This window comes from Physcomitrium patens, chromosome 24 (assembly GCF_059467195.1).
Source record: "Physcomitrium patens ecotype Gransden chromosome 24, ASM5946719v1, whole genome shotgun sequence".
Classification (NCBI taxonomy): domain Eukaryota; kingdom Viridiplantae; phylum Streptophyta; class Bryopsida; order Funariales; family Funariaceae; genus Physcomitrium; species Physcomitrium patens.
Genome location: NC_143433.1, coordinates 1,797,816 through 1,869,904, shown reverse-complemented (window position 1 = coordinate 1,869,904; position 72,089 = coordinate 1,797,816). Strand labels below are relative to the sequence as shown.

At 34.4% G+C, this 72,089-nt stretch overlaps 4 protein-coding genes and 1 long non-coding RNA gene across 6 annotated transcripts; 3 read left to right on the top strand and 2 right to left on the bottom strand.

Moving 5' to 3' along the window:
• The first annotated feature begins 35,001 nt into the window (after positions 1-35,001).
• On the top strand, positions 35,002-41,655 carry LOC112276822 (oxysterol-binding protein-related protein 1A). Its single transcript, XM_024508550.3, has 10 exons — positions 35,002-36,481; positions 37,434-37,793; positions 38,110-38,197; positions 38,722-39,125; positions 39,277-39,432; positions 39,630-39,797; positions 40,095-40,235; positions 40,408-40,638; positions 40,824-40,937; positions 41,127-41,655. The coding sequence occupies exons 1-10, from the start codon at positions 35,720-35,722 to the stop codon at positions 41,298-41,300; spliced, it is 2,598 nt and encodes an 865-aa protein (XP_024364318.1). The 5' UTR covers positions 35,002-35,719; the 3' UTR covers positions 41,301-41,655.
• LOC112276823 (uncharacterized) lies at positions 41,492-43,326 on the bottom strand. The gene is made up of 3 exons (XM_024508552.3): positions 43,191-43,326; positions 42,593-42,870; positions 41,492-42,490 (listed from the first exon to the last, which is right to left on the bottom strand). The coding sequence occupies exons 1-3, from the start codon at positions 43,290-43,292 to the stop codon at positions 42,022-42,024; spliced, it is 849 nt and encodes a 282-aa protein (XP_024364320.1). The 5' UTR covers positions 43,293-43,326; the 3' UTR covers positions 41,492-42,021.
• LOC141044904 (uncharacterized) lies at positions 42,753-44,503 on the top strand. The gene is made up of 3 exons (XR_012216700.2): positions 42,753-42,892; positions 43,118-44,065; positions 44,489-44,503. It is a non-coding gene; the product is annotated as an uncharacterized LOC141044904 (long non-coding RNA).
• Positions 44,504-46,265: 1,762 nt separating this feature from the next.
• Positions 46,266-54,544, top strand: LOC112276684 (double-strand break repair protein MRE11). 2 transcript variants are annotated; one of them, XM_024508229.3, is made up of 22 exons: positions 46,266-46,369; positions 47,258-47,393; positions 47,708-47,865; positions 48,310-48,400; positions 48,643-48,762; positions 48,891-48,959; positions 49,386-49,477; positions 49,575-49,677; positions 49,870-49,977; positions 50,190-50,252; positions 50,662-50,733; positions 50,891-50,962; positions 51,120-51,182; positions 51,317-51,380; positions 51,597-51,679; positions 51,856-51,969; positions 52,294-52,371; positions 52,619-52,714; positions 52,956-53,188; positions 53,453-53,534; positions 53,645-53,827; positions 54,084-54,544. In XM_024508229.3, the coding sequence occupies exons 1-22, from the start codon at positions 46,362-46,364 to the stop codon at positions 54,114-54,116; spliced, it is 2,121 nt and encodes a 706-aa protein (XP_024363997.1). In that variant the 5' UTR covers positions 46,266-46,361; the 3' UTR covers positions 54,117-54,544. The 2 variants fall into 2 exon arrangements, with proteins under 2 accessions (XP_024363997.1, XP_024363999.1); XM_024508231.3 differs by lacking the exon at positions 46,266-46,369 and adding an exon at positions 46,403-46,527.
• A 363-nt stretch (positions 54,545-54,907) lies between these two features.
• Positions 54,908-56,482, bottom strand: LOC112276686 (small ribosomal subunit protein eS10z). Its single transcript, XM_024508232.3, has 2 exons — positions 56,216-56,482; positions 54,908-55,519 (listed from the first exon to the last, which is right to left on the bottom strand). Exons 1-2 carry the CDS (start codon positions 56,410-56,412, stop codon positions 55,168-55,170), a joined length of 549 nt encoding a protein of 182 aa, XP_024364000.1. The 5' UTR covers positions 56,413-56,482; the 3' UTR covers positions 54,908-55,167.
• Between the last annotated feature and the right edge of the window lie 15,607 nt (positions 56,483-72,089).

The following is a 72,089-nucleotide window of genomic DNA, read 5'->3' as shown; positions in this document are numbered from 1 at the left end:
CTTAGTGACCGTATACACAGATCACAAGAATTTGGAGTATTTCATGTCGGCTCGAGTTTTAAATCGACGTCAAGCTCGGTGGAATATGTCGCTATCTAGGTTCAATTTTGTTATCACTTATCGACTTGGAAAGCAGCAAGGAATATTTGATGCCTTCTCGAGGAGATCGTATCTTGTACTAAAGGCTGGAGAAGCAACGTTTGATCAACAATGTATGACGTTGTTGAAGCTAGAGCAATTTCGACTTTGCGCTACTATTGTGCCAATTGATGTTGACTTCCTGAACTAGATATGTGATGTGACCATTGAAGATTTAATAGCCATTGATATCAAGTAGCGTGCCAATGACGACAAGTTTAAGGTGGAGGGAGATCTTTTATACTTTGACGAGCGGTTGTATATTCCAAAAAGACTAGCATGACTCTGAGTTCTTCAATCTCGCCACGATTTTCTAGCTGCGAGATATTTTGGATTCAACAAGACCTTGCAGCTTATTTCTCGAGCTTTTAGGTGCCCCCAAATGTGGAAAGATGTGAAAGATTTTATCATCTCTTGTGACATCTGTTCAAGATCCAAGAATCCTCGGCATTGTTCTTATGGACTTCTATAGCCATTGCCGATTGCATGTCAACCATGGTCTTCAATTTCCATGGACTTCATCACAGACCTGCCATCATCGAATTCATTTGATAGTATCTTTATCTTTATAGATTGGCTTACAAAGATGGCACACTTTGTCTCTTGCAAGAAGACATAGTCTAGTGAAGTCACAGCAAGATTCTTTCTCGATAATGTATATCGATATCATGGACTACCAGATGATATCATATCAGATCAATGAACCCAATTTGTGTCAAATTTTTGGAGATCTCTCTTTGAGATACTGAAGGTGGATATCAAGCTTTCTTTGACTTTTCATCCTCAAACTAATGGCCAAACGGAACGGTTGAACCAAGTCTTGGAACAATACTTACGATGCAGCATCAACTATTAGCAAGACGATTGGACTGCATATCTGTCGCTAGCTGAGTTTGCATATAACAACACCCTCCATACGTCGACTCAATACACACCATTCTTTTTCAACTATGGGTATCATCCAAAGCTTGATTTATTGAGTCCGTCAACAAGTAACAATCTAACAGTTGAAGGATTTGCGAAGCAACTATCAGAGCTTCAAACCACATTGAAGCTTCAATTACAATCCGCTGAAGAATCCTACAAGGCGTTTGCACATAGATTTTGGAATCAACCACCTACTTTCAAAATTGGACATAAAGCATGACTTTTTTGACGAAATATCAAGACCAAGCGACCATGTGATAAGTTGGACTATCGAAGATTGGGACCATTTAACATTCAGAAGCAAATCAACCCAGTGGCATACCGTCTGAAATTATCGGCTTCTATGAAGGTACATCCAGTCTTTCATGTTTCTCTGTTGGAGCCTTATCGAGAGTCGTCTTTTCCTGGAAGAGTGGAATGTCCACCACCTAGTATTGAGATCGAGAACCACAAGGAATACGAGGTTGAAAAGGTACTAGATTCACGGCAAAGGTGGGGTAAGTTGGAGTATCTTGTTCATTGGTGCGGCTACGACATTAATGAGCAAACGTGGAAGCCAGTTAAAAATCTCGCCAATGCGTCACAAATGGTATATGAGTTTCATCAACAACATCCTCATAAACTTAAGTCGGTTTGACGATAGCTTCCTTCTGAAGCTTGCTCACCCAAGAATATAAGAAATGGGGAGAGCACCACTAAAATTCGTAGTTGATGTAGTTATTTTCTCTAAGATAAAGTAGAATTTTTTGAGCAGCCATAGTTTGGTCTTCTAATTTGGATAGTCAAGAGATAGTTACTATGCCAATCAGATTATCTCAACCGACTAGCTCATGAAGGCGATCCCGAGATGAAAAATCACCTACATCATGACGACGACGGAGGATACCAAATAATCGATCACTGGTGATTGTACTTGAATTCAAGCTTGCTTATGATGGTTAGCTAGAAGGCATGTTTGCAGGACAATTTCACAATGAGGACACGGAAGTTCATGCTTGGTCAGAAGTCAAAGGCGTGGGCCTCTATTGTTGGCTTCAAGGACTGATGAACCACTTACCTCGTGAACAACAGTTGGAGTTCATAATAGACGTTATTCGACAGATCTTCATTTTCTTGCATTGGTACTGATTAACAACAACATTACTTTTCAGAGACCTCGAAGCTAAAAGAGGGGGTGATGTTAGGGACATAATCTTTAGAACCTTCTAGAGACAAGTTTCTAGAACCTTCTAGAAGCAAGTCTTTGGAACCTTCTAGAAGCTTCCTAGTTGATGGAAGTTCGTTAAGAAGCTTTCTAGTTAGTAAGAGATGTTAGGGACTAGTCCTTAGAACCTTCTAGAAACAAGTTTCTAGAAGCTTCCTAGTTGATGGAAATTGCTTAAGAAGCTTCTTAGTTAGTAGAAGATGTTAAGGATATAGTCCTTAGAACCTTCTAGAGACAAGTTTCTAGAACCTTCTAGAAACAAATCTCTGGAACCTTCTAGAAGCTTCCTAGTTGGTAGAAGTTGCTTGAGAAGCTTCTTAAATAGGAGTATATATTGGAATCGAGGCTAAAGAGTTCTTCAGTCTCGACAACACATCTCTTGGAGCTCTAGCTCACCTCTCTGGTATTGTTCTTGTATTCATGTGATTAAATTAATATGATATGTTTTAAATCCTTCACTAAGCAAGAAATGACTTGATATAGTTCAAAATATTTATCCTTATATTATGGAAAAGATAAGCACATTTTTCAATATTATCTAAAGAAACAATGGAATCACAAAATGATTAGCATGATTACTAAAGAAGACAATATGTTGAAAAAAAAAAAAAATTCTAACTACAAAAGGAACTATGTGGCTAGAATCATGTGCAAAATCTAGTAAAGGTCATATTCTTTCTTTAGATTTGTCACCTTATTTTACAATAGATGTATGTTTAGGATCTAAAAATCACAAATTTTTTGTATTATTAGATTCAAGAGCCTCGGCTTATTTTATAGACAAAGTTTTAGTCAAAAAATAAAAAATATCTTTAATCAAAAAAATTAAATCTATACATGTAGAGATTATAGATGGTTGTTCATTGTCTTCTAAAGTTATTACTCATGAAATTGTTTCTGTAGATGTAGCAATTAAAGATCATAATAGTATAGTAATATTTAATATGATAAGATCTCCCTTTAATCTAAATAATTTAAGATTATCATAGTTAAAAAAATATAATCTTCAGATAGATTAGATTTTTTATAACCTTAATTTTTTTTGTAATTTAATCCAAAATTTTGATAGTGAAGTAAAAATAAATAAGCTTAATACATCCAAATCTTTACTAGTGAGTGCAAGAATTTTTTGCATGCACTAAAAGAAGTAAAATAAGATTATCATTAAAAATATGTATTTCCTACCTTTGATTTTAAGACTTCTAGACCAACTCAATCAAATAAAGATCTATACAAAAATAGATCTACAAAGAACATACAACTTCATCCCCATCAAAGAAGGAGATGAATAGAAGATTGTTTTTTGAACTAAATATGGATATTTTGAATATAATATCATACCTTTTGAACTCACGAATATACCAACTACTTTTCAACATCTCATGAATGATGTCTTTTGTGAGTTTTTTAATGATTTTATTATCTATTATTTAGATGATATTTTAATTTACTTTTAAAATATTAAAAAATATGAACTTTGTATTCGTCATATGTTACAAAAACTTAGAGATATAAGATTGTATATAAAGATAAAAAAGTGTATATTCCACACTACTTAGATTGATTTTTTATGATACATCATTTCCATCAATGGATTAATGATAGATCTTAAGAAAGTCTAGACTATCATGGATTGGAAGGTTCCAAAAACAATTAGAGATGTGCAATATTTTTTAGGATTTGTCAATTATTATTGAATATTCATTAAAAACTTTTTTCAAGTTGCAATTCTTTTTATACGTCTTACATGTAAAAATAAACTTAAGTGGAGCAAAGAAGTAAAAATAACTTTTGAAGCCTTAAAGACATCATTTTATGCTTGCATTAATTTTATATTATGTTGATTTTTGTAAGGTATTCTTCATAGAAACAAACGCATCAAATTTTTCTATGGGTGTTGTTTTATCACAAATGGAAGAAAATTATTAATTTTATCCAATAGCTTTTCATTCTAAGAAATTTTTAGCAGCAAAGATTAATTATATGATCCACAACAAAGAGCTTCTTGTAATTGTGGATTCATTTTAAGAATAGTATTATCATCTAGAAGGTGCTTCTACTCTAATTATTGTGTATACAGATCATATGAACCTCAAGTCGTTCATGTTGATACGTATTTTGATTTATTGCCAAGTCCATTGAAATATGTTTTTATCAAGATTTGATTTCAAAATCACGTATAGACCTCAAAAACAACAATTTTATTAAATACTCTTTTTGAAAATTCTTATTTTACACAAAAAGAAGAAGATGCAACTCTTGATTAATAAAAAAAATCTTCTAGAAGCTAGAACATTTTTATCTTTGAGCAATAAAATCAACATTGAATTGATTCAACTTTTATCAAGTAAATTCAATCAAGTATATCTTTTGATCTTTTTGTTCATGATATCAAGAATAATTCTTCTAAATTTCATGATACTTCCAAGTTTTAGTTTAAAAATAATCTACTCTACTTTAAAGGAAAATTATACATTCTAAAAGGTAAAGCATGATTACATGTTCTTTAAGCTCATGATGACTCTCCACCAGCCAGACATTTTGAATACAACAAGTTCTTAGAACTAATATCAAAAGATTTTTAATAGCTTCAAATGTAGAAGGTAGTCAAAGACTTTGTATAATCTTAAAAAAATATGTTAAAGATCTAAAATGCTTCATCATCCATCTTATGGATTTTTTTAGCTATTACCTATTCTAAAACAATCATAGTCTTTTGTTTCTATGGATTCTATTATAGATCTTTCAATCTCAAATTTTTATATTTCTATATTCATGATAGTAGATCAATTTACTAAAATAGTACATTATGTACAACGTATAAAATCTTTTATTGGTGAAGAAATGACTAAGTTTTTTTTTTAACAACATCTATTGTATCTTGGATTACCCAAGGATATTATATCAAATAGGGAGATTCAATTTATATCAAGATTTTGGAGAGACATTTTCAAGATCTTAAAGATGGATATAAAGCTCACTTTGGCTTTTTATCCTCAAGGTGATGAGCAAATATAACGGATGAATCAAGTTCTAAAGCAGTATTTGAGATATACCATCAATTATTATCAAGATAATTAGATAATTTTTTTTCCATTAGGAGAATTTGTATACAATAATTTGATACATTGTTTGATTCAATAAAAATCTTTTTTTTTCCAATTATGATTATCATCTATGATTTAATAAATTTTATTTTTTAAAAGTTGATAATCTTATGGCAAAAAAGTTAGCAAATTATTTGTCAGAACTATATTCAATAATAAAGGCACAGCTAAAGAAAGCTGAAGAATAACAAAAAATCAATGCCAATGCCTATTTTAAAGAATAATTATAATTCAAGAAAAATTATAAGATGTGATTACCAAGTTGCAATATCAAAACTACTTATCTTTATGAAAAGTTGGACTATTGTAGGCTTCAATCTTTTTCTATTAGTAAACAAGTCAATCCTATTATTTATTTATTAAATCTATCTATATCGTATTGTAGTTTGGCTATTATATAAAAATATTATGTTTATATATTTAATATATAATTTACTAAGTAATATAGTAAAAGTCATGTTAGTGGATTTTAATTGATTGTAGAATGTACTTTAATTACTTCTTTATAAGGATGTTGTTTAAAAGAACTATTATTAAAATTTATATAACTTTATTTTTTTTTAATAGTAGCTTTCAAGATTAATTTTGGTTGATAGTAAATTTTGCATATTCAAAGTTACCTTTGTTAGATATATTAGTGACTCTTGAAGTCTTATTTTGTTTCTTTTATTTGATGTTTAGGACATATATTATGTAAATCTTATTAGAAAAAGATTAGAGAGTGATCTTGGTAGCAAAAAGAGAAGTTAGGGCATCCATATGAATGAATGGAGATGAATGATGAAAATTCCCATTCCTATTGGCCAAAAATCATACTCAATTGGCTTCAACGAGGCTCCGTGAGGCCTTATTAGGAATTAAGATTATTCTTTCAAAGGCATTTGAATTTTGGAGGCTAAGATCAACAAGTTTAGATTTTTGGCCATGGTTTAGGTGAATATTTTGTATCATTTGGCATTTATATGAGAGTTATATAGATGCTCAAAGTTAAGGTATTGATTTTGTACCTATTATCATTCTTTTGGATGTAACGCACATACAGAAAGCAATAAAAAATTGGCGACAAAAATTGAAGAGAGTAATTTTTTGGCTATACTTTTAGCATATTTTTGATGGATTGTAAGTTGGAATAAAGGAGATATTAGAGGTTGAAGTGAGTGCTTAGAATCTAAGGACAATAAAATACTTAGTTTACTAGTGATTGTATTTTGAGCTATATCTTCAATAATTTGATGAAATTTTGACTCAAAATTTCCAAAAATATATGTGCTTATGTTAATAAAATTTTTACATAAATTTTGTGGTATTTGAATTTTTGATTTTTGATATATGAAAAAAATAGTACTCAGATGCTTGTAAGTTAGGATTTAAAATACGTGCTATGGTTTCTAAGATACTAAAAGATTGGTAGTAAATTTATGGTTTATTTTTTTTAAAATAAAGCTTAAGGATAATAGCTATATTATATAAAAATTTGAGTAAAATTAAACAATTGGATTAAGAGATGTGAATTTTTGTAGTGAAGAAAGAAAAAATTCTTTGTGGAAAAAATATGTTTTAAAGGATTTTGCTACAACTTGGACATTTTATATAAAGTAAAGAAGTTTTTAAAGCCATGACTTTTCATATTAGTTAAAAATAGAATACAATACTTATTAAAGATTAGCCAATAAGTTAAAACTAAACTCTCTACAAGTAGATATTACATCTATTTTTAGTTTGAAAATCATGCCATACAACATCGAAGTCTATAAAGATCCATTCCATATTCATGTATCTCTTCTTGAGCCATATAAGACAATGAATATCTTGAAAAGAAGACAAATACCACCTCTTCTTATAGAAGTGGATAATAATGAAGAATTTGAAGTAAAAGAAGTCTTAGATACAAGGTGGCACTAAAATAGATTAGAATATCTTGTTCATTGGCATGGATATGATATTAGTGAATAGACATGGCAATTAACAATGAATCTTGAAAATTTAACAAAAGAAGTTGAGATTTTTCATCATCAACATCTATCAAATCAAGTTGAAGAATAACAAATTTTTGCTAAAAAAAATAAGATTTAAAAAGATAGTATTTTACTTTTTATTCTTATTTGGTAATTTTGTAAATTTGTGACACTAAGGAAATGGAGAACCAACAACCAAAAAATTCAACTCAAAGACTATCACTTGTTGACTTATTAGATAAAATATTACAATTATTATAATGCTTAAGATAATTTAAACAAGTTAAAGATCTTCAAAAATAACATGTCTTTCTTCAAATAAATAGCAAGATATAAGTTGCACAACTTTGGAAGACACTCCCAATGTTTGGTGATTTTATTAGAGATTGAAATAACTCCTGACAATGTTTTAAATGTTTTATTTGAAGGAAGTTACGATGGCCTCAACAATGATCAAATAACAAGGTATTATTTTTTTCCTAGTATGAATTACTATTGATTGCTGAAAGGACCTATCAACCTTCTTTGAATAGAATAAAGATCAAAATATGTGGCAAATACAATTTACTGCATCTTGAATTTTTTTAACATATGATGATTGCTCTTCATGGAACTTGTCTCTAATAGGGAGAATAATATTGTAGACATATATATTTATTCTAATATTTATCTATATGATTAAATAAAAGTAGATAAAAGTAGATTTATTTTATAATATTTTTTAGAGAAGCTTCCTAGAAGCTTTATAGACATTATTTTGACTTTACATATGTTTGTAATTGATTGGTAGGTTAGAAACTTGGTCAAAAAATTAACCACATATTAGTAGCTTGCAAAATAAGCAAACTATATCGTGCACATATGGGAAACTTGCTTTACAAATTAAGATATGTGTCTTGCAAAGTCAACACATTTTGAAGGTCCTATAGATTAGCACCACATAGCTCTTTGTTAAGAGTATATATAAAAGCAAAAGTAAAGCCTTCTTTACTCTTGTTAATAGCTTTCTAATCTTTGATCTTTCAAAACTTTTTAGTCTTCTTGTCTTTTGTAATAGCCATTCTAGTTTAATAATATACCATCTTTGAATAATTTTTTAATCTTTTTAAGTAGTACAAGACTATATTGATATTTTAATTTATGAGGTTTATGTCTCTAAGACAAGCATACAATCTAATTCGCATCAAAGAAGAAGATGATTGGAAGACTAATTTTTAAACTAGGTATGGATATTTCAAAAATAATGTCATATCTTTTGGATTCACAAATTCACTAGCTCTTTTTCAACATCTTATAAATAATGTATTTTTATAAGTTTTTTGATAATTTTATTATTTTTTATTTAAACAAAATTCTAATTTTTTCTAAGAATAAAAAAAAAATATGAACTTAATATTTTTTTGTACTACAAAAACTTAGAGATACAAGATTATATGCCAAGATAGAAAAGTGTATATTCTACACTATTCAAGTTGACTTCTTAAGATACATCATTTTCAACAAAGATTTAATGATGGATTCAAAAAGGTCCTAACTATCATAGATTAGAAGATTCTAACAATAATAAGAAATATACAATATTTTTTGGGATTTGTCAATTACTACAAGTTCTTTATTAAGAACTTTTTTCAAATTGTGGCTCTTGTTACGTATTTAACATATAAAGACAAACTTGAGTGGAATAAACACAGTGAAGCATCTTTTGAAGTCTTGAATATATCATTTATTTTTATATCAATCTTCTGTTGCATTAACTTTTCCAAAGCATTCTTCATGAAAACATACGCATTGAATTTTTATTATGAATATTATTTTGTCATGAATGAAAGTAGATGAAAAGCTCCATCTAATAGTTTTTTATTCTAAGAAATTTTCAGTAGCCAAGATTAAGTATGAAAACTATAACAAAGAACTTCTTGCAATTGTAGATTCATTTCAAGAATGAAGTCATTATTTAGAAGGCGCCTTAACTCTAATCATCTTATATATAAATGACAAGAATATCAAGTATTTCATATCAGCAAATATTTTGAATCATTGCCAAGTTTGTTAGAGCATTTTTTTTATCAAGATTTGATCTTAAGATCACATATTGATGCAAAAAATAAAAATATTTGTTAAACATCTTTTTTAGAATTTTTTATCTTGCATCAAAAGAAAAGAAAAGAGAGAGAAAAAAAAAAAACATAGCTTTTGATATCAAATATATATATATATATATATATATATATATCTTTTAAAGCTTGAATATTTTCATCTTTGAATAATAAAATCAGTATTAATATTGATTTAATCTTTTTTAATCAAATTCAATCAAATATGTCATTTGATCCTTTGTTGATGATATAAAAAATAATTCTTTTAAGTCTCATGATACTTCCAAGTTTGAATTCAAAAATAATCTACTCTATTTTGAGAGACAATTATATATTAAAAAAGTCAAATTACAATTACATGTTCTTGAAGTTTGTCATGACTTTCTAACAACTGAATATTTTGAATACAATAAGACTTTGGAGTTAATACTAAAAGATTTTTGGTGGCCTCAAATATAAAAGGTAATTAAAAACTTTATACAATCATATGATATTTTTTCAAGATCCGAAATGCTTCATCATGGACTCTATAGACTGCTTCAGTCATTACCTATTTTAAAACAATCATAATCTTCTATTTCTATGGATTTTATCATACATCTTCTGATTTCAGATTTGTATGATTCTATATTTGTGATAGTAGATTAATTTATCAAGATGGCTTATTTTGTACTTAATACAAAATCCATCACAAGTAAAGAAATGGCTAAGTTTTTTTTTTAATAACATCTATTGATATCATGGATTATCTAAAGATATTATATTGGATAAGAAGACTCAATTTGTATCAAGATTTTACAAAACTCTTTTCAAGATTCTTAAGGTGGATATAAAGATCTTTTTGGCTTTTCATTCTTAAACTAATAAATAAATAGAATGAATGAATCAAGTTCTAGAGTAGTATTTGAGGTGTACGATCAACTATCATTAAAATAATTAGACAACTTTTTTACTATTGGTACAATTTACGTATAATAATTTGGTACATTTTTCTACTCAATAAACATTTTTTTATATCAATTATGGTTATCATCTACAACTTGATACTTTTGACTTTTCAAAAGTTGATAAATTTACAACATAAGATTTGACAAATTATTTGTCAGAGCTACATGAAACAATAAGGTGCAATTAAAGGAAGTTTAAAAATGTCAAAAGATTAATGCGGATGCCTTTTGTAAAGAACAACTACAATTCAATATGGGTGACAAAGTATAATTATTTTATCACAATATTAAGACTACTTGTCTTAGTGACAAGTTGGACTATCATTGACTTCAATCTTTTCTTATTTGTGATCATGTCAATTCTGTTGCTTATCAATTATATCTACAAAGTCTATAAAGATCCATTTCATACTTCACATGTCTTTTTTTGAGTCATATAAGATAGTGAATATTTCAAAATAAAATAAAATAAAATAAAATAAAAATACGACTTCTTCTTATAGAAGTAGATAATAATGAAGAATTTGAGTTGGAAGAAGACTTAGTTTTTAGGTGGTACTAAAATAGATTAGAATATCTTATTTATTAATAAAGATATGATGTTTATAAATATACATGGAAGCCAGTAAAGAATCTTACAAATTCATCAAAGAAGGTTGAAAATATTCATTAGCAACATCTATTAAAATCAAGATGAAGAATGAAAAATCTTTATTATAAAAGAAACAAGATCTAAAAAAGATAACATTCTACATTCTATTCTTGTTTGTAGCTTTTGTAGCACTATAGAGACAAAAAATCAACAACGAACATATTCAACTCAAGAGCTATTGTTTGTTGAGTTATTCAGTAAGTGTCAAGGATATAAATCTCAATGAAAAAGAATCCTCAATACACTTTTCTATCATTGAAGAGAACTAGAAAGTCACTCAAAAGGTGATATAATATTAACTAAAATGGCTATTACCAAAAACAAAAATACTAGAAAGTCTTGAAACAAGACTAAGACTAGAAAGGCATTGACAAGAGTGAAGAAGACTTCACTTTTGCCTCCATATATACAATTTAACTAAGAGCTACATGGCGATGTCCTATAGAACCTCCAACATGTGTTGACTTTGCTAGCCACATGTCTCATCTTACAAGATAAGTTATCTATGTATGCGCCACGTAGTTGGCTTGTTCCACAAGCTATTACATGGAGATAATTTGTTCTACAAGCTACCAATACATGGTTAGCTTTTTGGCCAAGTTTCTAACCTATAAACACATCTAAAGTCAAAACCACGTCTATGAAGCTTCTAGAAAGCTTTTCTAGAAGACTTTATGAAATTATTTTATATTTACCTACTTCTACTTAATCATATAAGTAACTATTGAGGTAAATGTATATGTCCATGACATTATCCTCTCTTCTAGGAACAAGTTCCACAAGGAGCGATCTTCATATGTTGAAGAAGTCCAAGATGCGGTGAATTGTATTTGCTACATACTTCGATCTTTCCTATCTTCGAAGATGGTTGATAGGTCCTCTCAACCATCTATAGTGTCCCATACCAGGGCGAAAAGACCACTCTGATATTTGGTCATTGTTGAGGCCTTCATAACTGCCTTCAAATAAAATATTTGGAACATCATCAAGAATTGTTCCTACCTCTAATAAAATCACTAAACATCAGTAATCTCTTCTAAGGTCGTGATACCAAACACGTTGTATCTCTCCATCTATTCAAGAAAGGACATGTCGTTCTAAGGGGTCTTCATCTTGATTTTGTCGTCTTGAAGGTTGTTACAATCACAATGTCTCATCTAATAAGTCTGCAAATGAAAGCTCTTGAGTTGAATCTGCTAGTTATTGGTGCTCTATCTCATCACAAATATACAAAAGCTATAATAAAAGATAGAAGGTGGAATGTTATTTTCTTTTGATCTTGTTTCTTTTATAGCAAAGGTTTGTTATTCTTCATCTTAGTTTTGATGGATGTTGTCGATGAAAGACTTCAACTTTCTTTACTGCATTTGTAAAATTCTTTGACGTTGTCGAATTACGTGCTATCTTACTTGAGAACGTGCCAGGCATCTGGCTGTAGGAGGTAGTATGGTGTTTCGCTAGTACTCAAGCAGTCTATCGTGTTTTGGACTACCCAAATACAATCTATATCGGATTGCAATGTCAAAGCTTAGTTCCAATATAAAATGTCTAAAGACCCTATATAACTTCAATCTCTTTTGTTATTTTTATTTTATTTTATTTATTTTATATTTTTTATTTTATCTTTATCGTTAATTACCTTAATCCTAGACCATGAACTTCAGCAAGCTGTGATCCTCAATCTGTCCTTCCGACTTGTTGTGAAATATCTATCGCTAGTGTCTCTGAAAGCCCTTTCGAATGCTCAAGAAGTTCCAGTTCAACCTCGCTTACAGATTGTGAGGCTATATTGCAATCTGCACCGATGTCCTTTGGCCGCTTGCCGATATTCCTCTTATCCCTATCGATAGATCTCCAGTTATCATAGAAACTCTAAACAAACTCCAACTTGCCAACTCCCAATATCTCTTAAAACTGTTGGCAGATATCTTCTATCCATACAATCAAATTAACACAACCACGCATGCATTCAGCATACTCAACCTTCTAGACAACTCTAAATTTCAACCACAGAAGTATCTCCTATTTCATCAACAATCAAGAGTACTAGCCTTTCCTCTCTTATGGAAAAATCCAGTTCACCAATACAACACTGACTTTCAACAACGATTGCCTCCCTCTTCCCAAAACCCTATGAAGAAAAAAAAAAATCCCCCAATTCTCTGTCTTTTCCCCGAAAGCATGAAGCTAGTTCTCCAACCCCTTAAAATCCTAATTCTCTCCCCTTTCATTTCTTAACCTATCCTCCCCTTTTATCTTGAGAAGATCCTATTCTTTCGCCTTGGACTCCCCGAATTGGAATAGCCGACCTCTCCTTTAACCCTGAGAAGATCCTATTCTTCCACCTTGGACTTTCCGAATTGGAATAGCCAGCCGAGCTTTCTCTCCCATTATTGCCTTTAAGAGATCTTTTTACCAAAAGGACGTTCATGGAATGGTACAAAGAACGAAACAACCTGAAACAAAATCGAAGCCCGTAATCAGACCATATTGAGTTGCTCGACCAAGTCAGGTCTCATATTGGGTAAGAGGCCCATAATAGGACCTGGATTAGAGGTCTTCTGAAACTGGATCTAATTGGCTCTTCGAACCAGGCTCACCCGACGTTGAATTGGTCCTTTCCCTTCCTACTGACTCCCATTACTAAAATCGAATGGAGCATTTCGTTATTGATGAGTATGCCCCGGCTGACTGTAACGGGATGACTAAACCTGACCTCTCAGTATTTGCACTGGAATTGGACCCCGCTTCTAACACCAAAGGTGACTAAATATTGATAAATCTTTTTCATTTATATTTTCATCATATAGACGTGTTACAACATGACATCAACCCCCTCTGAACCTATGCATCCTCCGGTATGCACCAATTTACTCAATTGTTGTTTGATTTATAATATATTCTCTATATCTTTGTTCAATTTGTCTTCATCACCTTCATTATCCAAATCACTTTCATCTTCTTGCTTCGGAATCTATATACTTTCATTAAGGTCTTCTACATTCATCTCCGCATGTCTTCATTTAAATATTTTTACTCGCTTCCCTGCAATTGGTATTTTCAATTTTGTACCATCTAACTCTAGTAATGAGTAAGTTGCATTATCATGAACAGTTGTTACTACATATGATCCAAACCAACATTTTGAAAATTTCCGCAAAGTACTATGTTGATTATCCAGACTATTGTCATAAATAAGTACCCAGTCACCTTCCTCGATTGCTTTAGATCTCAATCGATGTTGCTTATCAAATCGCGCCTTGTTTTGTAACCTTGTTCTTTTTAACCTTTCCAATGCTATTTGTACATCTTCCGATCTTTGCTCCAATTGTCGAATCCTAATAGCCAAAAGTTCTTCTCTTGTCAATCCATCTTCCCATGGTAGCATACTCCAAGTAAGTACCTTTTCTTCAATCGGCATAATTGGTTTTTGACCTGTCATAAGTTCTACTGGCATATATCCAGTCACCGAACTATGTGTTGTTCGATCAGCCCATAATGCAAATGACAAAAGCCGTGGCCACTCTTTAACTTTCCCATTACAAGCTTTAACCAATGCTTTCACAATCGGCGGGTGACCACGTTCGCTTTTTGCATTTCCTTTCGGATTATAAGCAGTAGTCAGTGATAGTTTAACTCCACATTTTTCAAAGAACTTACGAGCTTCTTGTGCATTTAATTCTCCACGATCTGCAGTGATTTTTCCTACGCACCCGTAACGGCAAATGACATCTTCAAGCAAAAACCTACAAATCTCCTCTATAGATTTTGTCCTCAATGCTCTTCCTTCTACTTGATTTTATAAATCTTCACGAGCTAAAACCAAATATCTCATCTGCCATAACCCAACCGGCATAATAACCAAATCAACAACCCATTTAAAATGAATAGCCAGAGGATACGTAGGATGAAGACCATCTCGATGTCGGATATTAGAATACGATTGACAGATTTCACATGACTCTACAAATGAGAGCACATCTCGATACATATTTTTCCACCAATATCGTTCCTTGAGTTTAGCAAAAGTAGCCCAGATTCCTCTATGCCCTGCCCATAAACTATCATGAAACTCCTTTAATAATTTTAGTTTTTCTTTCCTTTTGCCTATCACTCGTTGTGGCATCCCAATTCCTTTCTTCGGTCTCTTCCATAAGAATCCATCTCGAAGTAAAAATCCATATGCTTTTTTTCTTATTTGTTTGAATTTTTCTGTAGACCAATTCTCCTGCTTAGACAAGGTATTCAAGTAATGACCAATATCCAATAATTCTCCTTCATAAGATTCTTCAAGAAATAGCTTGTCTTCTCTGTTGAGATTTGATATTGAATAGAATTTCAATCCGACATCAGTAATGTCTTCAACCATTTTGTCTTTCCTCTCGTATCTTGCTTGAGATAGCATGTCTACTACTAAATTGTCCTTTCCAGTGATATGCTTAAATTCTGAATTTAGTGACTTAATATAAGCAATCCATCTCAACATTGCAATATCTGGCGTTGAACAGTTAATAATCATTCCAAGCAATCGCAAGCAATCTGTTTCAATTACTACTATTGCCCCAATCAAATAGTCCTTTTCAGCTTTCATAGCCGAAACGACTCCCCAAAGTTCTCTTTTGACTTGCGAATATGCACGCTGACGAATACTTAAAACTTTAGCCCCAAATCGAACTGCAAATCTACTCCCATTCGAATCATCTTGACCCACAGCCCATCCAATGGCAATTGGACTAGCGTCTACAGTAAGAATCACTCGTCTATTGCACTTATAATCAACCTTCCTCAATATTGGAGGTGACATCAATAATTTCTTCAATCTTTGTATTGCCTGAATATGCCTTTCTTTCCATTCAAATCGGTAACCCTTGCGTAACAGTTCATATAATGGATCCGCTATGTGAGCAAAATGAGCGATCCAGATTCGATAAAATACACATGCACCTAAAAACCTGCGAACCTCTGTTAAAGAATCACAATCCTCTTTCATCCTTCCAATTGCATCAATTTAATTCGGATTTGGTTTTCTTCCGTTATCGTATTACATGCTTTCCTGCTCGAGAACGCGCCGGGCGTCTGGCTGTAGAAGGTAGTATGGAGATTCGTCGATAGTCAAGCAGTCTGTCAGTTTTTACTGCTGGAATATAAACGACTGCAACAATGTACCGTAAATCTATACGGATGCTCTTCGACTGCTTGTCGAAGTCCTTTTTGTCCCAGCCGGTAGGTCTCTAGACGTTACAGAGAACCTCGAACAACCCAAACTGTTAATCTTCAATACTGCTTTGTACTTACGATCTTGTATCCACTGACTGTCTTGTTAGATTAACCCAATAAATTTCATTCACTCCGCATACTCAATCCTATAGACGCCCTTTTAATCCTTCAATCACAGACGTAACTCGATTTCACAAAACAGTCAAGAGTATTCAAACCCACTTCATTAAAAATCCCGATTCACCATTACAATACTGACTTCACTAGCGATTGCCTCAGCCTTCCCAAAACTCTACAAAGAAGAAAAATCCAAATTCTCTGTCTTTCCTTCCCCGACCCGAAGCATGAAGCTCCTCTCTCTCTAATCCCTCCTTTGATCTTCAGAAACCTCTAATGAAAACCGAACTAGTAACCTTGCAAAAGCTTGAAAACTAGCTCCCCCCCGATTCCCAGAAAAAAAACCCCCCCCCCCCTCAAAACTATATCCCCCTAACCTTATCCTCTGAATTTCTTCAATCTTCCGTCTTAGATCTAGAATTGGCTCCCACCGTCAAGCTTGGATTCAAAATTGGCTCTCGCCGTCAGAGCTTTCTCCTCCATTTTTATCTTTAAGAAATCCATTTACCGAAAACAACGTTCCCTGAAACGGCACAGAGAACAGGACAGCCTGAAACAGAATCGAACCCCGTAATCGGGACCACATTGAGTCGCCTGACCAATTCAGGTCTCATATTGGATAAGAGTCCAGTAGTAACCTGGATGTTCCCGTAATTGGGTCAAATTGGTCCTCGCGTCAGATTGGCTAAGACCCGTAGTAAGACTTGGATTTCCCGTAATTAGACTGCATTGGGTTGACCGGCCAATTCAGGTCTCATATTGGATAAGAGGATCCGGATTGGATTCTCAAAATTGGATCCAATTGGCTCTTCAAACCCGTCGTGTCAATTGGTCCTTCTCTTCCTGCTGACTCCTGTTATTGGAATCGAACGGAGCATTTCAGTATGCCCCGGCTGACTGTAACGGAGTGACTGAACCTGACCACTCAGTATTTGTACTGGAGTTGGTCGATGCTCCCAATATTCGAGGTAACTGAATATTAATAAAATTCCCCTTTCTTTTTATTATCACTGTATACACGTATTACAACACGACACTATAAGATCCACATAAATGTCCAACAATCACAACTTCTTGTACTCCAAATATCGACTTCATATCCAATAATGTAAGATGAACTTCTCCAAGCCGAATTAAAATCTTTTCACAATCTTGTATATGATCAACAACATATTTGCGACACCCCCTCTTATCTAAAGTTTCATCTTTGTCTCCTTCTGTGCACCCTTTTATAGGAACATCATCCAGAAAAGGCATAGTCTTCTCCAGAATAAAATCTCTCAATACCTTATTCATCCCATTCATCATACACGCAACTAAGTTGGTCACGCCTTGAGAAAGACTGCACATTCTAACCAATCCAAGTGGTGTCTTCATCATTGTCATATCTCTACTTCCTTCGACAAGTTGAAATTGATCATAACTTGAATACAAGTCACCCATTAAATAGATCGCCCTTCCAGCAAACGCCTCAGCAAATTCATCTACAATAGGTCCAATTCCTGCATTCTTGACAGTTACTGCATTCACCGGTTGCATATCTTGAATAAACCATAGTGTCCCATTCTTCTTAGGTACCGTAAACCATCGACTAGAATACGGCGCAAATGAGGGTTCCAATATTTTCATCTTTATCTTTTCTTATAATAGTTCCACTAATTTAGATAAATGTGCCCTCAATACTGGAATCGGTCTTAGATTTCAAGGTACATGCGGTACAGTGAAGATAACCATAGGTGTTATAATATTCGGATCCATACACCCAATTTCATAAGATTCGAAGGCAAATGATCTACCTTGTTTAGCCAACATCTTTTTGAAGCAAGTAATTTCCTCCAGCAATAAAGAACCATCAGAACCAATCTTCAATTCATCAAAAGTCTCTTTAGTAAACTAATGTCCAATACTCATTGGATCTCTTAAACTTGCTTCTTTTGATGCTTCTCCCATTTGTTCCTTAAAATCTTCTGGTAATGATCCGGCAACAGGCTTTACCTTCTTATCTGCCGTTTTATATCTCGTCTCTACAGTGACTTCTAGTGCTTGAAAAGATTCAAGTATGGTATAAACCTCTCTTGAATGAATCTCAACAATCTTATCATTATCTCCTATTCCAATAGATATAATCAATTCCAATGATCTTCTAGTCCATTTTCTTCATAAATACCTAAAATCCTCTCATCATCTTGTAATGTACATAACTTGCGTAATTCTCCTTCAATATTATATAATCTTTTTCTTTCTTTTCTTTTAAAATCATCAACTTTCTTATACATAATATTTCTATTTTCCAAAATATCAATAAAACTCGCATCAAAGGTACCTTCATCTGGCGAGAGTACTTCCTCTTTTGTACCTCCATAATCTCGCTTTATAGTGGTACCTCCCCAAAATCCTTCAATCCTTCAACAATCTTTGACAATGGTTTCTCCCTCAACCTATCTCGATTCCGTTCATGATTAAGAGGTACTATTAGAAATTGTACAACTTTCCTCCCATCTTCGCTACGTACCCTTAGATACGCTCAGCCATCATCAAGTATTTTTGTTTCCATCCGTGTTGCCGTAATATAAGGTTGTCCTAAAATCAATGGATAAGACGTTGTATCTTGAACAAAAAAATGTTGCTCTGTCGCAACATCCTCAATCCGAATTTTGACATCTGGACAAGCTCCATATAATTTGCTCCGTGTGTTATTAGCTGCTCGTATTGCCCATCTATGTTCCATATCAATTGGCCATTTTTGCTTCTTATAAAGATCTTTAGACATAAGATTTATTTCAGAATCATAGTCGACTAAAGCAACAATTGGTTCTTCTATATCTCCTACTTTCACCAATACCTCATTAGTTACCCTTGTCTAATGCTTTCGAGTATAATGGCTCAAAGTTTCTATTTCCTTATCACTATAATCTTCAAAACGTACTCGTTGATTATACCCATTCTTTTTATTTGTTGGTTGCTTGTAACCAATATCAACCTCTTCTTCAGCTTTATATATTCTTGCATCAATAGCATGTCTCATTCCAGTTTCACCCATTAATTGCCTCTTTCGCTTAATGCTGTCAATGATAACATCATGAAACTCCTTCTTTGTAATTCCCAAAACTTCTTTCAATGTGAATTCCACTTTAGCGTTTAATATACGTTCTTCCAACACCCCTTTCAAATTTGTTGCCACTTCAATGTCAGAAAGTAGCTTATAAGCAATTGATTTGCCCTTATCTTTTGTCTCCATTGTTTTTTCTCCCAATGATGCTGAGGTATCTTTTATAGGTAATTCTTGTGAAGCTGCCTCCCGAGCCTTGTTTCCTTGAGTTTGCCTCTTATAAGAATTACCTTCTCTCGTATCATCAAAATTCCCTCGTCTCTTTTCTTCCATCAAAGCTTCACGTTGGCTCTTAGCAATATATGCATGAACTGAAAGAGACTCAATAGGATCCTCCCAACCTATTGCACCTCATATTGTAGCTGGAATCCTCAATAATGCTTCTCGAGGTAATTTCCCTTCTTGCATTGTAGAAATGGCACAAGCCCAAAATTCACTAGTTTTCGTACTTCCACCAAGGTCATCATCTACTTTAGCACCATAACTTACACTTTCTCATGCTGTTGTTTTATGCTCTTTTAAGTAATCTTGAACCAATGCTCTCATTCCTCTCTTGCCAAAATTGGTTTGAAGAAGATCCTCCCTATCTTTTATTGCTATCTTCTCATCTTTCCAGCAAATAATTCCTTGCCATATCATATTATTAAATTCTTTGCAAACTTTCCTAGCGTGTGAAGCGTCATCACACCAAATGCATCTTTGTACATATCCTTGTTTTGAAACATTCTTCAAATTATTTGTAGAAGTATTCTCTTCAAGTCTTGCCAATTTGATTTGAAGATCTCGCATTCCTTGAATAATTTCCTCCATCTCCATATCTGCTTTCTTTGATAAGGATGTCGAAGGTGGAACTGTAGGCATTGTTGGTGGTGTTGTATGTACTGGAGCTTTGGGTGCTTATATTGTTTTCGAAATATTACTCCTATCCTTCATCCTTTCTCTTTTTGCAAGCAACCCCACCGCATCTTCAACGTTCTTCCACTTTGTTGTCAATCCTTCATCTTCTTTTTTCTCTTCAAGAAGGAGTTCCAATTTCCGCTGCAATTCTCCATCAGCAGCTTAAAAAAATAGATCAACTTTGTTCGGCTCCAATGTCAATTTTTCTACCTTCGATAATTGAGAGTACTACCTCTCAAATTCCCTTAGTAGCTCTATTGCTTGCAAATTCTTATTAGGCCATTCAATCCATTCCAAAAACAGCTTCTTAGTAACGCGATCAACATCTTCCAAGAAATATTCATCTTTCAATGCATGTGAAAAAACCTCCCATGAATTCCCATAACGATCTGTAATCGATGTAATATGGTCTCTTATCTCCGGTATTGTGGCAAGTCCAAATAATTCAACCATTTTCTTCTTAGAAACCCGATTTAATTCCATTTCACGAACATAATATCTTAAATACCTTGAAATATTCCTTCCATCAAATTGATCAATTTTATTGACTACTACTTGCAATGCTTTGGTTGCCAAAGCTTCTTTTCGATCATTGCTTTGCTATTGCTACATTGATAATGAGAAGGCTTGAAACATACTAGCAATAGACAGATCCATGTGCATACCTTGTCCTTTAGAAGAACCCCCAGTAGAAAACTCCTCCCAAAGATCCTTCAAAATTTTTATTTTCGTTCTCCATAAAAATAAAAATAAAATCAAACGAAATCCAATACCTTCTACCTCAAGTTTTCACGTCGAGTTCACCACTTATGTCAAATTACATGCTATCTTGCTTGAGAACGTGCCGGGCGTCTGGCTGTAGGAGGTAGTATGGTGTTTTGCTAGTACTCAAGCAGTCTATCGTGTTTTGGACTACCCAAATATAATCTATATCGGATTGTAATGTCAAAGCTTAATTCCAACATAAAATGTCTAAAGACCCTATATAACTTCAATCTCTTTTGTTATTTTTATTTTATTTTATTTATTTTATATTTTTTATTTTATCTTTATCGTTAATTACCTTAATCCTAGACCATGAACTTCAGCAAGCTGTGATCCTCAATCTGTCCTTCCGACTTGTTGTGAAATATCTATCGCTAGTGTCTCTAAAAGCCCTTTCGAATGCTCAAGAAGTTCCAGTTCAACCTCGCTTACAGATTGTGAGGCTATATTGCAATCTGCACCGATGTCCTTTGGCCGCTTGCCGATATTCCTCTTATCCCTATCGATAGATCTCCAGTTATCATAGAAACCCTAAATAAACCCCAACTTGCCAACTCCCAATACCTCTTAAAACTGTTGGCAAATATCTTCTATCCATACAATCAAATTAACACAACCACGCATGCATTCAGCATACTCAACCTTCTAGACAATTCTGAATTTCAACCACAGAAGTATCTCCTATTTCATCAACAATCAAGAGTACTAGCCTTTCCTCTCTTATGGAAAAATCCAGTTCACCAATACAACACTGACTTTCAACAACGATTGCCTCCGTCTTCCCAAAATCCTATGAAGAAAAAAAAAAAAAAAAAAAAAAAAAAAAAAAAAAAAAAAAACCTCCCAATTCTCTGTCTTTTCCCCGAAAGCATGAAGCTAGCTCTCCAATCCCTTAAAACCCTAATTCTCTCCCCTTTCATTTCTTAACCTATCCTCCCCTTTTATCCTGAGAAGATCCTATTCTTCCGCCTTGGACTCCCTGAATTGGAACAGCCAACCTCTCCTTTAACCCTGAGAAGATCCTATTCTTCCGCCTTGGACTCCCCGAAGTAGAACAGCCGACTGAGCTTTCTCCCCCATTTTTGCCTTTAAGAGATCTTTTTACCGAAAGGACGTTCCTAGAACAGTACAAAGAACGGAACAACCTGAAATAAAATCGAAGCCCGTAATCGGACCATATTGGGTTGCCCGACCAAGTCAGGTCTCATATTGGGTAAGAGGCCCATAATAGGACCTGGATTAGAGGTCTTCTGAAATTGGATCTAATTGGCTCTTCGAACCAGGCTCATCCGATGTTGAATTGGTGCTTTCCCTTCCTGCTAACTCCCGTTACTAGAATCGAACGGAGCATTTCGTTACTATTGAGTATGCCCCGGCTGACTCTAACGGGGTGACTGAACCTGGCCTCTCAGTATTTGCACTAGAATTGGCCACCGCTTCTAACACCCAAGGTGACTAAATATTAATAAATCTTCTTCATATATATTTTTATCATATAGACATGTTACAACATCACAACGGCTCCCATGAGCATTCACTAATATCATATCTGTACCAATGAACAAGATATTCCAACCTATTTTGGCACCACCTTGAGCCTAAAACTTCTTCCACTTCAAATTCTTGGTTATTATCTACTTCTATAGGAGGAGGTGGTATTTATCTTCTTTCCAAGATATTCACTGTCTTAAATGGCTCCAGAAGAGACACTTGAAATATAAGGTAGATCTTCATATACTCCAATATATAATTGATAAGCAACAAGATTGATTTGATTAAAAATAAAAAAATGTCCCAAACTATGATAGTATCAAAGATATAAATTAAAAGATGATGCATAAACTAATAAAATTTGTGTCAAAGAAAAAATAACAAAATAAAAATAAAGAAGTATATATATTAAAAAGAAACTAAAATGGCTTATCGCCAAAAGATAAGAAAACTTGAGACTCTTGAAACTAGACTAGAAGTAAGAAAGGAGTTGACAAGAGTGAAGAAGGCTTCACTCTTATCTCTATATATACTATCTTACTAGAAGCTACATAACAATGTTCTATAAGACCTTTAATATGTGTTGACTTTGTAAGACACATGCCTTGACTTACAAGGCAAGTTTTTCTACATGTGGGCTACATTGTTAGCTTGGTCTTCAAGCTAACAAACATGTGTGGCACATGGCCAACTTATTGACCACTTTTTTAATCCAAAAAATTAATTATAAACACCTATGAAGTCAAAATAGTGTCTATGAAGCTTCTAAAATTTTTTTATAGAAGATATTATAGAATTAATTTACTTTTATCTACTTCAACTTACTTCTATCTATTTATGCAAGTAATTATTGTCTTACATGTGTATATTCATGACATTATCCCCCCCTTCTAGGAACAAGTTTCATGAGAGGCGGTCATCATATGTTGAAGAAATCTATGATGTGATGAATTGTATTCACCTCATACTCAGATCTTTATTCTCTTCTAAGATGGATGATAGGACCTCTCAACCATCGATAGTGTCTTATACTAGGGAGGAGAAACTACCATGTTATTTGATTGTTATTGAGGCCTTCAGAACTTCCTTCAAATAAAATATTTGGAACACTGTCCAGAGTTGTTCCTACCTCTAATAAAATTATCAAACATCGGGAGTCTCTTCTAAGGTCATGATATCAAACGTCTTGAATCTCGCCATTTATTCAAGGAAAAACATATTGTTCTTGAAGAACTTCATCTCGATTGTATCATCTTGAAGTTTGTGACAATCACAATGTCTCATTTGACAGGTCAACAAATAAAGGCTCTTCACTTGATTCCATTGGTTGTTGATTCTCCATCTCTTTAGTATCATAATTACAAAGAAGTTAAAAACAAAGATTAAAAATAGAATGTTATCTTGCCTAGATCTTGTTTCTTTTATAAGAAAGGTTTTATCTTAATTTTAATAGATGTCGTCAATAAAAAGCCTCCACTGCCTTTGTTGCATTTGCAAGATTCTTAATGGCTCCCATGTACATTCACTAATATCATATCCATGCCAATGGACAAGATATTCCAATTTATTTTGACATCACCTTGAATCTAGGACTTCTTTCACTTCAAACTCTTCATTATTATCCACTTCTATAAAAAGACATGGAGCTTGTCTTCTTTTTGGTATGTCCATTGTCTTTTATGGTTCAAGAAGACACACATGGAATATTGGATGGATTTTCATTGACTCTGGTAGGTGTAAATGATATGCAACTAGATTGGTTTGTGCAAAAATAAGAAATGGTCAAAGCCTACAATAGTCCAACTTGTCACAAAGACGAGTGATCTTGATATTGTAACGAAGTAACCATATCTTATCACCCATGTGGAATGGTGATTATTCCTTTTGATAGACATCTGCATTGATCTTTTGTTGTTCTTGAGTTTCTTTTAACTTTGCTTTTATTGTTGCATATAGCTCTAACAAATGATTTGCCAAATATTTTGCCTCAAGATTATCAACTTTTGAAAAGTCAAAAGTATCAAATCATACATGATAACCATAATTGGCAAAAAAAGGTGTTTGTTTTGTAGAAGAATATACTATGTTATTATAAACAAACTTTGCCAATAGCAAAAGAATTGTATAATCATCTTGTTGGTACTTGATGATATATCTTAAATACTATTTCAAAACTTGATTAATACACTTAGTTTGTCTATTAATTTGAGGATGGAATGCCAAAAATAGTTTTATATCTACTTTTAGAATCTTAAAAAGAGTCTGCCAAAATCTTCATACAAACTAAGTTCCCTTATCGGATATAATATCCTTAGATAATCTAGGATAACGATAGATATTGTCAAGAAAGAGTTTAGTTGTTTCTTCACATGTGATAAATTTTGTATATGGTACAAAATATCTTAATAAAATAATCTACTATCATGAATATAGAGTCATAAGAACCTGAGATTGAAAGATCCGTGATAAAATCTATAAAAACAAAAAATCATAATTATTTTGGAATAGATAATGGTTGAAGAAGTTCGTAAGTTGATAATGAGGAGTTTTTGATCTTAAACAAATGTCACATGATTGAAGAAAGTCTTTCATACTCTTCCACATTTGTAGCCACTAAAAATCTCTAGATATAAGCTCCAAAGTCTTGTTGTATCCAAAATGTCCTACTACTAGAAAGTCATAATGTACTTGAAGAACAAGTAATCGTGCTTCTCTTTTTGGAACACATAATTAACCTTCAAAATAAAATAGATTATATTTGAACTCAAATTTAGAAGTATCTTGGAATTTAGAAGAAGGATTCTTGATACTATAAAGAAAAGGATCAAAAGACATACTTGATTGAATTTGTGTCACAAGGGTTGAATCAACAGTCAATGTTGATTTCATTACTCGAAGATGAAAATGCTCTAGCTTCAAGAAAATTAATCTTTGCTAATCAAAAGATACATCTCTTTTTTTTAGTGCAAGATAAGAACATCTCGAAAGAACATCCGATAGACCTTGTTGTTTTTCGAATCAATAAATGATCTTAAAATTGAATCTAGATAAAGACATACTCCAACAGGCTTGATAAAAATTCAAGACACATGCTGACATGAAGTACTCGAGGTTCAAATGGTCTATATACACAGTAACTCGACTTGAAGTGCCTTCTAGATAATGACGCCATACTTTAAATGAATCCACGATTACAAGGAGTTCTTTGTCATGGATCTCATAATTAATCTCGATTGCTGAAAATTTCCTCAAATGAAAAGCTATTATGTGAAGTTTGTCATCTATTCCAATTTGTGACAAAACGACACCTATAGCAAAATTTGATGCATCTATTTCGATTAAAAATACCTTGGAGAAGTCAATGCAATATAAGATTAGTACAAAAATAAATTCCTTCTTTAAAGTATCAAATGATGCTTTTGCTTCTTTATTCTACTCAAATATGTCTTTTAAGTTAAACCTGTAAGTGGAACTGCAACTTGAAAAAAATTCTTAATGAAGATTCGATAGTAATTAGTAAAGCTTAAAAAGCATTGCACATCTCGTACTATTCTTGGAATCTTCCAATCTACGATAGATTGAATCTTCTTGGGATCCATCAGAAGGCCTTTGTTGGAAATGATGTATCCTAAAAAGTCAACTTGAGTAGTGTGGAATATATACTTTTCCAACTTGGCATATAATCTTGCATCTCTAAGTTTTTGTAACACGTGACAAACATGAAGCTCATGTTCTTCTGTGTTCTTAGAGTAGATTAGAATGTCGTCAAACAACAAAATCATCTAGAAACTTACAAAAAATATCATTCATAAGATGTTGAAAAGTGGCCAGTGCATTTGTGAGTCCAAAAGGCATGACATTATATTCAAAATGTCCATACCTAGTTTGAAAAGTAATCTTCTATTCATCTCCTTTTTTGATACAAACTAAGTTGTATGCTCCTTGTAGATTTATTTTGGTATAGATCTTTGCTTGATTGAGTTGGTGAAGAATTCCTGAAATTAAAGGCAAAGGATACCTATTTTTGATGGTGATCTTGTTGAGTCCTTGATAATTCACTTACATTCGCAGAGATCCATCTTTCTTCTTCACAAATAAGATAGGAGCCTTGACTAGAGATTTAGAATGGTGTATAAAGTTCTTTACTAAATTCTCATCAATGTACTTCTTTAATGCAACCAACTCATTTTGCGATAAGCTATGGATTGATCCGAATGGTGGTTGAGCTCTTTCTTGCAGATCAATTCAACAATCATAAGGTCGATACTTGAAGAGAATATCTACATTTTTTTTTCACAAAACGTCTTGGAATTCTTAATATTGCTTAGGAATACCACTTGATATTGTTTCACCATTAGAAATAGGTGTAGTATATATAGCAAAAGATCCTTCTTTTGCAGCATGCATGAAAGCTTTTGCACCTACTAGTAAAGATTTGGATGTACTAAATTTACGTATTTCTACTTTGCTAACTTAATCTTCGATTATACTATCATGAAAGTTAAGGTTACGAGAAATCTAATCTATTTGAGGGTTATATTTTTCTAGCCATGATAATCCTAAAATAACTGGATTAGAGGGAGATTTTATTACATTAAATATTATTACGTTGTTATGATCTTTAATTGCTGCATCTAAAGGAATAGTTTCATAGGTAACATTTCTAGAATACAACGAATGACCATCTATGACTTCTACATGTACAGACTTAACTTTCTTTACTAAAAGTATTTTTTTATTTTTGGCAAAATCTTTCTCTATAAAACATGTTGAGGCTCCTGAATCTAACAAAGCAAAGACTTTGTAATTATTACGTCCTAAATATAATTTTATTATAAAATAAGGTGATGGATCTAAGAAGAGGATAGGACCTTTATTAGGTCTTGCACATGATTCGAATCGCATCGTCCCTATTGTAGGTGGAGAAAGTTGTTTTTCAACACATTATCTTCTTTGGAAATTATGCTCCTCATTTTGTATTTGTATTGCTTCTTTCGGCAATATTGAGCAATGTGCTTAGCTTCTCCATAATATAAACACAACTCCTCTTAGCAATGTCGAGACTTTTCCTGCTTCATGAGAGGTTTAAAACGTATCATATCAATTTGCGTTGGTTCTGGCTTTGGCGAATATGTTTCAGAAAACTTGGGAGCTGCCACTATTACTTGACTTGTTCTTCTTCAACCAAATCTTTGTTCTTGATGCTTTTTAGATAAATGATTGTTGCATGCAATGGCTTAAATAATAAATTATTCCAAAGATTCTACTTTTGGCATTGTTAATAACAAATCTTTGATGCTATCCTTCAACCCATATCAAAATTGGTTGATAAGTGCTTTGTCGTTCTAGTCTACATCGTAAGCAAGGTTTTGGAATTCAACAGCATATATAGTAGCTCATCGTGATCCTTGTTGTAAGGATAAAAGCTTGGTCTCTCCTACTTATTCTCAATTATTTTCTCTAAATGTCATAGTAAACACTTCTAAGAATGAATTCAAATCATAAAGGAATTGTGAATCTTTTTCCATTAAAGGTACAAACCAAGAGAGAGCACTTCCTGATAGTAGTGCACCTATGAATCCAACTTGGATAAATCCATCAAGATATTGGAAAGGGTGTAATCTTACATAGAGCTTGACTTGTTGCAAAAATCTTCAAAATTTTGATCTTATTCCATCAAAATTCTCAAGCATACTAATCCTTTTCCTTGTCATACTTGTTAAAGCAAAACTCCTTGGATTTGGTTGTGATGTTGATCTACTTGCTTCTTTCAACTGTACAACTTCTTGCCGCAAACTTTAAACTTCTTCCATAGGCATAGGCATAGTACTTCTATGATTTACATTGGAAATACGTGACATTTCCACTCTATGAGTTTTGACAAGCTCATGAAGATTTGTCATAGTTGCAAATCTATTTTCACTTCCGTTGAGAGTAGCATCCATAATCTTTCCTTCCATAGACAACTCAAACAAATTCAAAAGTTAAATTAGAGGAGGATAATCCACAACCTCTAAAAATAAATCCTACAAAGAAGAGTAATACATTCTCTTTAAGAAAAAAATCAGTGTTAGAAAACAAGATTTTTTGTTTAAAGGTGGGTAGTCCACAATCTTTAAAATACAATAATAGAAGTGGGATAATCCACTCACTTCTAAAAAAAGATAGAAATAATATGTTAACACTCTTGTCAAACTGTCAGGGATATGAATCTCGAAGAAAGAGAATCCTCAATACACTTTTCTATCATTGAAGAGAACTAGAAAGTCACTCAAAAGGTGATATAATATTAACTAAAATGGCTATTGCCAAAAACAAAAAAACTAGAAAGACTTGAAACAAGACTAAGACTAGAAAGGCATTGACAAGAGTGAAGAAGGCTTCACTCTTGCCTCCATATATACTATTTAACTAAGAGCTACGTAGCAATGTCCTATAGGACCTCCAACATGTGTTGACTTTGCTAGCCACATGTCTCATCTTGCAAGGTAAGTGATCTATGTATGCACCACGTAGTTGGCTTGTTCCATAAGTTACTACATGGAAATAACCTATTCTACAAGCTACCAATACATGGTTAGCTTTTTGGCCAAGTTTCTAACCTATAAACACATCTAAAGTCAAAACCGCATCTATAAAGCTTCTAGGAAGCTTTCTTATAAGACTTTATGAAATTATTCTATATTTACCTACTTCTACTTAATCATATAAGTAACTATTGAGGTAAATATATATGTCCATGACAGTAAGATATTACAATTGTGACAACCTTTAAAACAATATAATTAAGATAAAAACCCTCAAAAATAACATATCTTTTTTCAAATTGATAGATAGATATAACTTCTTTAGTATCACAACCTTGGAAAAAATTCCAAATGTTTGATGATTTTACTAGAAGTAGAAATAAATCCTTACAATATTCCAAATGTTTCATTTGAAGGGAGTTATAAAAGTCTCAACAATAATCAAATAATAGGATGGTCTTTTTACCTTAATATAAGACTCTATTGATGGTTGAGAGAACCTATCAACTATCTTCAAAGAAAACAAAGTTTAGGATATGTGGCAAACACAATTCACCACAACTTAGATTTTTTTAATATATGATGACTGCTTCTCATAGAATTCATTCCTAAAAAATAGAATAATATCATGAATATGCATATTTATTCCAATAATAATCTATATAATTAAGTAGAAGTAAATAAAAATGGATTAAATTCATTATATCTTCTAGAGAAGTTTTATAAAAGCTTCATAGATTCTACTTTGATTTTACATGTGTTTGTAGTTAATTGATAGATTAAAAACTTAGTCAATAAGATAGCCATGTAATACACATATTAGTAGCTTGTAGAATAAGGTAACTATATGGTGTACATATAAATAACTTGCCTTGCAAGTTAGGTCATGTGTCTAAAAAAATCAACATGTATTAAAGAACTTATAGAATATTGCCACATAACTATTAGTTAGAGAGTATATATGGAGGCAAAAGTGAAGCCTTTTTCATTCTTATCAATGTCGTTTTAGTTCTTAGTCATGTTTCAAGACTTTCTAATCTTTTTGTCTTTAGCAATAGCCATTCTAGTTCAATATTTTATTATATTTGAGTGATTTCTTAGTATTTTTAAGTAGTACAAGAATGTATTGAGATTTTTTTTCTTTAAAATTCATGTCTTTGAAAAATTGCTACAATCATCAAATGGAATATATAATTTGTTATCAATTTTGTTTTTAGATGCCTCATAAATTCTTAGTTAGAACACTTTATAGTAATCAAATTTATTCTTAAATATCTAAAAGATACTTTTTATCACAATATATCTATCCAATATACAATCTTTATCAAGTCAATTTTTTATATCAATACTAACTAAATAAAAGACTCTGATTTTTAATATTCAACTTTATATATTTTATACAAACTAAAAAATGTTATAATAGCTTGGTTTAGCAAATTACAACATATTCAAGCTCTTTTATCAACCAAATTTGAATGCATAGTATTGTTAGAAACAACATATAATATCACTTATCTTTATTACATCTTCAAAGAACTCTAAATCAAATTTTAAGGATCAAGAATCAATATTTGTTACAATATTAATAGCATTTGTCTCATCCAAAATTTAATCATGCATATACAAATTAAATATTTTGAAATCTAATATTATTAAATTTTAAAAAATCTAAAGATATAATAATTCAAGTAAATTTTATTTTATCAAAAAATCAACAAATGCACTTATTTACAAAGTCCTTAGGTTATTAAAAAAATCCTATGTGATAGAATTCTAATTGGCCCTATTGTAATATCTAATATATTTTAATTATCTCTTAGCCATCTATTTGTTTTTTTTTACTTGTCTAAAACTTCTATATTTTGCCCCTTTAGAGCTATTGACTTATTTTTCACAATCTACCTATGTCCAATAAAGCCTTGGTTTATACTCTTGTTAAATAGCTTATACCTACTTTGCCTTATGTAATGTCAATCTATAAATATGTTGAATTTGTCTTACTACTAATTATTCTCTCATTCAACACATATCCTAAAAAAACTTTGTACTAAATTTTTGCCATCATCTATGACAAAAGAATAACAATTGCACAATGTTACAAAAGCTTTAATATCAAAAAGAAGATAAATATCAATTGGAGCAAGAGCTTTATATTGTTTATAATAAAATGCTTCTTGTATGTTTGTTTGTTTGTTTTTGTTTTGTTTGGTTTTTTTTTTTTTTTTCTTAAAAATAAAATTTAACAACCATATATATATATATATATATACAAAAGCTAACCACAACATTTATCAAAGAAAGAAGCTGCATATTGAAAACCTATAAATTTAGTATCAAAACTTATATTACAATGAATTCTCTCATTAAAGTTGTAACAACAAGACTCTTATGTGCATTCTTACCATTTTATCTTTCAACTTCTAATTCTTTCAAATTTACTTGCAAAGTTTGAGAGGAATTATTGTAATTTATAGATTGTGCAAACTATACTTAAATCATTAGCTTGATATATTTTAGGTTTATTATTTAGTGTTACTATATATTGAATCTCCTTTGGAATTGACTTTTGCATTGCATAAGGAATACTCTTAATTCAAAAAAGTCAATTATTTGAGAGAATTTTGTTTGAAAGACACAACAATATTTAGGATATTATAGTTAAAAGTATAACTTAACAAAGTTGGATAACAATTTTTATTAAGTTCAAACTATATGCCATTGAAAATTTGTACATAAAAGGATCCAATTTTGTAAATTTAATATTGGTACAATATATATATGGTAAAATTTATCATATAGTTGATAAATCTTCTTGTATGTATATATATATATATATATATATATATATATATATACAATAATTTTTTTCTTTTATTTTATACAAATAATTAATAATATTTTTTTAGTAATTTTTACCATCTTTAAGCAAAAAAATATATCCATAAGTAAACTATCAACTTGTGCTGATAAGCACTATAAACAACATACAAAAAATCATGATGAATAATTTATGATGCATTTTTTACTTAAAAAATACTATATAGTCTTGAGGTATATACATAAAATCAGTGCCATTAATTTGATTTTAAACTTAGAAATGCAATGAAACGAACTTAAAGAAAACATCATATTCAAAAAGACAATCGCAACAAAGAAAACTTGTAAATTTCATCTCCAATTACCAAAGTGATTTCCACCACTTCATCCATATATCCATTAATTCATTCATCTACTGAATCCGTTTCATTCATCCACCCATCCATTCGCTCAGCACATCCTTGACATCCTGCTGAGATGCATTTTGAGCATTTTCGGAGAGCAAGAGTCTCTGAAACGGAGATCAGAGATATCATCTTCTGTGCCATTTGGTCCCATCACACCATGCTGCGCAATCTTTGTGGATTGCTATCGAAGCTGCAGGCCACTTTGTCTCCGCGCACGCTCAAAGTAATCTCGGGGCGCTTCTGAAAGCTTATCGCGGAATTCAGCACATCTCACGACATGAAGACAGAGTTGGCGGCTATCGGACTGATGCGTGGATTGCACGCATTGAATCTGCAACTTGTGACGAGTTCAACGGAGCCTGTGGACTAAGTCATAAAGAAAGCAACCGCTCCAAATTTCGCCTCCACTGAAAGCAATGCCCCGCGTGCAGGACACTCACGATATGTAGAGAAACAATAGCATGTGAATTCGCCGCCACTGAGGGCTGTGCTCTCCTTGCAGGACACTCACGCTACGTAGAGAAACAAAAAAGCACTTGAAACGCGGTGCAAAGGACTCACTGCACCCACGAACGCAATCTTCACAGGATAGGGGTACTTGAAATTGTGCAAGGATGAAACAAGAGGCTCGCGAGTGCTTGAGAACACCAAGCGTCTTTAGGCATCATTGCACGAGACTCTGAAAACGTGATAATCTCCATGAAATGACCACGTACCGGAATGCTGATAACTAACCCTCTGAAACCCACACAAGACTAGGACGCAACAAGTACAAACAGAGCAGAGTACACCCTACAATCTAGTAGGGCACGAGGGTCAATAAATTAGGGCACTTATTGAAACCAGCCGATCATATTTCAAAAGCGAAGTTGCGTTGGCGATGGCTTGCGATTTCAAAACTCCAACCACATTTTCATTGCGCTTGTTGAAACCACGTCAGACTCGTGGTCGACACTGATGGTGCGGTTCGCGGAGGATCTCATCGCAGGAAACAACGAATTCCTCGCTGCAATCCTTCCAGTACGATTCAGCGTTGTCAGAATAAAATCTTTTCTATTTTTTAAATTTATACATAGATACATGGAATGTTAAATAGACCCAGGATTTCACTACATATACACATCAAGGGTCTGCTTAACATTCCCCTTTAGTTATACCTACTCAACAGAGTAATGAAAGTGGACGAATGAGGACTATGCATCATATTTTGGGAGCGGGGCTCTTGTTGGAAGACTAGGCCCGGAGTATGCCGGAAGTATACCTGAAGTATGCCCCTCCGTAGATGCCCGAAGGCTTGGAAAAAGCACCTCCTCTTTTCCTGACACGCCGGGATGTGGGAACTGTCCCCTTCTGCCCCCTCGTCTTCCCACTCACTTGAGGTGACGTTCCGCGTGCAAATCGTTCTTCTGCCCACGTCAGCCAGGTCCGATTTCCGTGGAATGTGCGTAGCTAGTCCGCGAAGTCTCCTAGGAGTGGTTGATCTCCCCCCAGAATAGAACGTGCGACGAGAGAGTTTGGGAACGTTAGAACCATCTGGTGGCATACTGCGCCTTGACTCCCCCAAACATGCTGTTCTCTGTCTGCTTCTATTCATGAGCGATTCAGTACAAGCCAAATTATATTGTGGGTTTCGATTGATTATAAAATTCGCTCTGAAAATTCCCTGGGTCTACTTTTGATTCCGTTTTCTGCTCTTGTTCACTGTAGAGTAGTGTTAGTGTCCTGATTTTCTTTAAAGTTGTTGTGTTTCTGGTGGTGTCGATTGAAAACAGTGCATTTTAATTAAGTATTCTGAGACAAACGTGATTACTTTTACAAAGTTCCGTGTTGAATATGTGAACACGCTGTTTGGTATATAATCATATACATGTTATATATATATATATATATATATATATATATAGTTACGTGCTAAGAGTGTTTATGTATTTATGTATATGTACATATACCAAATAGAGTCTACAAGCATATACCAAAACTTGCTCAAAACCAAAATGATGTAGATGCAATGTTATGACTTCCCCACTTTTAGTGAATTGGGGAAACGAGATTCATATGTTTACTTTTGCAATTAATGAATTGAAAAAATATCGAAATTAAAATTGTGTATAATTCTTGCATACATACATACATAACTATTTCAGTTTCCACTGGTGGGTTCTGTGTTTTTTTTATGTAGTCATTTAAACTCAAAATTTCAATTGAAACGGAAAAGCTTTGACACACCTTGAACTAACGAACCAAACACTTTTCCGCATCTCACTCTTATTTTTACGAAACAGGAAAAAGGGGAGGAACCTAGAAGTCAATCTTGGTGAAGCTTCCGATGAGCCAATCATGCAAAGGAGTAGGCAGAAGGGAACAAATTAAGGTGCCTTTACTCTCCCCTAAAGCATATCCCAAAATCATCCATCCATCATACATGTAAGTCGTTGGCTTCAATTTCCCTCCTCTCTCTAACTTGTGGAGTCCCCCACCATACGCAGTGAGACAGATGACAACGTGGATATCCAATGAATCATGGTAGTTGAGATACGTTTATGGAGACTGGGAGTGCAAGTCAAGGGAAAGGGAATATAAGAACGAATATTCAAAATCTGTATCGTAGGGCGGGGTTAGAACAGAACCTAACCCCGGTGTGAGAGAGTAACCGCTCCGGGGCGGGGTAAAGCCGGGACGAAGGAAGGAAAGAAGGAAGGAAAAGGCTTTACGAGGGAGTGAGTGAGTGAGTGAAGGAAGGTGCAGTGCAACGCGGAGGAGGAAGAGGAGGCACAGCGAGAGAGAGAGCGAGTGAGAGATGCGGGGCGGGGCGGCAGCTACCCCGCCATCTTCCTTCCCATGTCGTGGTAGTGAGTTTTCCTGGCGGGACAGCTCTGCTCTGCGCCGTGTGGTCCACAGCTCCGCATCGAGCCATCTCGCTCACCAAATCGACTCTACACCGAGGTGGATTTTTAGCGTCTGTTAGGAAATACGAGGTGAGCGCGGGTGAGTGAATACACGACGGGGTGAAGGTGGACCCCGAACGGCATTGCGGTTGGGGTTGTTTGCTGGATCGCGTGCGGCCGGAGGTGTGTCGTCAATGGCGGAGAGTGTGGAGGTGTCGGTGTGAATGCTTTTTTTTCGGTGCAGATTATTGAAGTTTTTTCGCAGCGTATTTGTGGCGAGGAGGAGGTGTTGAGTGAGCAGTCTAGTGGATGGTGCTGGAGGTAGTGGTGATGGTAGAGAGGTGGTGACCGATGGATGAAGAGCGAAGGTAGGGAATATTGGAAGGGTTGGTGGTACGTTGGCCAGGGGCGTGGGTGAAGGGAGGCGGGGAAAAGGGATGCATGCCACCTGACGAGCTTGAATGCATTCGCTGTGCTGCATCGCGCCTGTGCCCATGGAGAACGAGGAACCGAAAGGGGGAGCGGGCAACGGCAAGGTGTTTTTGTCTTCGTCCGAGTCCAATACTGCGCAGCGATCCTTCAAGGACCGCCAGAATGCGATTTCCTTGGCCTCTGGTAACTATCAGCAAGGGGGAATGAATAATAGCAGTAATCACATCGGGCACAGCCTTCCGAATTCGTACCGAGCTTTGGCGACCCCAGCACCTTTGCCGCCCCTTAGTTGTTCGAAGAGCAATGGATGGGGAACTCGTAGTGGCGCACAGCAGGTTGAGAAGAAGGTGGATGGAAGTGGTCGTGTGCATCATGATCGGTCAGTATCGGATCTTCCGCCTGGGACGGGAAAGGTCTTCAAAATTACTCCGGAGGGGGGCATGAAGACTGCTACCAATTTCTCTGGAGAGCTCTTTCATGTTGTTGACACAGTGGCGAGCGCCACACCACCAGGGGGTGTATTGAACAATGATGTGGTTGGAATTTTATACAAGTGGGTGAATTTTGGGAAGGGATGGCGTCCTCGCCTGTTCGCATTGAAGGAGGGCGTGTTCTCATACTACAAGGTTCATGGTCCAGAGAAAGTCACGTGTAATGATGATAGATTTAAGAATTTCCGAATTATGGGGGAAGAGGCGCAGAGATTCGTGAAGAAGCAAAAGCCTTCGCACACACATCCGCACAGTGGTGATTTAAGCCTATCAACAGCGTCTGGAAAGATCCACCTTAAGGTATGCAGATTCAGAGAGAACAGTATTTACCTTTTCAATCTTTTGAACGCGAGTGATATTGACTTAACATCAGTTTTCAAGGTCACATTGCCTCCTCGGATGTTTACATTGCGAGCACAAACCTTGGAAGAGCTAATTTATCCGTGCATTCAATCGTGAAAATATGTTGAACCTGACAAACCGTGTATTCAACCGTGGACATACCTGGCATATGTGGTTGGAAAGACGGTGCTAAGATCTCCGGGGCTAGCCGAAGTTCGTCGTTCGATTGTGTTTTCAATAGTCTGGTCCGACACTCCACTGCGAGAAGCGCTCGGAGCAGTTTATTTTCTAACCATCTATTGTTTGACTTTTCGACAGTTGTGTTAGTTGACCTATGAATTGCGTTCAACGCCGTGGTCTGCTTCGTAGAGGTCAGGTTACTTCGTCAGTTTAGTCGTTATTTTGAACTCCTTTTTACGTGTTAATTTTGTGGCATTTTAGTCTTTTATTCGTCTTGTTTTTCTTAACTATAATTTTTTTGGTGTCAGTTTGGAAGAACCCGTTGTCGCCTATAATTAGATGTGCTTTTGTTTGTTTATATATTCATTTGTTTCTTATTTTAAGATGATTTATCCGAGGTTTGGCCAGAAATTGCGGTTTAAACTCCATTTTGAATCTTAAAGTAGCTGCATTTTTTAATATTTATTTTCCTGTCGGTGTTGTGGTAATGTCAATTTGGCCATACATGCACAAGTAGAGTCAGTTGTCTCTCAAGTGTTGTCTCAAACCGAATTTTGTGCCTTAGTTGTGTGCGTGAGTGGGCTCAGATTATGTAAGTCGTTAGTTCGACTTGTTCCCGAAATATGTCGATTTCTTTGATTTTGTGATGATTCCTCCGTGTCGTTCTGCTGTCTTGAGAACCATCTTACTGACGTGTGCCGGGATTTCCGTCAATTGTGTCTATGTCTAGGTGGCTTCCCTACGCATGAGCCGGTCAGACGATAAGAAGTTTTATATCCACACGGGAACGAAAACGCTGCACCTCCGAGCAGAGACCAGCACTGACAGGAATGACTGGGTAATGATGTTGAACGCGGCCAAGGAAATGTTTCCTCGGGATTCACAGCTCATTGGTGTAGTGACCCCATCAGAAGAAATTACAATTTCTACTGATAAGTTGAGAAAAAAGCTTCTGGAGTTTGGAATAAGCGAAGAGAAGGTGAAGGAGTCTGAGGATGTAATGCTGGCAGAATTTTCAGTTGTAAAGGAACAATTGAAAGTGATGCAACAGCGACGTCTGACTCTGCTCGAAAGATTGAAGCTGCTGGAGGTACATTACTACATCCTTTACTGGGAATTACAGATATGTTATAGGATTCGATCAGCACTGTTTTCGATGGACATAGATATGGCATTGGATAGCGGTGGATTCCACAAACTCTTCTGTCGACCAATGAATTTCATGATGCCTTATGCACTCGATGCTAGGGTGACTTAGTCGCATGTGCACCTGGGATCTTTGGTGCTGGTGGCACTGCTGTTGTGGGATTGTAAATCTGGAAGAAGACAAAGAGGTAGATATGGGTGTTGGAGGATTTCATTCGTGAAATCAAGTTCTGTTGATGGCCAAGACTTTTGCTGTACAGGCTGAGAAAGTGGAGTTGGAGAAAACCGTTGTGGATGAAATGCAAAGTCAAGCAGGCGAAGTTGGGCTTCATGAACTCAAGTATTACGGTATATATATATATATATATTTATTTATTTTTATTTTTATTTTTTTCTTACTTGTATTCTTTTGCCCACTGTCCCGCGACTGCTCTTGTTTGATTTCTTTCTGTGGGGTTTGAAGCAAATGGCTACTGGATGCTGTGCTGGGTCTGAACTAGAAGTATGCAAGTGTTTGAACCTTGTTTTGTTACCTTGTGGTGTTCAATATTCCCTATTGAAGCTGTCTTACAGCGCCTGCTCCCATGTCCTTTGCAGACCATTCCACACCTATAATGGTTATGTAATGTTTTGTTCTCTGAACGCACGCATTTTCCTGTATTGTAAAGGGTGCAGTTTTTAAAGTAATAATAATGATAGTTCTATATTTTAAATATTTTAAATAAAAATTCAACCTTATTGCAGTTTTTGAATGTCGGTGCAGGTCATCATTTAATGGAAGTAGTTCGTATTTTGAATCAACAGCTATCGTTGAATGTAGATTGGCCTGTTATAATGGAGTGGTAACTTTTTCTTTTGCGTCCTTTCAACAGGAGGAAGCGATTCTGAATCGGACGACGACACGGACAGTCACAAGGGTGGCGTTGAAGTAGACTCTGATGATGAAGATGATATCTTCTTCGAAGCTAGGGATACTCTTAGGAACCCTGCGAATTGTCAAAAAAACCTTCCAGAGTCTCCTACAGACAGTGAAGTTGATATGGACATGGTGGGTTTTGATTACCCAAAGGTGGCTCGACGAAAATCTTTACCTGAACCCAAGGAGAAGGAGAAGAGTGTGAGTTTGTGGGCCATGATCAAGGATAACATTGGTAAGGATCTCACGAAGGTCTGCTTACCAGTCTTCTTCAATGAGCCTATCTCATCTTTGCAGCGGTGTTTTGAGGATGTAGAGTATTCTTACCTCTTGGACAGGGCAGCTGAGTATGGGAAGAGGGTGAGATATACTTCTACTGTCTACTCATCCCTCATGCAGAGTAAAGTGGTTGATTGAATTCTTGCAATCATTTAGTTACTCCTTTGCTTATTGATCTGCTCCGCCTCTCTATCTTGTCCTTTAAACTAACTGGAAAGTTCTCTGTATGCAGGGAAATAGCCTCATGAGGCTTCTATATATAGGAGCTTTTGCCGTGTCAGGTTACGCCTCAACAGAGGGTCGTACTTGTAAACCTTTCAATCCCCTACTTGGAGAGACTTACGAAGCTGATTACCCTGATAAAGGTCTTAGGTTCTGCTCCGAAAAGGTGTGATATGGTTTTTGTTTTCAATTGTATGATGCTTTTTTGTGTCTTATGGACCTGTCGCATCTATTAGCCTTGTAGCTGAATTTTGAAATCTGTAGATGTTAGTATGTGCTCCTTGTCTCTCTCTTATTAGAAATTTTAGGTCCGGCTGAACCGAAATGATCTGAAGTTCTTTGTTTTTATTTTTCATCTCTCAGGTGAGCCATCATCCAATGATTGTGGCATGTCACTGCGAGGGCAGAGGCTGGAAATTTTGGGGTGACAGCAACTTGAAAAGCAAGTTTTGGGGCCGTTCTATTCAGGTGGATCCTGTTGGTATTCTGTCACTGCAATTCGATGATGGAGAGCTTTTTCAATGGACGAAGGTATCTACTTGTTTCTGAACCCTCGATACCAATTTCTTTCTCTTCTTTGTTCTAAAAAAATACCTACAAAGACTAAATAGAAATTTTCCCCACTACTTGGTGGATACCTAGAGTCGTAACGCTCAGCAAGGCTGACTCATGAGTGTTGGGCTTGTCCGTGACTTGAATTCGTAAGGTTTTGCTGATCCGCGTCGTGTGGATGTGTTTTGACATACATGTGCATTCATATTAGAAGATCTTCTCATTATTAAAATTTCATATTCCTTACCTGTTCTAGACACTTATGATAATGTTCAGGTCACAACATCAATATACAATTTGATTTTAGGGAAGCTGTATGTGGACCATTATGGTACAATGCGCATACAGGGCAACCGGGAGTACTCGATAAAATTGAAGTTCAAGGAACAATCAATAATTGATCGCAACCCTCATCAGGTTTGTTATATTTCTGCTGAGCTTGCTACACGCATTAGCATGTGATCATCCAAGTTTGTCGTGTCCAATCTCATTTTACAGTTTGATGGACTTGACATTTCGAGATGGCTAAACTTTGCATCTTTTGATTTGAATTTCTGTTAATCTGTGCTAGCGAATTTGATGTTGGCAGGTTCAAGGGTTTGTACATGACAGAAGTGGAGCGAAAATTGCAACCTTGTTTGGCAAATGGGATGAGTCTATGTACTATGTAATGGGAGACATATCAATGAAACCCAAGAGTTATGACCCTATGTCTGAGGCTGTTTTGTTGTGGCGTCGCGCTGATCCACCCGAGAAGATGACTCGTTATGGTCTGACAGCCTTTTCTATGACTTTGAATGATATCACGCCTGGGCTTAGGGTAAACATCTGAACTGTCAAGACCTGCTAATCATCTCAAATGTTGCTGCCATTTCTGAATTCTTGACAGATATTCCGTTGATATTCGTCAGTCTGCTGCAATTCGTTTCTGAGGTCGAACAAAATGGTAACTAGACAGGTTTGTCAATGTTTAGCTATTTATGGAGCGTGCTTCTCGTTTTGCAGGATAAATTGCCACCCACAGATTCAAGGTTGAGACCCGATCAGAAACATCTAGAGCATGGTGAATTTGATGCGGCCAATTCAGAAAAGCTGCGGCTTGAACAAAAGCAGCGACGGGTAAGTCTTGCTGGAGTTTTATTCTTGAATGTGTTGTTGCGACTTCTCTTATGTGCTGTGATTCAGATCTAAGTAGACAGTGCATGTAGGTACCGACTGGTTTGTGTACGATTCAACCTTCTTTGACTGGCATCATGGTATTTTCAAAGGTTAATCCGGAAGCTGATCTCAGAATGTTGGGTGTAATAGGCACGGATCCTTCAAGAGAAAGGCTGGCAACCACGTTGGTTTCGTAAAGAAAAAGGGAAAGACACTTACGAATACATTGGAGGCTACTGGGAAGCACGAGAGCAAGGAAGGTGGGATGGCTGCCCAGAAATTTTTGGCCCAGATTCTCAGGACGAGATTGCCCTTATTGATTGAAGATAAGGAGCAGTAGTGCGATGATCAGACGTAGGTGCCCGCTGTGGGAAATTCAGTTTTGTAATATTATTGCCACAACCTCCTTTGGTTGCGGGCGTCGAAGGAGGATTTGAGTGTCACGTGTTGAGGTTGCGTGGCTAGTCGTTTACATGGGTTATTTATCTAAGTTTTTTGGTCAGAAGCAGAATAGATTATGTGCAATCCCACAGAAATCAGATCCAGCCTTAGAGTAGGTGGGATCGTGGCTTTATTCACAAATAGGATATCATTTATCCTCAACTCCGGTGCTACGGCGCATTGAATACTTGTGTCTATGATTCAGAACTCAGTAAATATGATCTCATTTTTTCTGCAACTGCAGACTTGCATGATTCGTCTTCTGTCCTGAGCTCTATCATGGTTCTCAGGCCCTATCTACAAATCTCTGAATATTTTAGAAATTTCTTTTCTTGCCTTAAATTCAACCACACACTTTCTCTAAAGAAAGAACCAAAGTGGATTTCTGTTCCTCCAGGGATCTATTCCTTTTTGTTCAAATTCTAAGTCAAAGTTTGTTCTGCGATGGACGTTGTCCAGCATCCCCACAGGTACGCTGTCATTTCGTAACCTCGTATTTTGAAGTTTGTGCTACATGTGTATTAGGCTCAGATAACTCGAGTTGAAACACTAGCAATCTGGACAAATTGATTGATGGAACGTGAAGGTTTTTGACAGGTGAGTTTTAAGTGAGGGAATAAGGACTGGGCATGGGTTGTCGAGCCATCTGCGTTTGAGGTTTGTTGACGTTTCCGGCTAGACCTCGGTTGGTTCCATAGAAGCTGTCTGTCGCTGGACTGGAGTTCAGTCCCCGAGAGTCATCACTCGCAAGTGCGTACGGGCTCGGCATTGACCTATTGGTACCCGGCCCTCCGCTACCGCCTCCACCGCCGCCGCCTACCCCGTCTCTCCCTTGCCAGTGTGACTCGGTGACACTTCGGCTTGTCACCAAGCAAATGTAGTAAAGCTCCCCAGTTAAAGCTGAGAAGAAGGTAAATGCCGCGGCCGCACCGAATATTCCTCGGTGCATGTTCTCGCACGTCATGTACTTGTCGACATTTGAATATCCAGTTACGAATTCTCGTTGTCGAGACCTGAGCGCATTCTTGTTGGCTCCGGCTAAGAAGCATATCTCAGATATTATAAAGCTAAGCCTGCAGAGATTGTTGATTCCTCAATATGGTTCAGCTTCGCTCTGAATTGGACCGCGAAGGTGCACCTTATACATACGACACAAGACGTAGGTTGAGGGTTACCAGAGAATGATAAAGGAGACGACGGCGCACGATTTCGTGCTCCCAGGCTTGTGTTCGCCATCGAAGCAGAGGCATTTGGTCAAACCCATGACAACCACTTGGGATACTGCGAGGAAGACAAAGGCAGCAACAGCATACGATGATGAAACGTCGGAGTCATATTTGCAGTAGTAGTATCCACTGTATTGCGTTCCGTTGTTCATTGTAGCGTTGGAGTAATCGAACACCCAGCTTACGTTTCCACCGGACGAATTGAAGCTGACGTACGTCACGGTTGCCTGCGAAGTTTGTCACATGGAAGTGAGTTTTAGGTGACCATTCTTATTGACATGAGTCATTACGATTATGATTCAAATGTTTGTGCATGTCAGCTCTGATCGGATTTACGGATGAATTGGAAAAAGTTTCAAGCTTGATGGTCAGAAGACAGTGGAATCCTTATCGGGATATTTGGTAGCTTACATCGCAAACCCCTAATCTGCACATATTATGGCCGTTTCTCTTACTTGTTTTAAATTTTTGCAGAGATCGTTATGATCGAAATTATATGTTGGGCAAAATCCAGCATAACAGAGATTCATGGAGGTAAGAAGTCAACCTGGGCCCGGCGTTCCTCTGCCCCAATGGCAAGTGCGAATGCAATGATGTAGCATGTGAGGAGCAGCACCACGACTGACCAATTCACTTTGTTTGCGGCCATACTTTCAAAGATGGATATTGTACTCGAATATGGGGGTATTTTCCAAAAGTGCGTCCACGCGAACTTATTGCCGGGTGGTTTTCATTACGCTCATGTTCGGTGACTTCAGTGTGAAATGCTATGTCTCCAGAGCCCTATTTCTTGATGAATCTCGCTGGTCATGGCAGGTAGGGCTCGTTTCAAGCGGTGAAAGCGATCATTCTGCTAACATTTGTCAATGTGGCTTGGATAGGAGCAACCAAACATCTCACATTTTTGTATGCGCATTCTTGTTTTCATCAGTTATCATAAATGGTAACCCCAATAATGTAAATTGCCTAAGTTGCTGGACTTTGACTGCATCACAATTGATGTCTCTCTGAATGCCTACTCTATCTGTCGTAAGTTTAAAGTAGCATCAATTGCTGCAGGTTACTACATAGTGACAAGCTCAGTTTCAGACTCCAGAGATCATCCCTGGCAGAAGAGCATGCAACTGTGTCCCATGCATTCCTAATCTCCAGAGTATTCTACTCCACACATACAGACGATTCGCAAAACGCAATCATCCGTTGTGTTCAACTTACATTGATTGAAGAAAAAGGAATGAAGACACTCTTTAGTTTCTGTGTAGGTTACTCTGCTCTGACAATAATGCAATTGCGTGATGCAGCTTGGGTCTAGTTGGGGTTGAGGAGAAGACCTTTGGGGTTGCTGCGAGATTCCAACCAACGCCGTAAAAGCATGATGTTGGCACTTGGCACTAATGGCACTTCACACCACTTTATCTCTTGGTACCTAACTTTGACCACCGTATATAACTATCTATACATATGTGTATATGTATATATGTATATGTATATATGTATATGTATATTGTGTACATAGTTGATCCATGTCACTTCAGAATGCCATGACTTGTAAGTATCACGTCAACCTTTGCTTCACAGCTTTCTCAAAACTTCCGTTCCATGTCTCATAATATTGTACTGTAAGTTAAAGTACCACCCATATCATCAAAACCCTGAAAGTTAATACAATCCCATGTAAATATGTTGTGCCTTTGTCAAGTGGTTGTCAAATTTTGCGCATGAATGACTTCCAAGCAGTAACCAGAAGAGAGAAAACAGAAGCCAAGAAGAACTGACTTTCATTTAGAACAAATATGTGCCGTTCATTGTACTACAATGTTGATAAATTAGATTTTTTAATTGCAGACACTCCCAAAGGATAGACACTTGTAATGATTCAACTACGGTATCTGTCCCTTTCTTGTGTTCTGTAGTTTTTGAAGTGAATTCATTAAAATTGTAATAATCAACATAAGTATCTATCTATACAAAAAATTGACCAGTCTATGTTTGGTTGGAGCATCAAAAAATCCCATTGATTGGAGTAATAGGATGGTTAAATCCATTTATTCCCAAGTTACCCAATTATTGCCAAACTATTGGAATCAAAAGATGGGACAAGCCAAGTTGGTGGTGGAGGTGGTTCAAATGAACCCAACTTGCACCCTGCTTGCCAAAAACGTACTCAACATTGGTTTAATCACTACACTATATATATATATATATATATATCTATATATATAGTTTTGTCTATGCTACTATAATTTTTGCTATTGTTTTTTTTTTGTTTTTTTCAATCAAATAATTTGAAAAGTATTGAATAAAAAAAAGTTAAAACGTATTAAACAAATGTCATATGTGATAGATGCGGAGTTGTGGTGGCAGTAGCAAAATTTGTGGTGCCATTAATAAATATATATATTTATATATATATATATATAATTGTGTGTTGAAATGTCACATAGAACATACATGTAGAATGATGGTTGGATTCAACATAATATTTTTATTTTTAAAAAAAAAATAGATTAAAAAAATGAAGTATAGTCTAAAAACGGATTTAGTAACAATAATGTGTAATTTTTATTCTTCAAAGCTTAAATATTCTGAATTTAAAAAAGTCCATTTGAATTAAAAAAAATACAATATTATTTGATATTTTCATGTTCATAACCTATTTGTAATATGTGCATTCATTCACAAATATATATAAATGTGTTTTACAGCTTAAGCTTTGAACTGTTTACCATATTAGCAAATGTTTACAGAATAATTCATATATATATATATATATATATATATATATTTCATATTACTTTAGAAAACATTCATGGCATGTTGGAGCCATTATCTGATTTCCAAAACTTGGTTAAAAGTTGATGATTTGTATAGTAAAATTATATTAGTTTGTAATAACAAATAATAAATACAAAGGACACTTTTTTAAAATAAAAATCACAAACGGGTTTGAAATAGTATTTCCGTCTTATTTGTTAGAATTGTCATGTTTCATTATATAGATGGTTTAGAGTAATGAAAATAATCACATTCATATTAACAATTTATTTTGTACTTCTTTTTTAAATCATCCATTTTAATATAGATGATTCGTTTTTGAAATCAATAACTCATATATCAAAATAAATTTCCTCGACTACTTTGTGTGATGTTGAGTATTTTTCTCTTAAAGTAAACATACATTAATAATCAATTAGGTATATTGGTGTTCAATAAAACATTGTTAAATTGGTAAAAACTAATATAACATCAAACTAGATTTTTACATCAAAGAGTGAAACTCAGCAAAGGCCAATTAATCAAGGCAACTCAAAGGCTCTCATAAATCAAACAAGTCACAAGACCTACCCACCAAGACTCGCAACATTTATGGACAATAATAATATAATTATAATAAGCATTAAAATGACGAGTGAAAAAGTAAACGTAAAAAGTGGGAGCGAGGGAAAGCAACGAGATGCCCGATTAAAGTAAAAGCTCCTCGCGGGGGCCTATTCCCGCGAGGCAAGAGCATTCACACGCGAGCATCGAGCTTCGAGCTTCGACGCTTGAACCAGAGCTGCGTCGTGGTCGTGCTCGTCGCTTTCGCCGCTTCCTCTCCGACATGGTGCAAACTGCACGTCGATTCCAGCATCATGTGTGTCTCCGTGCTCCTTTTCCGATTCCGTAGAGTGTTTTCTCACGCGAAACAAGCAACTGTAGAGCCCGAACGGCTCGTTTGATGTTTCGGTTTGTGTCGGGCAGCCCCTTCGTTTGACGTATGGTCTTCGCAGTTTCTGAATCGGGGAATGACTTTTTCTTTCTCTGCGAAATCTCTGTTGGATTTTTTCCAAGGCAATTGTTCGAGTCTGCGACTTGAAGAAGCTGTACTCGGGTTTATTTACGATGTATGGAGGGTTTTTGGAGGGTTTTTCGTGTTTTTTTTTACTCTCTTCTTTTTCTTCTTGTGTTATGTTTGAGGTTTCGGGGTCATGTGAGTGTGCATTATGATTTCGTTCAGCCCAAGACGGTCTTGGATGGTCTCGCAGAGGGAGGAGAACAATGGGGAGGTTTTTACACAGATCATTAAATTGCAACAGCTAGATTTTGGAGCGTGTGTTTAGGGTCGGATGATAGATTGGGACACTGTGCGTATTTCTAAAGGGAGCCGAATCCCGATTGCTGAAGCGTGGGTTAATTCTCGGGATTTGAGTGTTTTGGTGTAGGTTTAGAGCGAGAGAGAGAGAGAGAGAGAGAGAGAGAGAGAGAGAGGGTGGCAGTAGGAATAAATCTGAGGACTAGGTTCGGTTTAGTTGAGATCAGAGCAGTCAGTGCTTCTCGATAAAGGTTCGGGGATCAAAGTAGGATTCCTCACTGTAGTTCAACTTCGGAAAAACATATTTATCAGAGTTAAATTGCGAATGATTCGTAACATCACATTTCTGTAGTTGTAGTAGCTTTTGTAGCCAGCAATGCATGTTGACAGTTCGATGAAACGTTCAAGATTATCAAGAAATCTTCTTTTAAGCTTCTCTAATTTCTTTTGGAGGTCCTTTTTCTAACCGCTCAAAATTTTCACTTAAGCTAAGTAGAGGCAGTGATGTACATTGTATTTACATGGAGATGTGCTCTTTTCAGGGCGGCAGATACGAACACTCTACGCATTTTGGTGGCGACTGATTGTCATGTAGGCTATCTAGAAAATGATGAGATTCGTCGCTTCGACTCCTTTAATGCCTTTGAAGAGATATGTTCCATTGCCTCACAACGTCAGGTTTGGTTCCTTTCATCTGTGAGCTTGGCCTTAAGTTTTATTCGCCTATTGTGCCGTTCATCTCTCTGAATTTAAATTTTAAAAAAAATATCATTATGGCACAACTTGCTGTTGGAAATCATCAGAGGTTACAGTGCTGGTGAGATTGAATTGAGCTTAAGGCTTTGAACAAGGTTAGTATCTGTGCGTACGAATGCAAGGAATACAATGCATGATTCGATAATTTAAGATTTGATCTTGCAATCTGCAGTAGTGGGTAGGAAGAGGTGTTATTATGGAAGTGACTTGTAGCGCTTCTTTGTCTATGTCTTCAGGTGGACTTTGTGCTTTTAGGAGGAGACTTATTCCACGAAAACAAGCCCTCTCGCTCGACCCTAGTGCGCACTATTGAAATTCTTCGTAAATATTGCATGAATGACAAGCCAATTCAGTTCCAAGTTGTTAGCGACCAAACCATCAACTTCCCCAATAAGTATGCTTCCCACTTGCAGTGCCACACTGTATCCCTCTCGGTTCTGTCTTGAGCGTGTCCAACGTTGCGTGTCGCTGTTTCTGTTTTCTTCCTCTTATGTATGAAACGTGGTCTAGCTCACGCACAATTCTGGATTCACTAGATAGTTGCATCATCTCAATGCCCTTTCCTTCGGAGAAGTGCTGCAATTATAATTTTGAGTTGAACAAAATATAGAATAAAAAGAACAGAAGCAGCAGGAACCTGTTGTAACAGGATTCAATACATCACAAACATTTGTTAGCAACTTCTGTTTATGACCTAAGCCAACACACCTATATCTCATGGAAATGGCTCGACTAGAGGTTGTGTAGGAATATCCAGCCATGACTTAAGATTGACGGAAAAGCATGATATAATATGAGTGTGGCGTGAACTGATACTTGTGTGCGGGTGATTTCTAAGATTTGGAGTTGTCAACTATGAGGATCCGAATTTCAATGTGGGGTTGCCGGTTTTCACTATTCATGGCAACCATGACGATCCAGCTGGTGTGGTATGTTTGGTTTCCTTTTTCCATCTACGTGCTTTAATTTTGTAATTGTTCGTTTCTCTGGATGTACTCTAGTCAGAATCTCTTATTGTGGGTAGTTTACTAACTCGTTGACGATAGACTTCCGTGCTTCTGATGTATCACTATTTCTCTTGGTGAGAGTTGTCCCTGGCATACTTGGTCTGGCCTTTATTATTCTTATTGCACCTATTGTCTCTAATGCATGCTTTGCTCTGTGGTTGTAGGATAATCTGTCTGCAATTGATATCCTAGCAGCCTGCAATCTTGTTAATTATTTTGGAAAAGTTGCCCTTGGAGGTAACGGCGTAGGCAACATTGCCTTGCATCCAATTTTGTTGCGAAAGGTAAGTGGTGGCCTGTAGCTGTCCAACCACCAGCCGAGTTTCTATTGTATGCATATATGTGGATGGGAGATGTGACGTGTGCACCATTTCTCCATCAAGGTTTCCTTACAGCTGAATTATTTACTCAGGGCTCCACCAATGTTGCTCTCTATGGTCTTGGGAACATTCGAGATGAGCGCCTAAATCGTATGTTCCAGGTGAGTCAAGTAATGTAGAAGACAAAGAACTCTGAACCTAGGCAGCTTGTGAGCTGGAAGTGGGAGGATACGGGCACCTATGTTCTTGTTATTTCTATATCTATGCCTTCAATCTTGTGATGCCTTTTTAAATTATTCACTATAAAATACCTTTTAGTACTATCTATTCGAGTGTGGGGACATATTGTGGACACCGTAGATATGAATACGGGAATCAGCATTAACATGTAGGGTTAGGACATTTATCTACTTTTGGTTTCAAATGTCAAAAACTGGTGCACAAGTGTGCTCTCTTCTGCAAGCATCAGTTGCCTATTGATCAGCACGAACGTATAATCTGCCCAGAAGTCGACCTAATTTTGCAGACAACCTTCAGCAACTGATTTTTACGCAAGTTTAACTTCAACTGGCACTGTTTCAGTGCAGACTCCACATGCTGTACAATGGATTCGCCCTGAAAGTACCGACGACTGTCCTTTTTCCGATTGGTTCAACATCTTTGTTCTGCATCAAAATAGGTAAGCAAAACTTATCTTCTTGTTTAACCATTTTTGAGCCTCATCTCGCGTTATGAGCATTGTTTTCATCGGCCGTGGGATGACGCTTTTCACGCAGGGTAAAAGCCAACCCGAAAAATGCTATAAATGAGCATATGTTGGCTAAATTCTTGGATTTTGTGGTATGGGGTCATGAGCACGAGTGCCTCGTGGATCCACAGGTGCTTTCACAACCTCATGTGAACTCCTCTAGATTGTTGGTTCAAACTTCTGACTCATCAGTAAATGACTTGAACGCCGCAGTATTAGCCAGGAGGAGAGTTTTTCTTTTTCTTTTTTGTTTTGTTTTATTTTATTTTTTTGGTTTTTTTTAGTGATTCTGGTTTTTTGCTGAATCTTGTGGTAGCGTGCAGGAAGTATTGGGGATGGATTTTCATATTACACAACCTGGCTCATCCGTGGCTACTTCGCTTATTGATGGGGAATCTAAACCTAAGCATGTCCTCCTCTTAGAAATCAAGGTACTTGTGATCCAGATTAGATGTGGTTTTTTATTCATCTTTTTATTAGAAGTTAATCTTTTTTATTTGCTTCTTTGTTTATTGGAACTTACTACTAAGATGTGGAATATGCAACTTCAGTCAAGTACAGGCAGGTGGTTGGGAATGTTCCAATTGACTTTTGAGGAAGTGCCAAGGTACTGAAAATTGTAGATGTATTATATTTGCTGCAGGGTAATGAGTACCGGCCAACAAAGGTCCCTCTGAAATCTGTCAGACCATTCAAGTATAAGAACGTAAGTAATAGAGTACATCAGTAAAGACATCGTCTTACTTCTAAACTATTCTCTTTTCACATAGTTGGTCTATAAATCGTCTATTTTTTTGGTCTATGAATATGTAATACTTTTACAGTAGTATGGAACGAATATCTCACGGTGCAGAATTTGTACTTCCCCGCTGCTATTCTGGCTTGGGGTAGAAGATTCTATGTGACGATGGCACAACATCGATCATAAGTTGGCAACGCACGCCCTTTTATTTTTGTTCTAAACTGCTGACTCTAATATTCTTTGTTTCGGCGACTTTATTCCTAGAGCATTAGGATTCTTACAGAGTAGTTACTCTACATGATGCATTGAGCAGAAGAGTGTTTTTTTTGTTTATGAGAAAAAAATTGAATCCCTACTTGTGGCTTGTTTTCAGGTGTCCCTGCAAGATGCTGCGGATCTGGATGCAAATGACGTACAATCTGTTATGGATCACCTTAGTCAAATGGTGTGTGATAATAATATTCTGTCCTCTCTCGATTCTGTCTCATTTACATATGTAATTTGCAACGTTGAGATCTGAATCTAGTTCAAGTAGGTGGTTCAAGTTTTTTGCTGTGGATGCACGGCAAACGAATGAGAGTTTGGATGTACCCTTCTTCTAGGTGCATGATCTGATAGCAGAAGCTGCGGAGGAAGGACACCCTGACCCTATGCTGCCCTTGGTGCGTTTGAGGGTAAGCATTTTCACGATTCCTCGAGTGTTTCTGCGGCATTGGCGGAATATTTATCACGATTCTTACAGTTGTGTTTTTACTGGTATGACATTTGGTGCGTGCTTTGATGGTTCAGCAGTGTCATTAACTTCACTGGTTTCCTATGTATCTTTTACAGGTAGATTACACAGGCTTCACAACAATCAATCCACAGCGGTTTGGACAGAAATTTGTTGGAAAGGTTGATCAATTACACTTTTTCTCTTGTCGATTTGATTGGACTGTTTCTCTTTTCTGCATCGCTTTGCTTTCATCTGGATCACTTTTCTGGTGCTCATGAGAGGGATACCTAAAAGTCTAATCTGATGTTTTTAGGTGGCTAATCCTCATGATATTCTTCTATTTACAAAAGCTGTGAAAAGGCGACCTACTGCTGATGGTTTGATTCCTTTCTTCTCATGGTCTTGAAGCGGATTGTCAAGCAAGTTATTTAATTAATACCAATCTGGAATTGGAATCGTTTTTGGAAGACATTTTGTTTAAACTTGTTCCACATTAGATACAAATCGGTCTTGTGTATAAACAAAATTTGCTCTGTTCAGGTCACAGTGTGCTGTGAAAAGTTATAGAAACTCGTATGACTTGATGTATTCAGGGAAAATTGAAGATGAGGAAAAGCTACGGCCTGAAGAGTTGAACCAACAAAATATTGAGGCTCTCCTTGCTGAGAGCAATTTGGTCAGTACTTATTTCTTGTATTGCTTTGAATGAACCTGATTGCTTAACATGAGCTTTGCTGAAAGGATTAGCAGGTGCTTGTCAGTTATGGCGGATGATAGGCAAATTGAAACTTCGGTTGCATTAGATGGTTGGACCTATGTTTTTGTGATGCTATTGCGTTGTCACTGTGGCAGAAAATGGAGATTCTGCCTGTCTCTGAACTAGGCTTGGCGCTACATAAGTTTGTAAGTAAAGATGACAAGCTTGCGTTCATCGAGTGTGTTCAAGAGAATCTAGATGACACACAGGTACATCTTGCAGCAATTACATTTTTTAAAACTCTTGTTGGGTATTGTAAAGCACCCGTGTTTTAAATTCTACCATTTTATGTATATATGTGGCAGTACGTTCACTTGCGAAAATCTTGTAGGATTCTAAATTCTAGACTAGTTTGCGTGTGTTGAGTTACCATCGTGTGCCCACTAAAGAGATTGGAGTCTCTTGCTACCAAATCGATTGACAGATGCAGAAGTGCTGCAATGTTAGTAGAACTCGAACAGTAATTTGAGTGCAAATGCAGGTTTTAACATAGGTTGTACTTCACAACACTGATCTAACATGGTGTTTTACAGAACAAGCTTGCTGAGGAAGCCCTTGCTGATAAGCTCCAGGAAGACGATGTGATTGTGAAAGTGAGCGAACATATGCAGGTACAAGGCATTGTTTAGTCATTGCTAGATCAGTATAATTTTCAGAGCCAGTGTTACTGCTAATGCCAATGATATCTGGAGTTGAAAATTGCACTTGATCCTACGATGTTGCGCTTATAATTATTGGCTTGATCTGCATTTTGCAGTCGCATTTGTCTTCGGTTTGTATTAAAGTAAACTAATTAGCTGATTGACATGAGATACTAGTTCAAAATAATAATATTGCATGGGCCTGTTGGATCTACAGCAACGTGAGAAAGAATCAATCCCTAGATATAAAGAAACGTTGACTTCCGTTTCTTCTGGTGACCCTCTTTCAAGTGTACAGCACCGGACGTCCCAGGTAAAGTTCCTTTTAACCAATTCGACAGTGTCGGTGCTCTCAAGTCACCTATAACTTTACACTTACCATCAATTCCTATTTGCAATGCCTTTTCTAGTACCAGTTGTGATAACTTGTGAGCTGATTTATATCCTCGATTGGCGTGTAAGCTTACGTCCCCCACGGGTAGCCTGATCTAGTTCTTACATATGCTCCGACATGTCCAATTAACTTGCCATCTGATATTTGAACTTTCAAGCAGGGAGGTACAAGCAGGAAAGGGAATGACGACGATGAGCCTTTTGATGACGACGATGTTCCGGAGAGTTCAACACCAGCAAAACGAAAAGCACCTGCCAGCAGAGCTGTGCAGAAAGATACGGAAACCCCCCGCGGTCGAGGCCGGGGTAGAGGAAGAGGAAGAGGGCGAGCCTCTCAAGGAGGTCTTACGCAGACAACGCTGAATGTCGTTCCAGTGCCCCGACCTCCTAGAAGGTGAGAATTTGGAGTCCGAACTAGTATCATGCTTTGGATCATAATCTTTCCCCATGTTGAGCTGAACAAAAGTCTTGGGACCTCAGTATAATGTAAAACCCTAGATGCGTCTGTTTTTAGTGCTAGACTGTCAAAGCAGCTTGCCCGCTTGCAGGTGCTGAGAGATCCTTGAATGTTTTGTATATACCGGAGTTTTATTGTCAAAAGCACTCGACACCACATTAGTTATGATTGCTTAATGAAAGCGTTGGTTTGTGTTTACAGGGCTTCACGAATGGAAACCATCAGCGATGATGATGATGAAAACAATGAGGAAGAAGAGGATGAGGAACCAGCCCCTAAAATTGTAAGTAAATGATTGCTGCAGCTAAGATAAAACTAATAAGACGGTTGGGAATGTCAATCTAATTATTGCCCTTCCATGAAATAAATCTAACCTGGGAGGTTAATCTGCAGAAAAAAACGAACTCAAAAACATCCCAGAGGGGAAGAAAAGGTGCTGCTGGTTCTAAACGAGGAGCAGCATCCAGCTCGTCCTCGAGGGGAGGACGTAGTACTTATGTCGACGACGACGTTGAGGATGATGACGATGAGGCAGATGCAGGCCCAAAGAAAGCAACAGCTACACCATCATCTCAAGTAAGTCGGCGTGCTTTGTGTATTTTATCGCATTGCAAATGGCCTTACGTGCAATCTAGACAAGACTTGAATCTCTTCAATGCGCTGTCCTGTTTACGCATAATTTGTGTTTCTACGAAATTTGTAGACCATGCAGGTACTAGTTACCCAGTTCTCCAATTTTCCCATTTTGCTGTCACACCCACTTCTACAAATGTACACGTCTTGTCTAAAATCAAGAATAAAAGCCTGAGTTTCGCTATGTTTGGTCTTTCAGAAGCGGTCCAGCTGGGGTTCTTTACGAGGGTAAACTCACCGAAACAAAAGTTCAAATGCTTCAGCGTCATCTACGCCAATTTTTAAATTTTCAAATATGATCTTGGTATACACTAGCATCACGCTTGAACGAAACCTTCTGTCACAAGCTCATGTAAGACGTGGTAGATATTGGGTTCTAGGGTGATGGAAATCTTACTGAGCGTAGAATTTACTGAATATTGGTGCAGTAAAATATTCAACTGTGGCTCCCAGGTTACATTTCTCTACATCTCCAATTCCTCACCAATCAGATACTCAGGCCTCTAATTCAAACTAAGCTTTTTGCACCTTCCTGAACACCTATACCATTTCTCATGTAACAAATTAGTTGTTTCTATTTCTCATACCCGTCATCCCAACATGTGGGGGCTTACAGAGTACATTGCCTTTAGCTAGCACAATAAAACTTGTATTTTTCCACTTCTCATGTCTACGAGGTTAAGATCGCAACATGTATACCTGTAAGAAAAGATATAATTTCATGAGGGAAAGCTGCTGGAGTATGTTCCCGTAAGCCCACTTCGTTGCTTCTCCAAATTTTAATTGAGAACATATGTACAATCAGTGCCATTGCAACTTGTTTTCATAATGAAAATTGACAGTAAAATTGAAATTTCTATTACAAGGTTGAGACGTTAAAGTGAAACATTGTTTTATCGGTTCCATGCGTCGGCAGTGTCCACCTATCCATTGTACAAAAGAAGAACAAGCTGCCAACGTATCCACTGAGCCCTAAATCAGCATCAAAGTAGTTAATCCACAATAATTCTTTGTCACCATAACTGAACGGAAAAATCTAACAGGATTTCATTGCTTTTGGTATATCATGTAACACATTCATCTCAGCTCATCGATGCTCGAAGCCGCAAAAAATGGAAGAGCACTTTCACATCGTTGAACCTCATCAGAAATAACAAAACTGCAACACAGCGTGGCTTTTCCGCTCGACAACCTGAACCCAACTAATCCGGAGACTGGTCCAATGTGTTATCTCCACGACACTCCAAAATGGAGCAATGGGATGATAGTAGAAGTGCGACACCCTACTCCGTTATGGCGCCCGGGGCACCGCCACCGAACCCTCCACTTCCACCTCCACCTCCACGTCCGAAACCACCTCGTCCACCTCTGAACTCTGGTCGGTATTCACCGGGAGCCCCACCTTTGTCTCCACCAAACCCACTGTCACCACGGCCAGCGCTTCTGTAACCCTCCCTATCACCGAATCGTGGTCTGTCTCCATCTCTGGGAGGACCACGGGGAGGTCTATCGCCACCCGCACCTCCCATTGGCCTGCTTGGGGGACGAGTAGACTTCTTCAAAGTAGCGGGGACAATCTCAGATGGAAGGTTGAGGTAAGTCCGGAGGTGCTCAATGCCGTCATTGGTCAAGTACCTGCCAAAGAGGATAACGAACCACTGCAATGAGATAAAGGACAATGCCTTCTAGCACCCAGCAGCACTGCGATCATAAGAATTAGCGAGTAATCCAATGTTTTAGTCATCTCGATAGATAATCATTTGAACTTAGAGTCTAATCGTGTAACCATCAGTTGCAATGATTAAGGAAGGCAAATTTATGATAATAACCTGGCATGAAATATCAGGGGTGAACCCAAACAAAGAACTTGAATCAGCCATAAGGTATGCCAAAACCCTAAAAAAGTGAACATAACTTTTCTAGCATACACTGGGGGTCAATTGACCACCTCTCCTTATCTAATCCCAAACCCTAAAATTTTGCATCCAAGTCACTGCTTCAAAGGCATCATGCAAAGCAGACTGAAATTCTAATACATCCAACAAAGCTCACCAACCCCACCAACAAGATCAATGACCTCCGTTAGGTTCGAAGGATAAGCTTCCAGGTTTCAGAAGCCGTGCAACAGAAACTTTCTAAACCCGTATAATCTACTCGCAGACCACCCCTCGAACCGCCAACAACAGAGCACTCACGAACCCATCGTGGGGGCCGGGGGTGCAGTAGGCAAAAGATGACCAAACCACAACCACAAGAAAGAAAAGAAACTACAACGCTCCAGAACTATGTCACGTATCCCAAGGCGCTTAAAGGGAAAACGACACATCTTACCAGTAGTAGTGGCGCCAGGCGAAGTTCTCCTTGACGTACTCCTTAGACTTGAAGCTCTGCATGAGCTTGATAACCTGGAGGTTAGGCACATCGATTTCGGGGTGCTTGGGGGCATTGTAGTCCTTCTTAGCGTACAAGACGCCTTCCTTGAAGAGGTACTTGTAGATCTCCACACGGTTCTTCTTGGGGATCAACATGGCTCCGAGCGGCTTCGGTCGCGCGAGGCGATGGCGAAGGCGATGGAGCGTCAGTGCTCGAGAAGATGCGTCGAGCGAGAGGACAAAATTCCGGCGCTTTGCTCCCCTTGTACCTCAATGACAGGGGTCGATTGAGAACCGCAATTCACAAGACCTGTGTATGTCCAAAATGAGTTAGTTGAGAACCTCCAGTACCAAGTCTAGACTATATCGGGGTTGAGTCCATTGAGAACTTTCACTCGAAGATCTGACCAAGTCTGGGATGAGTTGATTGAGAACCTGCATTCACAAGCCCTGGTACGTCCGGGATGAGCTTCGGTGTATAACAAGGCCTATACCCCACATATATCCGTTTGGAATTGGTAGATATCCGAATGGAGCCCGAGGACAATGGTCTCAATGGGGCAGTGGTTTGGATCGCGGTCAGTCGTGTTACTACCAGTTATCGGTTGGTGTCAACACACTAAACATGATCTAAAAGGATCCATTAAATGAAATAAAAAATATTATTTATTTATTTTTTATGTACATATTTTATAAGAATACTAGAGTGATTGTATTATGATTGCAATAACCTGAAATCACTGATTTTATATGGTGCCAATCACTAATTTTAAATGATGTTAACAACCACAGTATACCAATATCAGTGATTTTACTAGACACACAAACACTATATTTTTAGGGAAATGTGAAATAGACCCAAATTTTTACTAAATAAATCCACCCATCCTAATCATCATGAAAAAAAATAATGATTTTTAGATTCATTTTCCCATTATTGGATCTACAACCAAAAAAAAACAATCACATTCATCATGATTATCATATTCTTCATCATGGGTGGATCTATTTAGTAAAAGCATGAGTCTATTTAACATTCCACTATTTTTATATGGAGTTGATAGGTAGTTTTATTCTTACTTTTTATCTTTTATCTCTTAATTTTAATTTTATTTTATATAGAATTGAATATAAATTCACATAAATAAAGAATCAAATTATTGAAGTATGATGTTAAATTATTTATATTTATCTAACCAAAATATTAGAAAATATATGTAAGATAAAAATAATCTCACAAGGATTTTTTTTGTACTATGTTATAAATTGGTATAAATGTTGAACAATTTTATGTGTCATTTCTTTATTGAAAATTTAACTACTTTCAAACTAGGTTTACAAATTATTTGAAATGTTTTTCTGTTCAAACAATCTTTCAAAGAATTGTGTTATTTTGTATATACTTCTATCACTTATATTCAGAATGTCATCATAAAATATTTGTGTGTCTCCTGTTTGTAGTCCAATTATTATTCAAAATTAACTTTAAAATTGTGTATATTCAATGTAATAATTATTTATGTTGATATTATAGGTTTTTAATCGTAAATATTGATGATTTTTTAAAATTTAAATATTGATTATATACTCTTAATAATATTTTACTAAATATTTTTTATTGCAAATAAATACAAAGATACTACAAGAAAAAAAATTTACATCATAGATAATGATAAATGTTATTAATAAAATTAAAAAAAAAAAAAACATAATTATGACAAACTATAAATAATTGACCAAGAACCTTCATCAAAATATAGAAAGACTTTTATGCAATAAGTCAATAATATTTAATCTATACTTGCCAATTTAACAATCTTTACGAGGATTAGAGCATGTATAAGAAATTGCTATTGTATTAAAAAAAATTATAAACAAAGAATTTATAAGATCCTATAAAGATCTAGAAGTCATAATTTGTGATATCTTTTTTAAGATTAGTATAAAAATTCAAAGAATAAAATAAATTTTATCCATTTATAATTTATAAATAGAAATTTATATTTATTACATATAATCAAAAATTAATTTTTAAAATATGTATCTCTAAAATAATTTATCTATATGTATTATTAATGATTTCTTTAATGTTAAGATTTGACAATCTTTTGTAAATTTAGTCTAAATTTGTATATTTATAATTATTTTTAGGCATTATTTAAATTTTTACTTAAAAAATGAACTATACTAATTTAAATTAAAATATAAGAAAGACCTAGCATAATCATGTAAATGTGGTTGAAAAATCATTTTGTCCAAATCTTCTTGATTAATAAAGACAAATTAATTTATATAAAATATTTTTAAAAAACTAGCTTATATAAACTTTGGTTTTTGGTTTTTTTTATTGTTATAATATATTTTTGACTTTAAAGTTAAAATATAAAAAAAATATTCAAATCAACAATTGGTATGATACTTTTAAAACTTACTATAATTATATTTTGTGTCTTACTAGATTCAAGAGCCTCAACTTGTTTTTTAAATAAAGAGTTTTTAAAAATTCATAGTATACCTTTAATAAAAAAAAACTAAACTTATTCATATAGAAATCATTGATTGTCGTCTATTATCTTTTAGAGATGTTACTCATGAAATCTTTCATATAAAAATAGTAATTAATGATTATAATATCTTGGTGATATTTAATATAATTAGATCTCTTTTATCATTTCAAATTTATTGTAGCTAGAATAATATAATCCTTGAATAAATTGGATTAATTATAGTATTGATTCTTTTCAAAGTTGTTAAAGTAAAATTAAGAGTTTTTTCAACAAAGTAAAAATTCATAAGTCTAATACAACCAAATCTTTATTTGTAAGTGTAAGAGCTTTCTTTCATGGTCCATAAGAAGGATCACCTTGTATTATTTATCCTACACCTATTTTTAGTAATAAAAAGACTCCAAGTGGTATTTCAAGTTAATATTAAGATTATCAAGATGTTTTTGAAAACAAAAATGCTAATATTCTTCCAAAACATTGTTCTTATAATTATTCAATTGACCTTCAAGAGAGAGCTCAATTGTCATTTGGATTAGTCTATAGTTTATTATAAAATGAGTTTGCTGAATTCAAGGAGTATATTTAAAAAAACTTGGCCAAGAATTTTATATGCTATTCAAATCTCCAAAAAGAACTCATATCTTATTAAAAAGAAAAAAACATAGATTATTGCAAATGTGTGTAGATTATTAAAGATTCAATAATATTTCCATAAAAAATAGATATTTTCTACCTATGATATCTGAACTTTTTGATTAATTGAATCAAATAAAGATCTATACAAAAATAGATCTTTGAAGAGTGCACAATCTAGTATGCATCAAAGAAGGAGACGAATAGAAAGCTACATTTCAAATTAGATATGGTCATTTTGAATATATTGTCATACCTTTTGGACTCACAAATACATCAATTATTTTTAAATATCTTATGAATAATACTTTTTTTAAAAAAATTAAATAATTTTATTATCTTTTATTTAGAAAATATTTTAATCTATTCTAAGAGCATAAAAGAGCATAAAATATATATTTATATATATATAAACATAAATATACATACATATTCTAATAAATACCTATATGATTAGATAGAAATAAATAAAAGTAGATAAAAGTAGGTTAATTTCATAATACCTTCTAAAGAAGCTTCTTAGATGCTTCATAGATATTACTTTGACTTTACATATGTTTATAGTTGATTGGTAAGCTAGAAACTTGGTCATTAAGTTAATCACGTATTAGTAGCTTGCAAAACAAGCTAGTTATATGACACACATATAGAAAACTTGTCTTGTAAGTTAAGATACGTATCTTGTAAAGTCGACACGTTTTAGAGGTCTTATAAGATATCACCATGTAGCTCCTAATTAAGAGTATATATGGAGGCAAGATTGAAGCCTTCTTCATCCTTTTCCATGCCTTTTTAGTCCTTAGTCTTGTTTCAAGACTCTTTAGTTTCTTATTTTTAGTAATAGTTGATAAGAGCTTTGTCATTTCAATTCTTCGAGATTCATATCTTTGACAATTTGGTAAGAGTGCTAACTTACTATTTCTATCTTGATTTAGAAGTGAGTGAATTACCTCTCTTCTATTATTATATTTTGAAGATTGTAAACTATCCACCTTTAAAAAAAAAATAAAAAATAAAAAATAAATCTTATTTTCTATCACTGATCTTTTCTTTAAAGAAAGTGGATTACTTTTCTTTGTAGAAATTCCATTTGATATTAGAGGTTGCAGATTATCCTCTCCTAATTTAACTTATTGAATTTATTTGAATGTCTATGAAAGGAAAGATTATGGATGTTACTCTCAACAAAAGTGATAATAGATTTACAACTATTGTAGATCTTTATGAACTTGTCAATACTCTAAGAGTAGAAATCTCACATATTTCTAATGCGAATCATGGATGTACTATACTTACATTTCTAGAAGAAGTTTAGAGTCTACAGCAAGAAGTTGTGCAGTTGAAAAAAGCAAGTAGATCAACTTCACAACCAAATCCAAGGAATTTTGCTTCTACAAGTATGATAAAGATAAGGATTAGTACACTTGAGAGATTTAATGGAACAAGATCAAAATTTTGAAGATTTTTGTAAGAATTCAAGTTCTATCTAAGGTTGCATTCTTTCCAATATCTCAATGGATTTACTCAAGTTGGATTCATAGGCACACTTCTATCAGAAAGTGCTTTCTCTTAATTTGTATCTTTAATAGAAAAGAATTTGTATTCCTTTATGATTTAAATTCATTCTCAGTAGTCTTTACGGCCACATTTTGAGAAAGTGATAAAAAAAGAATAGTAGAGACTAAGCTCTTATCTTTATAACAAGAATCACGATCAACCACCATATCTGGTGATGAATTCTAAAATCTCGCTTGCAATGTGGATTGAAATGACAAAGCCCTTATCAATGAATTTTGATATAAATTGAAAGATAATATTAAAGATTTATTACTGACAATATTAAAGGTAAAATCTTTAAAATAATTTATTACTTAAGCTATTCTATGTAAGAATTGATTATTTGAAAGATGTCAAGAAAAAATATTTGGCTAGAGAAGAATAAATCAAATAATGATGGTAGCTTTTAAGTTTTCAAAAACTTATTCATGAAGGCCAAAACTAATACAAATTGATACGATACGTTTTAAATTTCTCACAAAGCAAAAAAAGACTTGACAATGTCAAGAAGGCTTATACTTATATTATGGAGAAGCTAAATACATTGCTCAATATTGTCCAAAGTAACAACGCAATGACAAAATAAGAAGCATGGTTACTAAAGAAGACAATGTGTCAAAAAATAAGTTTTTCTAACTACAATATGGAGTGTGCCACTGAAATCTTGTATAATTCCTAGTAAAGATCATATTCTCTCCTTAGATCTTTCACCTTATTTTACAATAGAAGTTTATTTAGGACCAAAAAATCACAAAGTCTTAGCTTTATTAGATTCAAGAGTATAACAAGGTATAGATAAGATAATTATATAGATAGTTAGAACTATGAAAGTTTCTAGAAATAGGATTAGGCTAGTAGACCAAATAAGATCCACTATAGAATATTTTAGAAAGTATTTAGGGGGATTACCTAAATAGGATCCACCATAGAACCTTCTAAAAAAGAATTTAAGGTAGTTATCTAGATGAAATCCATTACCTAGGAACATTCTAAAAATTCCAAGGTGGTAGGATAAGGTATAAATAGGACTAGCCAGGGCTTTTTGGAGCATCTAGTTAGGTATGGCTTCAAATTCTTTCTTTTAATAAAGTTTGGTTTTGTATCTTTTTGTTCAATTCTGTTTTGTTCTGTTTCCATTTGCTTATTTTTGTCTTTTATGTCCTATTCTGCTTAATTCTATTTAATTCTATTCTGATTTGTTTTGTCCTATTTTGTGATAAGGTTTTATATTGATATGGATTAAAAGGATCTTGGATTTTTGAAATAGTCTAGTTTTATTTCAAAGAACCTCAACTTATTTTATAGACAAAGATTTTGTCAAAAAATAAGAAATATTATTATTCGAATAAACTAAACTTGTACATGTAGAATTCATAGATGGTCATTTGTTATTGACTGAAGATGTTATACATGAGACTATTTCTTTAGATGTAGCAATTAAAGATCACAATAGCATATTAATATTTAATGTCATAAGATCTTTATCTAATCCGATAATTTTAGGATTGTCTTCATTATAAAATTATAATCTTCAGATTGATTGGATTTTCTTGTAACCTTAATTTTTTTGATAGTTTAATCCAAAATCCTATTAGTCAAGTAGAAATACATAAGTTTAATACATCCAAAGTCTTACTTAAATTGTTCTTACTTAAGTTGTTCTTACTTAAATTGTTCTTACTTAAATTGTTCTTACTTAAATTGTTAGATGCAAGAGCTTTTTTACATGTCGCAAAAGAAAGATTATCTTTTGCTTTATATGCCATGTCCATTTTTCATAGTGAAAAGACAACAAGTGGTATTCCTAGTCAATATCAAGATTTCCACGATGTTTTTTAAAAGAAAAATATGAATATTCTTTTAGAGCATCATCCTTATGATTGTTCCATTGATCTTCATAAAGGAGCTCAACCACCATTTGGACCAATTTATAGCCTATTACAAAATGAATTGATTGCAGTTAAGGAATATATTCATAAAAACTCGGCTAAGAATTTCATATGTCATTCTAAATCTCCAACCAGCGCTTCTATTTTATTTGTGAGGAAAAAAGACAAATCTCTGCAGATGTGTATGGACTATTGAGGACTCAACAAGATCACTATAAAAAATAGGTATTATCTACTTTTAATTTCAAGACTTTTGGATCAATTGAATCAAGCAAAGATCTATACAAAAATATATCTACAAGGAGTATATAATCTAATACACATTAAAAAAAAAAAAAAAAAAAAAAAAAAGAATAGAAAATTGTGTTTCAAACTAGATATGGGCATTTTGAATATAATGTCATGTCTTTTGGACTCACAAATGTACCAGGTGCTTTTCAACATCTAATGAATGATGTCATTTGTTAATTTCTTGATGATTTTGTTTTCTATTATTTGGATGACATCTTAATCTACTTTAAGAATACAAAAGAATATGAAATTCATGTTCATCATGTATTACAAAAACTTAGAGATGCAGGAATATATACCAAGTTAGAAAAGTGTATATTCCACACTATTCAAGTTGACTTCTTAGGATACATCATTTCTAATGAAAAATTAATAATGGATTCAAAGAAAGTCCAAATTGTCATAGATTGGAAGATTCTTAGAATAATAAAATATATGCAATGTTTTTTGAACTTTACCAATCACTATGAAATCTTCATCAAGAATTTTTTGAAGTTGTAGTTCCACTTATATGTTTGACTTGTAAAGACAAACTTGAGTGGAATAAACAAGTCAAAGCATCATTTGATGCTTAAAAAAAGGAATTTACTTTTGCATTAATCTTATATCATATTAACTTCTCTAAAGTATTTTCTATGGAAACAAATGCACAAGACTTTGTCTTGGATGCAGTATTATCACAAATGAGAGTAGATAATAAAGTCCATCGAGTAGCTTTTTATTCTAGAAAATTTTTAGCATCCAAGATTAATTGTAAAAACCATGACAAAGAGCTCTTTGCAATCATGGGTTCATTTTTAAAATAGCATTATTATTTAGAAGGTACCTCAATTCTAGTCATTGTGTGTATTGATTGCAAGAACCTCAAGTATTTCATGTTAGCACATGTTTTGAATCATTGCCAAACTCGTTGAAGCATATCTTTATCAAGATTTGATTTCAAGATCACTTATCAACTTGAAAAATAATAAAGTTTGTCAGACACTTTTTTTAGACATTCTTATGTTGCACCAAAAGAAAGAGATGCATCTTTTGATCAATAAAGAATAATAATCTTAAAGTCAAAATATTTTCACCTTTAATCAATAAAATCAACATTAATTTTTGATTCAACCTTTGTCAAGTAAATTCAATCAAGTATGTCTTTTGATCCTCCTATCCATAATATTAAGAAGAATTCTTTTAAGTGTCATGATACTTCCAAGTTCGAGTTCAAGAACAACCTACTCTATTTTGAAGGACGATTATACATTCCACAAGGTAGAGCATAATTACATATTCTTCAAACTTGTCATGACTTCTCAATAGACAAATATTTTAGATACAACAAGACTTTGAAGCTAATATCAAGAGATTTTTGGTCGCATCAAATATAGAAGGTAGTCAAAAAATTTATACAATCATGAGATATTTTTTCAAGATCCAAAACTTCTTGCTATCAATTTTATAGACTTTTTGAGCCATTACCTATTATAGAACAACCATGGTCTTTTATTTCTATGGATTTTATGATAGATCTTCTAGTCTTTCATTTGTATGATTCTATATTTGTGGTAGTAGATTATTTCACCAAAATGGTACATTTTATACTATGTACAAAATCTATCATAAGTAAAGAAATGGCTAAGATTTTTTTTTAATAACATCTATCACTATCACAGATTACCTAAAGATATTATATCATTTAAGAAGACTCAATTTATATTAAGAATTTAGAGAATCCTTTTCAAGATTTTAAAGGTGGATATAAAGTTTTTTTTGACTTTTCATCCTCAAATTGATGAGCAAATGGAATGAGTAAATCAAGTTTTGGAGCAATACTTAAGGTATACCATCAACTATCATCAAGATGATTGGATAACTCTTTAATCATTAAAAAAATTTACATACAATAATTTAATACATTCTTCCACTCAATAAACACCTTTCTTTACAAATTATAATTATCATCTATAATTTGATATTTTTGACTTTTCAAAAATTAATAATCTTGAGGCAAAAGATTTGACAAATCGTTTGTTAGAGCTACATGCAACAATGAAGGCATAATTAAAGAGAATTCAAAAATGATAAAAAATTAAAACAAGTGCCTATTGCAAGAAACAACCACAATTCAACGTAGGTGACAATGTATGATTATTTTATTTTAATATCAAGACTATTCATCCTTGTGACAAGTTGGACTATTGTAGGCTTGGACCTTTTTTGATTAGTGAATAAAAAAATCTTATTTCTTATTAATTATATCTATGAAAGTCTATGAAGATCTACCTTGTATTTTACATATATCTTCTTAAGCCATATTAGACAACAAATATCTTGAGAAGAAAAAAAATATCACTTCTTCTTATAGAAGTAGATAATAATCAAGAGTTCAAGGTAGAAGAAGTCTTAGATTCAAGGCACCACCAAAATAAGTTGGAATATCTTGTTCATTGGCACGAATATGATATTAGTGAATGCACATTTGAGCCATGAAAGAATCTATTAAATTTAGCAAAGAGAGTTGAAGCTTTTGATTAATAAAATCTATCAAAATCAAGATAAAGAATAAAAAAATTATTATAAGAGAAATAAGAACAAAAAAAGATAATACATTATCTTTTATTCTTTTTTGTAGCTTTTGTATATTTGAGATGCTAACGAGATAGAAAACCAAAAACTAGGAGATTTAACTCAAGAACTCTCATTTATTAACTTAATAGATGAGACATTATGATTGTCACAACTTTCAAGATGACGTAATTGAAATGAAGATTCTCAAGAGTAATATGTCCTTTGTTGAATAAATGGCAAGATATAATGTGTTTGATATCATAACCTTGGAAGAGACTCCTAATATTTGGTGATTTTATTAGAGATAGGAACAATTCTTGACAAAGTTCTAAATGTTTTATATGACGGAAGTTACAAAGCCTTTAAGAATAATCAAACAACAGAGTGGTCTTTTTGTCCTAATATAGGATACTATCAATAGCTTAAAGGACTTATCAACCATCTTCAAAGAAAACAAAGATCAGAGTATGTGACAAATATAATTTGCTACATCTTGAATTTTTTCAACATATAAAGATTAATCTTTGTGAAATTTTTCTTTAGAATAGAAGGTAATGTCATGGATATACATACATATTCTAATAAATATCTATATGTTTAAGTAGAAGTAAGAAAAAATAGATAAAAATAAATTAATTTCATAATATCTTTTAAAGAAGATTTCTAGAAGCTTTGTAGATGTTTTTTTGTCTTTACATGTATTTGTAGTTGATTGATAAACTAGAAACTTAGTCAATAAGTTAATCACATGTTAGTAGTTTGCAGAATAAGCTAACTATGTCACATACATATAAAAAACTTGTCTTGCAAGTAAAGATATGTGTCTTATAAAATCAACATGTTTTGGAGGTCCTATAGAATATCACCGTACAGCTCATAATTAACAATATATATGGAGACAAGAGTGAAGCCTTCTTCACTTTTGTCAATGCCTTTCTAGACTTTAGTCTTATTTTAAGACGTTTAGTTTTCTTATTTTTAGTAATAGCCATTCTAGTTCAATATTATATCATCTTTGAGTGACTTTCTAGTTCCTTTGATTGACACAAGAGTACATTGAGAATTTTCTTTCTTCAAGATTCATGTCTTTGATAGTTTGTTGTATATTACAAAAACTTGGAATTATAAGTCTATATGCCAAAATATATATATATATATATATATATATATATATATATATATATATATATATAATTTAATTTGAATTTTTGAAATATATCATTTCAAATGATAGACTCATTATGGATCCTAAGAAATTTCAAAATATTATGGATTGAAAGATCTCAAAAATAATATTATATTTTTAATATTTTTTATGATTCATTAATTACTATTGAATCTTTATTAAGGATTTTTTTTCAAATTATGGCCCTACTTATATGTTTGACTTATAAAAACAAAGTAAAGTGGAATAAAGAAGTAAAGATAATATTTGAATATTTGAAGATAATTTTTATTTTTAGACTGATCTTATATTGTATCAATTTGTTCAAAGCATTTTTTTATAGAAACAAATCCATCAAACTTTGTTTTAGATGCCTTATTGGTAGAAATGGGAGTAAATAATAAACTTAATCCAATAGCTTTTCATTCAAAAAAAAATTAGTAGCCAAGATCTATTACAAAATCTACAACAAAGAAATTTTTGCATTTATGGATTCATTTTAAGAATGGCATTATAATCTAGAAGGTGCTTCTAATACTGTCACTATATATACAGATCACAAGAATCTCAAGTACTTCATGTCAATATATGTTTTGAATTATTGCCAACTTTATTAAAGCATGTCTTTCTCAAGATTTGAATTCAACATTACTTATCAACCAAGAAAACAACAAGGTTTATTAGATGTCCTTTCTAGATGATCTTATTTTATACCAAAAACAAAATATAGCTTTTGATCAATAATAGATTATTTTCTTGAAGCTAAAATAATTTATATTTAAGTAATAAAATCAATACTTATTGTTGATTCAATTTTTTTAAAGTGAATTCAATTAATTATATCATCTTATTTTCTTATTTTTAATATTAAAAAAATTGTAATATTTTCAAATTTAAATTCAAGAACAATCTATTTTATTTTAAAAAATATTTGTATGTTCTAGAAGTGTGAAGCACAATTAGGTATTTTTTAAGCTTGTTACAACTTTCTAGTAATAAGATACTTTGGATACAATAAGACTTTGGAACTAATATCTATAGATTTTTGGTGGTTTCAAAATATAGAAAGAAATTAAAGATTTTGTACAATCTTGTAATATTTATTCAAGATCAAAAACTCTTTATCATTGACCTTATGGATTTTTTCAACCATTATCTATTCTATAATAACTATGGTCTTTTCTTTTTATGGATTTTATTACAAATCTTTCAATTTTAAAATACTTATGAATCTATATTTGTGATAGTAGATTATTTCATTAAGATGGCACATTTTGTACTATGTACAAAATCAATTACAAGTTAAGAAACAACTAAATTTTTTCTTGACAATATCTATTGTTATTATAGAGTATCTAAAGATATTATATTACATAGAGAGACTCAATCTGTATCAAGATTTTGAAGAACACTTTTTAAGATTTTAAAAGTAAACATAAAATTATCTTTGGCTTTCCATCATAAAATTAATAGATAAATGGAATACATGAATTAAATTTTTGAGCAATATTTGAGCTGTATCATCAATTATCAATAAAATAAATAGATAATTTTCTTATTATTGGTAGTATTTTTTATAATAATACAATACATTCTTCTATTCAAGAAACAACTTTCTTTGTTAATTATAATTATTATCTATAACTTGATACTTTTGACTTTTCAAAAGTTAAAAATCATATAGCAAAAGATTTGGTGAATTATTTATCTGAGTTACATACAATAATGAATACATAATTAAAAGAAATTCAAAAACAACAAAAAATCTATGCACATGCCTATCACAAAGAAAATCCTTAATTCCACATTAATAATAAGATATGATTACTTTATTATAATATCAAGACTATTTTTTCTTATAAAAAATAGGATTATTATAGACAAAGACCATTTTTTAAATTTAAACAAATTAATCTATTTGCTTATCAATTACATTTACTAGAATCAATAAAGATGCATCCTATATTTTATGTGTCTCTTCTTGAGCCATATAAAACAATGAATATCTTGGAAAGAAGACAAATACCACCACCTCCTATAAAAATGGATAATAATCAAAAATTCAAGATAGAAGAAGTCTTAGATTCAATGCAGTGCCAATTTAGGTTGGAATATCTTATTTATTAGCATGGATATAATATTAATGAACGTATATAAGAGCCATTGAAGAGTCTTGCAAATGAAACAAAGAAGGTCAAAGTTTTTCATCAATAACATCTATCAAAACCAAAATAAAAAGTCAAACAAATCTTTGATATAAAAGAAAAGATGTTCAATAAAGATTTCATTCCATCTTCTATTCTTTGTTATAATTTCTTTGTATTAGTATTGCTAACAAGATGAAAAATCAATAGCCAACAGATTTAATTCAAGATTTATCTTTTGTTGACTTACTAGACAAGACATTACAATTGTCATAGTTTTTAAGATAATATAATAGAAATAAAGACCTTTAAGAATGACATATTTTTCTTTGAATAGAAGGCAAGATACAATACATTTGATATCATAGCCTTAGAGAAGACTCCCAATATTTGGTGATTTTATTGGAGGTAGAAATAATTCCTTATGGTATTACAAATGTTTTGTTTGAAAGAAGTTACAAAGACCTCAATAATAATCACATACCAAGGTTGTCTTTCCATCCTAGAATGGGACATTATCAATAGCTGAGAGGACTTATCAACTACCTTCAAAAAAAACAAAGATTAGAGTATATGGCAAACATAATTTGTCACATCTTGGACTTCATCAACATGTCATCATCACTCCTTGTAGAATTCGTTCCTAAAAAGGAGAATAATATCATAGATATACATATTTATTCTAATAATTATCTAAATAATATAAATAAATAGAAATAGATAAAAAAATAAATAAATCTAATAATAGCTTATAGAAAAGCTTCTCAAAAGCTTTATAGACATAATTCTACCTTTATACATATTTATAGATAAGTGATAGATTAAATACTTGACCAACAAGTTAGTCACATATTGCACATATTGGTAGCTTGTGGTATACATATAAGAAACTTGCCTTCTAAGTTAAGATACATGTCTTGCAAATTAGACACATGTTGAAGGTTTTATAGAATATCGCTATATAGCTCCTAATTAAATAATATATATGGATGTAAGAATAAAGCCTTCTTCATCCTTATCAAGTATTTTCTTATTTCTAGTTTAGTTTTCAAAGGTTTCTAGTTTCTTTGTCTTTTGGCAATAGCCATTCTAGTTTCTTTTTTAATACACATATTTTTTTATTTCTATTTTTTCATCTTTCTTTGAGAAAAGTTTTACTTGTTTATTTACCTTCATTGAGTTCTTGTCCTTGATACTTGAATTCCTATATTACCAACTAATTGAATTAAAATTTATAACATAATCTCAACACTAATATATGCATAAAATTTAAATTTTTACTTGTAGATATGCTATAAAACTCACAATTTTTTTTCAAAGTAGGGATTCTAATATATTTTTCTAAAATAAAGACATCCAAATCCAATCCTAACTTAGCATAGTTGTTGCAAAGTTATTACAATTTCAAAGAGCTCAAAACTAACATACAAAGTACATCCTTGAAGTTTGATTTCTAATCCTTATTTCTAATTGACATTAAAAAAAAATTTTAAAAAAAAAAAAACTTGTATGACTTGCAAGCATGCAATTTTGTGCCTCAAGGTTTGATTTTGGTCTTGGTCCACAATCACTCTTCTTGATGTATCAATCTAAGATTTTCTTAGGTAATTTTTGTTATAAAATACCCTTTAATTTCATCTTAAGATGTTTGTAGAAAGTTAAAGTCTTTTTAACAAAAGAAAAAAATATAGATACTATTTTTTGCTTTGTCTTATCTTTTACTTATGATATCTATAGGAATTTTTTTTACTAGGTCTTTAATTAAACTCTTCTTAAACATGAACCTTTCTTTACTGTTTCATCCAATAGTCATATTACAACTCAGCAGGGCAACTTCAAATTTGGCAATAATTGCTAATGGTCTAGATTGGGTAAAAGTCAAACAAACTGGATTGAACCGATTTGGACGAAAATCAAAATTGATAGAACCGGTGCATGTCAAAATCCCAATAGGTTTTGGTGGCTAAACCAGTACAATCCAGCTGCAACCAGTTTTGGTTCTAATTGTTACCATTTCCAAATAAGAAAACAGAAGGAAGAAGTAGAAAAGTAGAAGGGAAAATAGACCACGAAAAGTAATAGAAGAAACCAAACTTGCTGACGAGAGCTAGGACTTGACGGACTCCACGAGGCGTCATGCGGCGATTTTTTCAAAAAACTGCTTCGTTTTCCAATTGTAGCAGTTGTTGTTGCTGATTCCGCATATCTACGGAACAAGGTGTTCAGTCCATCGTTGTCGCACGCCTTTGAATTGGAGAAGACAAAGCCAACTCTGCGGCGTCGCAGAAATGGCGCCGATAGGAGAGCTGGGTTAGGAAGCCTGCAGGCATCTAGTTGTCGAGAAAGTTGCCGCCAGAGCCAGAGAGAGGATCGAGCAATGGAGGAGGCTTAGAATGGAACAGGGTCGTTACACGGAGATGATGATGAGGAGGATGTGGATCCGCAGACCAGTACAGCTACTTGCGAGATACAGTGTCACCTACACGACCATTCAATCTCCTAGTACCGTGCTGTGTGTGACGGCACTGCAAGGGACCCAGGGTAATAATCCCCCTCGTGCCACTGCACAAGTACGTCCAAAGCGGGCTCCTGAAGAGTAGCCATTCCCATGTGTGAGAAGCAAGGTACTGTGGTTATTCAACTCCGCTGGTCTCACTTACGGCAAATTGCCGGCTCATTTAGGCGGCGCGAATAGGGGAGCCCCGAGAGACGCCTGAACCGCGGAAGCGAATTCGTAGCACGAAGCAGCAGCAGCAGGAGGGGAGCAGCATCCGCCTCTGGAAGAACCGCCGGATAGTCACGCGCACCTCCATGCAGAATTCGGAACAATGCGTAGCCCAACTGTATACACCGTAGGGTTTCGCCTTTCTCCTCTACGATCTCGAGGCGGGGGCCGGTATTTCGGGGGCCGACGAGCTGCAGAAGACCTGCCCTAGATAGTAAACAAACAGTAGCGCCGCATCATGACTCCAATCAGTGGCCGAGACTTTCCGGTACATTAACGCTCGTCGCTTCGCACCTCCTAATTATTTTCTGGGGCACTCGACAAGCCAATCGCGACCTGGTTGAGTGCACCTTCATTCGTTCCTGG

What these genes read in the sequence shown, in the direction of transcription:
- LOC112276822 (XM_024508550.3), top strand. Translation starts at nt 35,720, where the DNA reads ATGCATTCGCTGTGCTGCATCGCGCCTGTGCCCATGGAGAACGAGGAA. An exon ending in TTAGGTTCTGCTCCGAAAAG is followed by an intron (nt 39,433 to 39,629) that starts GTGTGATATGGT and finishes TTCATCTCTCAG; the next exon opens with GTGAGCCATCATCCAATGAT. An exon ending in AGCTTTTTCAATGGACGAAG is followed by an intron (nt 39,798 to 40,094) that starts GTATCTACTTGT and finishes GATAATGTTCAG; the next exon opens with GTCACAACATCAATATACAA.
- LOC112276823 (XM_024508552.3), bottom strand. Translation starts at nt 43,292, where the DNA reads ATGGCCGCAAACAAAGTGAATTGGTCAGTCGTGGTGCTGCTCCTCACA. An exon ending in CAGAGGAACGCCGGGCCCAG is followed by an intron (nt 42,871 to 43,190) that starts GTTGACTTCTTA and finishes CAAACTTCGCAG; the next exon opens with GCAACCGTGACGTACGTCAG. An exon ending in GTCTCCTTTATCATTCTCTG is followed by an intron (nt 42,491 to 42,592) that starts GTAACCCTCAAC and finishes CAATCTCTGCAG; the next exon opens with GCTTAGCTTTATAATATCTG.
- LOC112276684 (XM_024508229.3), top strand. An exon ending in ATGACGATCCAGCTGGTGTG is followed by an intron (nt 48,401 to 48,642) that starts GTATGTTTGGTT and finishes CTGTGGTTGTAG; the next exon opens with GATAATCTGTCTGCAATTGA. An exon ending in GACAGAAATTTGTTGGAAAG is followed by an intron (nt 51,183 to 51,316) that starts GTTGATCAATTA and finishes TGATGTTTTTAG; the next exon opens with GTGGCTAATCCTCATGATAT.
- LOC112276686 (XM_024508232.3), bottom strand. Translation starts at nt 56,412, where the DNA reads ATGTTGATCCCCAAGAAGAACCGTGTGGAGATCTACAAGTACCTCTTC. An exon ending in GCCTGGCGCCACTACTACTG is followed by an intron (nt 55,520 to 56,215) that starts GTAAGATGTGTC and finishes CCTCTTTGGCAG; the next exon opens with GTACTTGACCAATGACGGCA.